We start from the raw sequence: 72,089 nt of genomic DNA, 5'->3' as shown, positions 1-72,089 counted from the left end.
GTTTTTCCTTCTTACATTCGCCCTATTTTTTTTTGCACTTGAATCACCCCCATTTTTAACAGTTACTTATGATAAGATTATATATTTGCAAATTAAGTTTAGTCTCATTATCTTGGCCTGATTATTTTCATAAAGTGCAGCAAGAATAGTGACTGATGGTATAGGTTCTTTTTAAGCAGACTTTGTTGAAACTTTTGGTAAGAAACATCAGACTAGGCATTTGTAAAGCTGCTGTAGCCTAGGAGGTCTACAACATCAGAACAAATTTGGTGAATTTCTCTCTCTTTTAGGTCCTCAAAATGTCCTGAGGTTTTTTGGCCTGCCAAGAAGTGACATTCTCTATCTACCTCTAAAGACAAACACGTGAACCATGTATCTGAGTTATCAGGTCAATTTTTCCAAGAGGATATTTATTGTTTTCTTAAAAGTCAATGTCATGTGTCTTTATAGTAGAATGATTTATAATCCTTTGGGTATATGCCCAGTAATAAGATTGCTGGGTCAAATGGTATTTCTGATTCTAGATCCTTGAGGAATTGCCACACTGTCTTCCATGGTGGTTGCACTAATTTACATTTCCACCAGCAGTGTAAAAGTGTTCCCTGCATCTGTTGAGATAATCATGTGTTTTTTGTCATTGGTTCTGTTTATGTGAGGGATTATGTTTATTGATTTGCAGATGTTGAACCAGCCTTCCATCCCAGGGACGAACCTGATTTGATCATGACGGATAAGCTTTTTGACATGCTGTTGGATTTAGTTTTCCATTATTTTATTGGAGATTTCCATTATTTTATTGAAGATTCTTGCATCAATGTTCATCATGGATATTGGCCTGAAATTTTCTTTTTTAGTTGTGTCTCTGTGAGGTCTTGGTATCAGGATGATGTTGGTCTCATAAAATGAGTTAGGGAGGATTCCCTCTTTTAGTATTGTTTGGAATAGTTTCAGAAGGAATGGCACCAGCTCCTCATTGTACCTCTGGTAGAAATCGGCTATGAACCTATCTGATCCTGGTCATTTTTTGGTTAGTAGGCTATTAATTGCTGTCTCAACTTCAGACCTTGCTATTGGTCTTTTCAGGAATTCAACTTCTTCCTGGTTTAGACTTGGGAGGGTGCAAGTTTCCAGGAATTTATCCATTTCTTCTAGATTTACTGGTTTATATGCAAGAGTTGTTTGTAATAATCTCTGACGGTAGTTTGTGTTTCTTTGGAATCGGTGGTGATATCCCCTTTATCATTTTTTATTGCATCTGTTCGATTACTCCCTCTCTTCTTTTTTATTAGTCTGGCTAGTGGTCTATCTATTTTGTTGATATTTTCAAAAAACCAGCTCCTGGACTTATTGATTTTTTTGAAGGGTTTTTTGTGTCTCTATCACCTTCAGTTCTGCTTTAATCTTAGTTATTGCTTGGCTTCTGCTGGCTTTTGAGTTTGTTTGATCTTGCTCCTCTAGTTCTTTTAATTGTGACTTTAGGGTGTCAATTTTATATCTTTCCTCGCTTCTCTGGTGGGCATTTATTGCTATAAATTTCCCTCTAGACACTGCTTTAAATGTGTCCCAGAGATTCTGGTATGTTGTGTCTTCATTCTCATTGGTTTCGAAGAGTATCTTTATTTCTGCCTTCATTTCATTATTCATCCAGTCGTCATTCAGGATCAGGTTGTTCAGTTTCCATTTAGTTGTGCAGTTTTGAGTGAGTTTCTTAATCTTGAGTTATAATTTGATTGCATTGTGGTCTGAGAGACTGTTTGTTATGATTTCTGTTCTTTTGCATTTGCTGAGGTGTAATTTACTTGCAATTATGTGCTCAATTTTAGAGCAAGTGTGAGGTGGTGCTGAGAAGAATGTATATTCTGTAGATTTGGGGTGGAGAGTTCTGTGAATGTCTATTAGATCTGCTTGGTCCAAATATGAGTTCAAGTGCTAGATATCCTTGTTAATTTTCTGTCTCGTTGATCTGTCTAATATTGACAGTGGAGTGTTAAAGTCTCCCGCTATTATTCTGTGGAAGCCTAAGTCTCTTTATAGGTCATTAAGAACTTGCTTTATGTATCTGGGCTCCTGAATATTTATGATAGTTAGTTCTTCTTGTTATGTTGATCCCTTTACTATTATGTAATGCCCTTCTTGGTCTCTTTTGGTCTTTGTTGGTTTAAAGTCTGTTTTATCGGAGACTGGGACTGCAACCGCTGCTTTTTTTTTTTTTTTTTTTTTTTTTTGCTCTCCATTTGCTTGGTAAATCTTCCTCCATCCCTTTATTTTAAGCCTAGGTGTGTCTTTTTACTTGAGATGGGTCTCCTGAATACACCACACTGATGGATCTTGACTCTCTATCCAATTTGGCAGTCTGTGTCTTTTAACTGGGGCATTTAGTCCATTTATATTTAAGGTTAATATTGTTAAGTGTGAATTTGATCCTGCTATTTTGATGCTAGCTGGTTATTTTGCCCATTAGTTGATGCAGTTTCTTCATAATATTGATGGTCTTTACAATTTGGTATGCTTTTGCAGTGTCTGGTACTGGTTGTTCCTTTCCTGACACCTTACACTAAAATTAACTCCAGAGGGATTAAAGACTTAAACATAAGACCTAACACCATAAAAGTCCTAGAAGAAAATCTAGGCAAAACCATTCAGGTAATAGGCATAGGCAAGGACTTCATGACAAAAACACCAAAAGCATTGGCAACAAAACCTAAAATAGACAAATGGGATATAATTAAACTTCAGAGCTTCTGCACAGCAAAAGAAACAATCATTAGCATGAACTGGCAACCAACAGAATGGGAAAAAATATTTGCAATATACCCATCTGACAAAGGACTTATATCCAGAATTTGCAAATAACTAAAACAGATTTACAAGAAAAAAACAAGCAAACCCATTCAAAAGTGGGCAAAGGATATGAACAGATACTTTACAAAAGAAGACATATATGAGGCCAACAGACATAAGAAAAAATGCTCATCATCACTGGTCATTAGAGAAATGCAAATCAAAACTACATTGAGATACCATCTCCCACCATTTAGAATGGCGATCATTAAAAAATCTGGAGACAACAGATGCTAGAGAGGATGTGGAGAAATAGGAATGCTTTTACACTGTTGGTGGGAGTATAAATTAGTTCAACTATTGTGGAAGACAGTGTGGCAATTCCTCAAGGACCTAGAAATAGAAATTCCATTTGACCCAGCAATCCCATTACTGGGTATATATCCAAAGGATTATAAATTATTCTATTATAAAGCCACATGCACAGGTATGTTTATTGTGGCACTGTTTACAATAGCAAAGACCTGGAACCAATCCAAATGCCCATCGATGATAGACTGAATAGGGAAAATGTGGGGCATATACACCATGGAACACTATACAGCCATAAAAACAATGAGTTCGTGTCTTTTGTAGGGACATGGATGAACCTGGAAACCTTCATTCTCAGCAAACTGACACAAGAACAGAAAATCAAACACTGCATGTTCTCACTCATAGGTGAGTGTTGAACAATGAGAACACATGGACACATGGAGGAGAGCATCACACACTGAGGTCCGTGAAGGGGGACTAAAGGACTAAAGGAGTGACAGTGGGGGATAGGGAGTTGGGGAGGGATAACATGGGGAGAAATGCCAGATAGAGGTGATGGGGATGGAGGCAGCAAACCACATTGCCATGTATGTACCTATGCAACAATCCTGCATATTCTTCACATCTACCCTGGAGCCTAAAGTGAAATTAAAAAAATATATATATATATATATGAAGAACAGTACATACATTAAGCCACATTAGATCAAGGTTATTGTTTGATCACTTATTTAATCTTTTAAATTGTAAGTTATATTTATAATTTTAATTGCCTATAATCATGCAAATATCCCTTGCCATCATTCAAGTTTTTATACACTTTCTATGCTGTGTTTTGTTGTGTGCAAGTAAGTGCTCCTTGTTCTTGATGTACTTTCTCTGCCCTCAAGGTTCCATTTCTTCCCCAGTGGGGAAAGTGGGGCTGCATTTCATCTCTATCTAAACGTTAACCAGACAAGCTCCATATTTACTGTTTCAAGGATAGAGCCTTTGCATAATATTTCAAACAAATCTTGAAAATTGCTTTTCTAGAATTCAGTGGTTCTCAAACTATCAGTGTTAAAGAATCAATTTCTTCCTAATATGTCCCAAACTTAATTTAAGAAAAATATATTTAAAAATAAAATGCTATTTGATAAAAATAGGGTTTTATTTTTATCAAAAAAAGAACTACAAGTACAACTCATGTTTTTTTAATTGTAAGATGTATTAGACATAAAATTATCTGCCAAATTCTTATATTCTTATGCTTCATCTCAATTTTTATTCTAATCTTACCTGTTGCTGATAATAATTATTTCATGGATCATCACCATTTCATAGATCATACTTCAAACTGGTCAAATGATGATCTTAAACTGGTAATTCAGGGAACTGAAAATATGGAAATTTTACCTAGTGGATTCCAATCTGTCACTTTTAAGAGGTTAAAATTTTTGACTCATTCTAAACTATCAAAGCCCAGAAATGTTATTTAATATTCTGAAGTATAAATATTTTGAAATGTTTATAGTGGTGTTTTCCTACTGGAATGAATTATAAAAGGAGCAATCTTTAGGAAACAAATAAAATCAGGCATTCCGGCACAATTTGTTATTGAGAATCATACCCTGAAGCCTGTACAGAAAGAATTTAACCACATCATGCATCTTGGAATGCCAACACAGCATTGTGTTGACAATAAACTTGAAGGAGAATGAGGTCATTTTTCAGCCAGCTTCCAGAAATTGCCTCTTTAAAATTCTTAGTTCCTTAACGGCAATAAATATCCATGTTTCCAATTTCTAGGCCTGAAAAAAAAAATGCACTACAGCCCACAAGAGGTGATTTCTGTGTCAGAGGTAGGGGGAACAGTATACAATTTTGTGTGAAGGAAAACCCAGCCATTAACATAACTTACATAGCAGCTGCTTTTTCCCTGGAATTCATTCACTATGTTAAACACATTTATGCCAATGTGAACTTTAATCAACCTAAAGGATTTTCTGTATAGAAAGGGGATGTAATGTTGATTGTTAAAGGAAAAAGCCTAGTGCGTTTTGTATGGAGAATAACTCTATAGCAGGATTATTGAGAAAATGTTTCCCTTCCTTCTGCATTGATAATTTCTCTCTCTCTATTTTTTATTTTGTCTGTCATAGTTAATGAATGATCATAATAAATGATGATTATATACAATTATATATAATGTAGGTGTTTTATGACAACAACAAGATATACTTACATATAATGGATTGTCTTCCCTTTTTTATTTTTTAGTCTTAGAAGTAGATTGACACCAAGGTATAAAATTTGGCACAGACCAAAGACCTACTGAAACTCTAAATCAAAAATCCAAGTTAGTATTTCTGGGAATTAAACTATTATTGTGTAACAAAAAACTAATATGAGGCATAGAAACAATTTCTGCATAGTTATTTTATTTAAGGCATTATGTCATTTGGTAATAGATAATATAAATCTGAAGAGGTAATGTACCTTGATTTCAAAAAGCTCACACTGTAGTGGACAGGTGGGAGGGCTTCAGAAGTGATTAGTAGACATATATATAATTAATTGCGTGCTGTTTAACACTGATAAATATAATAATTATGAATAAAGTTTTGTGAAAACACAGATAAGAAAGTAATGGATTATAAAGCGTAGGTAGGATATCAGGATAAGGGTCACAAAGTGAGTGACATAGGCATTTCTTACTAAGATATATGTACAATTTAGACAGAAATAGAGAAATTTTAGATACAGAGAGATTTATGCAAAGGGTACAGTCGCGTATATACATTTGGCATGTTTGAAAAATACATCCAACATTTTCGTAGGCCCTAATGTCTCATAGTCATATTTTTCCTTAAGTGGTCTAAGAAGTAAAAAATAATTAAATCTTAAAATACACACATTAGATAAGCATGTGATCTCTAATTCAGTTGATGTTATATAAAAGTTAACTTCCTTTTTCAGAAGTTCAAGGATAGAGGCCATTTAGCCTGGCATGATTAGCCACAATCAGATTTTAGATTCTTCATGAATCACCTCATTTGAGATGTTTTAAAATAAGTCCTTTGACAGTTATATGGTGTCATAAATGTTCCGTCTCTTGTAAAACCTTATCATTTTTAACAAGTCTAACTTTGAAAGTGCTTTACATTAAATAATAGGATCTCTGAAATATTTTCTAAAACAAGAACTAAATGTTCAAACAGTAGTTTTTGCTGTTGTGGTAGGTTTTCATTTGTACCTAGTCATCCTTAGATATATTATAGCAACTTTCAAATTAATTGCTCTAGGATACTGAAAAGTCCTCATTAATTTCTTATACATTTAGTAAACTTACAATTTAAGAGTAAATTTTGAATCTTGAACTCCACACGTGTCAATAACATTCATAATTCATGTTTTCTGCCTTGTTAATTAACTTTTAGTATTTGTTAATAAAGTATAACAGATATAAGTAATAAAACAAGTTATTACCTAATTCAGATTTTTGAGCTACTGAATACAGGGGCTGATTAGTTTTCCAAAGTAGAAACTTGAATAATATCAACATCGATTAGACTTAGTGTATGAGGAAAAGGAAGAAACCCAGGAAAACCCTGAAAGCTTCAAATGTAAGTGAGAGATACTAACTGATAACAATGCATAAAATCATGTAATAATTACATAAAGGGAACTGGAATTAGTGGTAAAGAAAATGGGGCCATTGTGAAGCAAGTTGAATGTATGGTCCTTGGGGAAGGTCTAGGTAGAAAGGTTGAGGAGATCTAGTATAAGAAATAACTATTGATTGTCTGTTAAGTCAATACTATTAAATGAGTGAACAGAGAAGCTATCATACTCAGATATTAGGAGAGACTTTGGAATCATCAGCAAAGAGATTATGGTTGAAACTCTAGGATGAGGTCACCTGGGTCCATGGTGGAGAGGAACAAAGGAAGTCCAACCTGAAGAATAACAGTTAAGGACTGAGAAAGCAAGAGGAATCCAAACAGAAGCCCAAAGATGGATAGCCAGAAAGGGAGAAGAGGGTCAACACAAAGAAATTTTTCAGAGGTCAAGGAAGGAATGGTTTCTAAAACAGAGAAGTTGTATAGGTCTAAGCTTTAAAAAGCAGCCCTTGATTTAGGCTGTTATGAGACTTCTGAGTCAGTCTTGGTTTGGAAATAAAAATGATGTTATTTTCTACCAAAGCATTAATGAGAGGTAAAAAGAACAAATATTTTAATAAATGCCAGCTTAATTAAGACATCCCTTGACCATTCCTCACCTATCCATCATGTTTTCTAAACTTAACTTACACAGTCAGTCTGCTACTAGTCTAGGTTCTGTTCAAAATCTGACAGATGACTGGTAGCTAAAATCCCGAGGTAATAAATTGAATTTTTAGTGCTTACTGTGAATAGACTTAACAATACAAAAGTTAACTTCAAATATAGGGTCATTATTTATGCATCCCAACTAGTTAAGACCACCAATGGACTATGCAGGTTTATAGTTTTAAGCTTGCAAATGGCCACCTCTAAAGCACAGTTGCACACATATATACACTCACAGACCTAACACAAAGAAACAACATATAATAAGAGTTATAGTCCTTGGATATATTTCTATGTCTGCAGTTTTGAGAAGCCTGAAAACCTTTGAATAAAACATTTAAGACCATAAATTTAGGTAGAGAAAAACTTTCTAGGTAAATATCCTGGAAAAAAATGTGCTTATGTGAAAATGCCAAACAGAACATGTTCAAAGTCTCAACTCACCATTATTGTAAATAATTTATCCTCTCTAAACCCAAATTTCCTCATCTGCAAGATAGTGACAATAATACCTGCCTTGTCCATCTGTTTAATCTATAAATCCTGCTGTATGATTAAAAAAATCTAGAAAATTTGATAGAGAATTTTCAAAGTTGTCTTTGTTTAATTTTTTGTTTCATTCACAGACTTGGCTAATAAAATGCCCTTAAATATGTCAAACTGTATTTATGCATATATAATGCTTTTTTTTTTTTTGAGATGAGGTCTAGCTTTGTCACCCAGGCTGAAGTGCAGTGGCCCGATCTCGGCTGGCTGCAACTTCTGCCTCCTGGGTTCAAGCAATTCTCCTGCCTCAGCCTCCTGAGTAGCTGGGAATACAGGTGCTCACTACCACACCCAGCTAATTTTTGTATTTTTAGTAGAGACGGGGTTTCACTGTGTTGGCCAGGCTGGTCTAGAACTCCTGACCTTGTGATCCTCCCATCTTGGCCTCCCAAAGTGCTGGGATTACAAGTGTGAGCCACTGCACCTAGTCTGCATTTCTATTTCTTTTAAAAAATACATATTCCTGTTGCCTAATACATATATGTAGATACATATACATTTTTTAAATTTCTTAAGTAATTATCATAAATCTGGCAAATTTACAAATATGGTGAAATTTAAGTTCACTGAATATTGCAGCAGTATTCATAAATGTAGTTGACTATCAACTTCAGAATTCCAAGTCTAAATCAATTATTCAAATAACACTATGTGTGTTAGTTAAAGATAGAGTGATTGTATGAGTGGTTCACATTCATTACATGTATTTAAAACACTAAACATTGCATTGGCAATTCTTGTATGACATAAGAATAATGTTTATTTTTAATTTGATCATTTAAATATTTTTATATTTTATTTTAAAATTTTCAAAGTTATTCCTACTAAGGAACCAGCACATCTGGGAATACAAACACTGAGCTACATTTTTTAGGACCTTGATTTCCTGAATTGCCCCTTACTGCTGATGTTTCTTCTCAGTAATTTTACATGCTCAGACCCTCCACTCTCCTCCTTGTACATCCTGACTTGTCTATGCTGCACTCAGAATTGAGGCCAGGTTTACACAGAGGCCTCTTTTCCCCAACTGCAATAGTTCCTAAGTAAAATCTACTTTTACCACTTTAACTACAGTTCACCTCTGGTTTTCTTTTATGTAGAGATTAAATGATATTTGTTTATTCTGTGTATGTAAAACTGTACCAGGCTGAAATATTACAATTTCTACCATGGTCAATTAAATATTTATAATTAGAAAAAAACCTCAAGTTTAAATAAAACTACTAGATCACTGGATGACAACTATTAATGCTTTTTATTCCAAATTTCTATTTTATGTCTTGGGAAAACACTACTGCTAGAAAAGTCTTACAACTTTACTTTTCCTCTTTATCATCAGAACACTTTTCTGTATATTGCTCTCTTTTCTGAGAGGCTATTTTTGAGATTCAAAATTAGATTCTACATTTTTTTGAGATCTGGAATGACTCATTTTCTATGGCATTCAATCCTCAAGATTATTTTATCTTATTATGCATTTACATCAGAATGAAAGCAAATTTTGTTATATACCATGTTTTTCAACACTAGATCCACTCGCAGAGCTTCCGGAAAGCAATTTTTACAAATTAATTGAATTCATAAAGCAGTATCAGCATGGCTGATCAATTAAAATGTTTTAAATGTTTAAGTAATATGAAAAACTAAATCTCTACCCTACTATAGACTGTAACTTTTAATTTATTATGATTAGAAAGAACATAAGCAAGATCTTAATACAAATAGTATACAATGTTCATATATTTCTTAAAAATGTATTTTTTATTTTTAACAAATGAATATTTTAATTAACTTTATTTTTCAATTTGAAATCAAATGTAGGCAACTTGGAATAAGAATGTTTTCACTACATTGAGTTTTAAAAGCATTGATCAATAAATTATATAAAACAGAAACAAAGCAAAAAGGATGGAAAGAAGATTCTAAGTTTCCATAAAACTCCTTGAGTAAATAATTAAAGAAAGTCTATGGAACAAAAATAGTTTCTCTGGAAATTTTACAAAATTTCCATTAGATTTTGGCTTATTTAAGAATTTAACTAAAAAAATTCAGTACCTAACTCAAACCTATGAACAAATTAGTATGTGCATATTCAATTTCAAATATATATATATATATAAAGAAAACTTAAAGCACAGGGTTAAGACATGTTATCCAATTCAAAGTCAAGCTGGGCGTGGTGGCTCATGCCTGTAATTCCAGCACTTTGGGAGGCTGAGGAGGGTGGATCAACTGAAATCAGGAGTTTGAGGCCAGCCTGGCCAACATGGTGAAACTCCTGTTTCTACTAAAAATACAAAAATTAGCCGGGGATGGTGGCAGGCACCTGTAATACAACTACTCCTGTGGCTGAGACAGGAGGACTGCTTGAACCTGGGTGGTGGAGGTTGCAGTGAGCCAAGATCATGCTCTCTAGCCTGGGTGACAAGAATGAAACTCCATCTCAAAAGGGGAAAAAAAATTGAGCTCATTCCAAAATAGCACATAAAGGAAATGTTTACTTTCACTCAGATGCCAAAAAGTTAAATAATATGTTTCTATCTTTCTATTTATCTATATAACTTCTATTCATATTTTAAATAAAAAGATGATTAGTAGAATGTAGAAATTACAAAATTTGGTTTTGAAGATTTTGAAACTAAGGCCGTAACTTGTCTGTAGCACTGGCATGCATTCACCACTGAAGAGGGGATGTTATGCTATTTAAATTATCAGTAGTATAAATTGGTCTGGCGGTGGGGGACAGTTTTTGTTTTAAGCTTGAAGTCTCTTGAGAATTCTGTTTTATTGTTTGTTCTAGTTACTCTGAATATAGTGACATTTTTGTGACATTCCTAAACTGGAGACTACTTTAACATCCATGCTGAAAACCACTTAAGAAATTCATCTACAAAGTTGAGTTTTGAGTAAAATTGTATGTACTGGCCCTTCATACTGCTTTCCTTGCTCAGATATATTGTGCTTTAGCTCAGCAAACCCATTCCATTGTGTGCCAAGTGAATGATATAAATTCTGTTTTCCAGCCATTTTTTTTAAAGCCAGGAGGTAAATTTCTGGGACAGGACCAAATCCAACTCCCTATGGAACAGGAAGTATTCTCAGGGAAGGATATCTTTTCTTTACTATATTTTATGTAGCACATAATTTTTTTTTAAAGATTACAACTACTTAGATTCTTTTTCTTTCTTCATAGTTAATTCTACAAGGTTGCTGAAATATTCATAAAAAGGGAACCATAGTCTAGCTTTTTTTGCCATATTCAAAAAGTTAGACCTTCTGATTCTGTTTGTTTGTTTGTTTCTTTTTTTTTTTTTTTGAGACACAGCCTAGCTCTGTTGCCCAGACTGGAATGCAGTGGCACAACCTTGGCTCACTGCAACCTCTGCTTCCTGGGTTCAATTGATTCTCCTGTCTCAGCCTCCTGAGTAGCTGTAATTACAGGCAGGAGCCACCATGCCTGGCTAATTTTTGAATTTTTAGTAGAGACAGGGTTTCACCATGTTGGTCAGGCTGGTCTCAAACTCCTGATCCACCCGCCTTGACCTCTCAAAGTGCTTGGGATTACAGGCATGACCCCCAACACCCGGCCCCACTTCTGATTCTTATCTATAATTCTGAAATCCAGAAAACCTAAAAGCAAACATTTTCCACTCAAATCTAAGAATGTAGACATATGCATAAATCAAATTTTAAATATAAATAGTAACAACGATACCAACTATATGTTCAAGATAAACAGCGTCATTGGCCAAAGGAATGTTGATTTTACTCTATAAAACAGCGTCGCTGATATGCTTTGGCTCTGTGCCCACACCCAGATCTCATCTCCAAACCCCCACGTGTTGAGGGAGGGACCTGCAATCTCCACTGTCAATGGAAGGAGATGATTGGATCATATGGGAGGTTTCACCCATGCTGTTCTCATGATAGTGAATGAGTTCTCACAAGATCTGACGGTTTTATAAAGTAGTTTTCCCTGCTCTTGCTGCCCCTCTCTCCTGCCACCATATAAGATGTGCCTGCTTCCCCTTCCACCAGAATTGTAAGTTTACTAAGGCCTCTCCAGTCCTGTGGAACTGTGAGTCAATTAAACTTCTTTCCTTTATAAATTACCCAGTCCGTTATTATAGCATTGTGAGAAAAGACTAATGCAGTCACAAAAAAAAAAAAAAAAAAGAAAGAAAAGAAAAATGTCTGACAAGAAAGTGACGTCATCTCACTGGAGTTTTAAAAGAACAGATTGAAAACAGACTGTGTAAGTAAAGGGATGGAAAGACCAGTTAGAAATAAGCAGTTGTCTTAGTGCTGCTAAGACAATAGATGATGATGATGACCTCTGCTCATAGAAGCAATGAGCAGAAGACGTGGTTTGGTTATGGCTATTTGGTAAAAGATCCATCTGGGTTTCCTGCTGAAGAGTATGTGGAGTGAAAAAAAAGTAATGGACTTAAGGATGATTTATTTTATTTGGGGGGGTTCTGAAAAGCTATTTTTAGACCCTCAGGCATCCACTCATGTGAGCATCTCATCGGGTTCAGTATGATGTTAAAACTTACATTATGTTTGTGCCACTGACATCAAAATCCAAGCCAGTTGCTTCACTGGCATTCAGCAGACGGAGCAGATGGAATGCTGATCTGGTCCAGTACTTCAGCTTTTAACAGAAATGCTAGATTTACTGAGAGATCAAATGTGTTCCATTTTCCAGGAGACTGGATGTTTTTCAAGAATAGTTTTACAATAAGAAATTTTTATCCAACATTGATTTTAGAATCTTACAACCATGTAAAATTGAAAGAATAAACAGTACTCTGTAATTCCAGTTGATGTATTTTCCCTTGACTAGATTGGTAAGAGTTTCAAATATTATTTATATATATTCACTTATCAAATTATTATTTCAAAATTATAATGCAAAGAAAGAAGATTAAAACATGTCTTCCTCTAAAGAACTTTATAAAGGTATAAAAACATCTATGTAAATAACTAAATAATTAATAAGAATTACGGAAATAATTTATTAAGGGAGTTCATAGGATATTTCTTCTGGTTAGTGGGGTTAGATTAACAGCCTCAGAAAGAAAGCATTTTCATGTGGTTGTGTTTATATGTGTGTGTTTTTATAATAGAGGAATCACAAAGAAAAATAATCATAGGAATATTAAAAATGTTAAAAGTTTAAAAATTAAGTTTCTTTTTAATTTTATCTAAAAGCTATCACACAGAATAGAATACATTCAAACTTACCACTTAGCTCAATATAAATTATTAAAGGAGAGAGTGCCTGATTATCCAGGTAAGCCCTAATGTAATCACAAGAAGAGACAGTGGAAGACAGATTTAGGGGAGAGTCAGAGAAAGATATAATGATGGCTGCAAGGTCACAGGGATGCAATGTGAGAAAAACTCAACTCACTTTTTCTAGATTTGAAGTGGGAGAATGAGCCCAGGAGCCAGGAAGCCTCTAGAACCTGAAAACAGTAAGGAGGCAATTCTTACCTAGAGTAGAAAGAAATACAGCACTGCCGACATCTTCATGTTAGTCCAGTAAGAACCCTGGTGGACTTCTCACGTACAGAACTCTAAAATAATAAATTTGGATTGCTTAAGCCACCTGATAAATTATTACGGCGGCAATGGGAAACAAAAATAAATATCTGAGGGAACATCTCTGTAGAAGCTAAAAACATAATAATACTTGCCTAATTATTGATCAAAAAGGGAAAGCATTTAAAATGTTATTGAAATCTAGACTTTTTATGAATATGAAAGCAGGACATAACAGGAAAAAATAAAAAGCAATTAAGAACATGAGAAAATAAAGTCATGTCCTAGGAAACATTTTAGTTTTAGATTTACAACTTAAGATGGAGTACAATGTATTAAAGAGGTGTTACATAAGGTAAATTTAAAATATTAGAAGAAATCACATATGGACTACTTTGCATAGCATGGAAATTTTTACTTTATTCAGGGAAGCGTGAGTTAAAAAAACTAAAAGAACAAAACATAACTCAAAATTCTCAGAGAAGAAAAAAATCTACATCATCTATGTATGTATGTATGTATGTACCTATCTATCATCTATCTAAAATATCTATCCATCTACCATCTTTGTAAAATTTACATCTGTCTACCATCATTCTAAAATCTACTATCTATCTTTCCATCCATCCATCCATCCATCTATCCATCTATCTTTAAATACAGATTCTAACACATATTGGTGAGAATATGTAGGTTTTTGTTTTGAATGTTGGACCACAGAGACTATTGTAAATGTGTGAGGAAGTCCAAATTGGTAAACTTTGTGATGTTGAACTGCATTGAAAATATTAGAGTCCTATCATGTAAAGATATATGTATTACAATGCAACTGTATTGCATATTAAGAATTATGCAGTAATGTATAAGAGAGGAGAAAAAGGAAACTATGTCAGTGTAAATGACCGTATAATCAGCATGGCTGATGGAAAAAGAAGAGTGCTGAGAGGGATGCTTATATCCTGAGGCTACTAAGTCCTTAACATCTAGTTCCCCATTTCGTTGTCATGTGTCTGGCTTGAGCATCCCCACCTTAAAAGCAGAGGTTTTACATCGTAGATATCTGCTAGAATCAAGAATATCTTCTTTACTAATCCCAGTACCATGGAAATTCAGCTCAACTGTTACTGAGTTGCTATAATCAGAAAATAATATTTGATTGCACTGAAAAGCAAAACAACAAAAATATATCAAGAGTATTATGAAATCAAAAAAGCACAAAAAGAAGTAATTTCCAGTATAATTTTTGGTTCATACTCTCTATTTAAAATAAGAACAAATGCTAATAATGAAAGGAGAAAATAATGTTTTAGACTTTTAGAAGGAAGGACTTTAGATGTGAGTGACAATATTGTGCCAGCCTTACATTTTACTACAAATAATACTAAATATTAGAAAATTCTTAAGATACTCTTAATAAATTTAAAATATCTTCCTTTGAGTTTTGACCAAATATGGCCTTTTATTTTCTTTTGCTATTAATATTTTTCACAAGCTAGATCAAAGACAACATTCTCAAAATTAGGGAGAACATATCCATAGGTCAATTCATACAACATGATAATATATTTCAACTAAAAATAATGTGTTCCTAAGTGAACTGTAATGTGCATTACAAACATGGCGTTAAGCTTATATTATGGTCATTAGTAAAAGCCATTGGTAATCTTCTACTTAACAGCTGATTTTTTTATACTCCTTTGTGTGTTGATAGTATCAGCACTCATAACTCCTAAACATATGCTGCATATAGGCAACAATTTTAGATTAAAAGAATGTGTGCACAAAAGGAAGGAAACCAACATTTATTGATGTTTGCTGCCTTTATACAACCTTGTTTTACTTAGTATTAGTTATCTTCCCATGAGATTGTGATCACTTTTTTATGTTTCAATGAAGATATTGAGATTCAAAGCTTCACAACTTAGCCAATGGGATAAGTGGGGAATGTAGGATTCAGTCAATATCTCTTTGACCCCATACTGTAGGCTTTTTCTCTTGGTATAAAATTATGTTAATATACAGACAGTTGATAGTATCTATCTCTGCATGTGCTTCGATCATTGGACAGTAATCATACAAACACTCTTTTTACACCTGATACTTAAATTCTAGATCCATTCTCTTCTCTCTGTCAACTCATTTTCATTTTTTTCTGTTAGATTTTTATTGTGTGTGTGTGTGATGTTTGATGCAATTGCAGATTCTTGTGTAAAATCTCAGAAATTTTGAATCAGTAAATTTAGAGGGTGATCATGAACTCTGCACTATAAATATCCCAGATGTTTCTGATGTAGGTGGTCTGTGAGCCACAGATTGGAAAGCCCTGCTTTGAGATTAGTTCAGATTTGCCTTTCTGAGGAAGCCTACTTTGATCCCATAAGCCTAGATTAGGTGTTTTTATGTATGTTTCTATTGACATATGTGGGGATTTGTTTGTAGCATTTATCATATGAAAATTGTAACTTTTTGCTTGTTCTTGGTTACTTGCATTCTTGGTTAGAATCTTTAAATACAAAGACTGCATATCCTATTGCCAAGTAACTGGGCTTATGGTAGATGCTCAGAAAGGATTTGATGATTAAATTAATAGAATGGTTGATAGAATCCACAATCACTGGAAAATCCAGAGATACAGTCTCGGAATTCAGATTACAGGAAAGCTTGCCAAAAACAGGAACAGAATAAAAAACCAAACAATGGCCTCATAAGAAGAATGTCACTGCTCCTATGTAACAGTTATGGGATGAACTTCATGTGCTGAAACCAAGTTCACCATGAACACTAACACACAGCCTTGTAACGGCTATTATTCCATTTTCTATGTTAGCCTTGTAACAACCTCCAGATACCTCTGCCATTATCCCCTTTGGTAAGAGCTACCTTTTGCAGAGCTTGTTCTCTCATGGTACCAAGTTTCAAATAAAAGTTTCATTTTGAATGAAGGCCACATGCCTGAATTGTAGTTGCAAAGAAGCCTGGAAAGTTAAGTCCTTTCTTCTAGTTTAAGGGCAGGACAAATCATGCCCACTATATCAGGTGAACAGTTCTTTACACCTATTACGTTTAATACATTGTTCCAGGTTCTGGAGATGGAGATGTTCTCTGCGCTCAAAGAGTTCAGGTTCCATTTGGTTTGTCAATTATAATAGCTACACACATGCTGCTGAAATGTTTGAATATCTACTTGATATGGAATTGGCATAATCAGATAATCATAAGGAAAATAAATTCTCCAAAATTTTGATTAGCTTGCATATAAAGATAAGGCTCTTTCTTGTCTAATAATAATATTTTAAAAGGTGAAAATAAAAACTGGGAATGATTGACAAAAATTGTTTTTGGCTAGAACTGAAGTTATTGTTATAAAAAGCACATCAGATGGAAGTTATTTAAATGAATTCAAACAGAATTCTAGACCTTAATAAGGACATAAGATGCTTAGAAATTCAATAAATAGGGCATTCAAAATATTCACAGTGCATTTCTGAATGTAACTCAAAACACAACTACAACAACAATGCATAATTCTATTTCTATCTTCAGTTTATATACATAAATGCATTACACATACATTTATATAAACTATATTCCTACCCATGGCAGTTTTTATGGATTCACTTAGGTAAAAATTTCATTGAATATTGATGAGTTAAATATATTTCACATGATTTCAGCTTACCTTTTCCAAGTTATGAAAAAAATGGTCTATAAGAGAGGCTACCAAGACCTCTATCTGGGACTCATGTTTACATCAATTTATTTCTAAAATCCCATATTAATTCATCACTTGACATATTAATATTACCTGTAAAATATTTTTAATGTTTTATTTCTACTTTGCTAAAAAAGTCATTCTGTTAAAATAATGCCTTGCCTTTTTCCCATTTTCATGATCCCAAATTTGGTCTTCCCCTGGTAGATCATAAGAGTATGTAATTCTTCTGCTTACATTTTTCTGTATGCCTCAGTGAGATATAATTAAATGTTATCCTTAGCCTATAAGGCTCCTATTTCCACCCCTTCATTTCTTGGCACATTCTGTTTCATTTCCTCTCCTTCAGCCTTAATGAGTCTTATTCAAATTCTCAGGTGTCTGAAACTCTTGCTCACCTTACAGGCTTTGCCCACAAAGTTCAGTTTTTGGGGGCTTGTTTCTCCACCCCATCTCTGTTTCCAGGTCTTTTTTTTTTTTTTTTTGTATTTTGGGGTTTTGGAACAGAGTCTGGAAGTACAGTGACACAATTATGGCTCACTGCAACCTTGACCTGCTGGGCTCAAGTGATCCTCCCACCTCAGACTCTCCAGTAACTGAGACTATAGGCATGCATCACCACACTTGGTTAACTTTTCAATTTTGTAGAAATGAGGTTTCCCTATGTTGCCTAGGCTGGTCTTGAACTCCTGGGATCAAGTGATCCACCTACGCTTATCTCCCAAAATGTTAGGATTACAGGTGCAAGCCACTGTGCCTGCCTTTGCTTCCATGTTTTGATTCCACATCTTTTAACCCAGAGCAGCACTCATACTTCTCCACCACTAAATCCCTGGCCCTTTGTTTTCCCTCAGTGCTTCTGGTTCTTTTCCAGTCTAACGTTTGTCATTTCCAACTTAATGTATGTGTATTTGCTTGTTAGTTATCTGTCTCTCACATTGGACTATAAGCTCCATGAGGCCAGGAACTGAGGGTTTCTCTTTTGTTTCCCACTATAGACAGTAGTAGCACCATGCCTGGCAAATAGTAGGAACTCAGGAAGTATCAATTAAATAAATGGATAATAGAATTTTGTTGTAGATAACATAATAATACTCATAGGTAACACTAAATGAGTAAAACAGATTTGTATCAAGAAATCTGTAGTCATCTCATGTCTCAAACTTCTTTGTTTCATCTTCCTGAGAAATCTGAAAGTATATATTGTTCCTGAGTCTTGCCTGGCTATTACTTAGTAGTCATGAGTCCAGGCAGATGTTAAATACTGGGAGGAAACAAAAAATAAAGCAAAACTATAAAAAGAAAACCATACACACATTTTCATTATAACAAAGAGAAAGCAAATGTATTTCATCTAAAATATGGGTCTACTATAATAACAATACATTGATTCTGAAATAAAAATTATAAGTTCAAATTTCGGATGCTTACCCTCCTTTAAAAGTTTAAGAAGTTAATTCTTTATGATTCTCCTGCCTTCAGTATAAAATAAGATTAATAATTCCTGTTCCATATCTTTCACTGAATCATTGACACCATTTAAACAAACCTTGCATTTTATGTATTATATATGTTTTTATTACAAATATTTTATGATACTTATGTCTGCTTGACTATATCGAGGTTCTGGTTTTCCAATAGATAACACAATTTATATAAAATGTACTTAATCATAACTGCTTTATGACTAATGAATAGAAAACAAACCAATGTGGCTTTGCTAGAATTACTGGGAAGAATATGACCCACCTGTTGTCTCATCTATCAGCCAATTAGCCTGATCTTGTTCACCGGGGTCCAAGAAGCCAACATAAATCTGCTTGGTGATGGTACCACAAACCTTCCACCACAACCTATTGATCAGATAAAGTCACAGAATTTAGGGTTGCTTAAATAGACGCCGCTACGTTAGAAGACAAGACTAAAAACCATGGCGTAATTAGGGATAGAACCAGGAAGGAAAATAATTATGGCCATTTTTATCCACAATACATCATAGCAGGTAACAAAGAACACATGATTTGAAAATCAAGAAATGTGATTCATCGCACAAACAGTACTATAAACAAAAATCACAGGATCACCTCAATAGATGCAAGAAAGGCTTTTGATAAAATTCAACATGCCTTCATGTTACAAACCCTTAACATTGAAGGAACGTTCCTTAATACAATAAGGGCTATCTATGATAAACCCACAGCCAACATCATACTGAATGGGCAAAAGCTAGAAGCATTCCCGTGAGAACCACAACAAGACAAGGATTCTCACTCCCACCACTCTTACTCAACATAGTACTGGAAGCCCTATCCAAGCAATCAATCAAGAGAAGGAAATAAAAGTCACCCAAATAGAAAGAGAGGAAGTCAAACTATCTCTGTTTGCAGATATAATTATCTCCCAGAAAACCACATAGTCTGGAAAAAAAATGCCCCCTCAGCTGATGAACAACATAAGCAAAGTTTCAGGATACAAAATCGATGTCTAAAAATCAGTAGCATTTTCATAAACCAGTAATGTCCAAGCTGAGAGCCAAATCAAGAATGCAATCCCATCCACAATAGCCACCAAAAGGCAAAATACCTAGGAATACAACTAACCAGGGAAGTGAAAGATCTCTACAGTGAGAATCACAGAACATTGTACAAAAAATAAGCGAAGACACAAGTGGAAAAACATTTATTCAATAGATATTGCTGAGATAACTATCTCATCATTTGCCGAAGATTGGAAATAGATCCCTTTGTTACACCATATACAAAAATCTATCAACACAGTAAATAGACAAGCTACAGAATGGAAGAGAATATTTGCAAACTATGCATCTGACAAATATCTAATATCCAGAGTCTGTGAGGAATCTAAACAAATTAAGAAAAAAACAACCTCATTAAAAAGTGGGCAAAGGATATACACAGACACTTTCCCATAAGAAGACGTACACACAACCAAAAAGCATATGGAAAAATGCTCAAAAGCACAAATCATTAGAAAAATGCAAATCAAAACAACAAGATCCCATATAACACCAGTCAGAATGGCTATTAATAAACAGTGAAAACATAACAGATGCTGAAGAGGTTACAGAAAAAAGGAAAAACCTATACACTGCTAGTGGGAATGAGAACTAGTTCAGCCATTTTGGGAAGCAGTGTGGCAATTTCTCACAGAACTTAAAACAGAATTATTATTTGACCCAGCACTCCCATTATTTGGCCTATAAACAAATAAACATAACTCATTCTACCATAAAGACACATGCACGTGGATGTCCACTGTGGCACTATTCACAATAGCAAAGACATGGAATCAGCCTAAATGTCCATCAGTGGTAGACTGGATAAAGATATACATCATGAAATACTATGAAGCCAGTGTAACAGAATGAAATCATATCCTTTGCAGCAACATGGATGGAGCTGGAGGCCATTATCCTAAACAAACTATCAGTGGAACAGAAAACCAAATTCTGCCTATTCTTGCTTATAAGTGGCAGCTAAATACTGAGAACACAGGAATACAAAGAAAGCATCAACAGACACTGGAACTTACTTGAGGAAGGGGATTGGGAGGAGGGAGAGGATCAAAAAACCACCTATCAGGTACTATGCTTACTGCCTGTGTGAGTAAATGATCTGTACAAGGAACCCCCACCACACGTAATTTACCTGTGTAACAAACCTGCACATGCACCCCTGAACCTAAAGTAAAAGTTAAAGAAATAACTTATCTGGTGGTCTTAATTTGTTCAGGCTGCTATAACAAAATACTAGAAACTGTGTGGCTTATAAACAATAGACATTTATTTTTCACAGTTCTTTGAGGCTGAAAAATCAAAAATAAGGTGTCAGCAGATTCATAGTTATGGAGGGCCCAAGTTGTGGTTCATAGAAGGTGCGTTCCCACTATGACCTCACATTGTGCAAGGGGCCAACAAGCTCACTGGGCTCTCTTTTATAAGTGCACTAATGCCAGTCATGAAAGCTCCATCCCCTTGATTGAATCACCTCCCAAAAGCCCTGCTCCTAAAACTATCACCTTGGGGATTAGGATTTCAAAATATAAATTTTGTTTCTTTTTCTTTTGCTTGTCTTTTTCTTTCTTTATGTTTGAGAAGGCATCTTGCTGTCTTACCCAGGCTTGACTGAAGTGGTGTGCTCATAGCTCACTGCAACCTCAAACTCCTGGGCTCAAGAGATCCTTCCACTTAAGCTTCCTAAGTAGCTGGGTCTGCAGACATGCACCACCATGCCCAGCTAACGGAATATGAATTTTGAGAAAACATATGTATTTAATGCTTTGTAAGGGTGATACTTTACATTTCTATAATAGGCTATTTGTTGAAAGACTATATTAGGTAATGTGGTGGCCACATGATCTAAATGTTTTTATTTAAAACATCCTAGATGTTGTTATAGTTCTATTATAGTTCTTATAGTTGTTATAGTTCTATTTTGCTTCAAAGTATTAAGACATAATGAGCTTTACCTCAGAAACTGATTAAAAACATGCTCAGAATCAATGGACACTTTAGTAATAATGATTGCAGTAACTAGTTGTTAAATAAATTCAAGGTCAGTGTGTATTTCAAATTGGTTTTGTTTAAAAGAACCTGAAATATCTATTTAATACATTGGATATGAACCATTCTAATATATCCTTTGCAGAATTAATGCTTGTAACTTAAGATTGTATTAATATACAGGTATATAATTATTGATTACCGGAATCCTTAAAATGATGGAAAATGTTTCAGTTGGAAGAAAATTAATTAAATTAGATGCTCACTTATGCTAAGTTAGGAAATAGAAAACTATCAGAAATATGGCAGGAAATATTCAGTGTTTTATTAAATATATGCATCTTGAATATCTAATATATGCCAGGACACCACTAGACATTGATCACATTAGAAGTCAACAAGGTGTATCATTCTCTTTGCTTAGGAAACTGTATTCCAGTCATATAAAGCAAATACATGTAACTCTTTTAAATAATGACACATATTTTCAATAGGAAAAGTAAGGATATACATGAGATAGTGATGAGGAGTGACAATAATAAATAGGTCCAGGTCAAGGTAACACACATATACTAACAGTAAATTAAGTAGCTATATCAAAATCAGAAGTTACCACAATTAAGACAAATACATACATCACAATGGTTTTGCCTTGTAAAAATAAATAATAGAATAGCATTAAGTCAATTAAAAAAACTAAAAATGATTCTTAAGATGTTCTCTGCTTTACTCTTACAAAAACTTGGAAATGTTTTTCGAATGAAATAAAATGTATAGAATTTTGACTTTTTAATACTCTGATATTATTAAAATATAACATGATAAAAAAACTAAAACATAATTCAAAATAAGATTTAAAAGCACAATATTAATAGTTCAATTAAGTCCTCTTGAAAGTTAGGTTAATTATTATTTTCAAAATTGGCTGTATAATGAATCCTGACTGCATGCTTAGAAATTAGGTCTTTACATGAAGGGATATCGATATGTTCTAGTGGTCTAAACTTCAAGAGAATTGTCAGTGTTTAAAATAATTAATGACTTCTTATTACAGCAAATATATACCAATACTCCATATATGAATTTAAATTCATGTATGAGTGAGTAAATGGGTGAGATGGATGGATGGATGAATGGATAGATGGATGAATGGATGGATGGATAGATGGATGGATGATGGATGAATGGATGAATGGATGGCAAATATGAAATTTTTAATAAGTTACTAGGAAAGGAAGACATCTAACCTTACAAAACAAGATAACTTTCCTAGAAATATGATTTTTTATATAGTGCAAATCAGATCCTTCTGCTTCTGAGTTGTTAATATCATTTTTGTCATTTAATGAAAAATCTCTATGGAGGAAAAAACTAAGAAAACGATTTGGGAGCCAAAAATCAGTTAAACTTACTCCAGTTACTAACACAATAGTTCAATGATTCTTCTTTGCATTCTAATGTAATCCAAGATTTCCCCACCAACCACCTTTCCAGAGAAGAGAAACCCTTTTATTCACAAACTTCAAAAGACTTGCTATAACTAAAAGTTGGAAAAATGATTTAAATTTGAAAAATGAAGAAGCTAATTAAAAAACAAGATCAGGCCAGGCATGGTAGCTCACAAATCCCAGCACTTTGGGAGACTGAGGCTAGCAGATCACTTGAGGTTCAGCAGTTTGAGACCAGTCTGGCCAACATGGTGAAATCCTGTCTCTACTAAAAATACAAAATTAGCCAGGCATTGTGGCATGCACTTGTAATCTCAGCTTCTCAGGAGGCTGAGGCAGGAGAATCACTTAAGCCCTGGAGGCAGAGGTTGCAGTGAGCTGAGATCTCACCGCTGCCCTTCAGCCTGAGCAATGGAGTGACACTCCATCTCAAAAATAAACAGATGAAATATATATATTTGAAAAGGAATTTAAATATGCTGTAAAAGCAAGGGGAATCAGTAAACATGGTGATTTGATGGTTGTATTCAAATTGTCTAAATATGTATGATAGACTTTTATTGATTATGGAGCAGGCTGATTTCACTTACGATTATTCTGTTTATAGACAGATCTGTGCATTAATGAGTCAATTTTCTTTAGGACTATGTACTCTTTTTACAGATTATAACTTCATCATCACTGTGAAAGACACTTGAAGGAAATAGATACGATGAGAAGCTAGGAAAGAAAAGCTTTCCAGAGAGAAAGCAACAGACACAACTGTAAACAACATAAACACATACAAATTCTATAGTTGCTTTATATCATCAAGTGGTTTTCTAGTCTCTGGTCTAGACCAGTAGACCAGAGTTTACTTTTCCTTCATTTTTATGGCATTTTATCTTTCAGATTAATATTACTATGACTCAGTAAAAACTTAGTGTTGCCACTTGAGACTTCTGTGGTTTAAGTGACGTATGTAATTTCCAGAAGAGTCAGGCCAAGTTTGTTTCGGTAGCAGTTTTGGTGTGGTTGTAATTATGTCTTTGGACCTCTGATTTGTAATGCATGGTCACCTTGCTTTGAGTTGCGTGTATCTATGAGGGTGGCAAAGGTAATTTTATAAGGCACAGTCTGCATGTATCTCTGTCCGCAAATTTCCTGTATTTAAACACGGCCCTCTCCTGGAATTATACTGGAATAAAGCATGGTGATGGCCTTGCAATCCACATTTCTGCAGAAAAGGAAGTCAGGTAAGGAGTTATTGACAGCAACTACAAAAACATCCGACAAGTGTTGACCATTAATGGGCCTTGTTGTAACAATTTGTATGGTCCGAGCACCAGAGTCAGTTGAAATATAGCCTATGTGAATATCATGACAATAGAAAGTATCTCAAGCCACTTGAAGACCGTTTTGTTCCTGCCAATGAGACTTATACCTGTGGCTTCTAGATTGCTGTTGTGACCCTAATGGAATACACTGAACCTTGTTTATGGTTACTACATCAGTAATTCTACGCCTCCAAGAGGGAGATGACCACAGAAAGCGGTAATTCTTAAACGTTTGCACACATCAGAATCACAGAGTTGATAAAACACAAATTGCTGAGCTCCACTTCCAATGTTTTCATTTAGTTGGTCTGAAGTGGTTTGTAACTGGAAAACAAAGCACATGCTGTGTACCTGAGAAAAGGCTCTGGGTACCGTCCAGCATCAGGAAGTTTCAGTCCTCTCTGATGACTATCAGTGTTTTTCTTCCTACTGTAAGAAATTCTTTGCCTTCATTATTGAATTACTTTAGTATTTTCTGTAGAGTTGTGTGAGTACACTCGGGGATATAATTGGCCCTAAATAATTGCTTTAGTTATCTGTTACTGCATGCTGAATAATGCCAAAACTTAATGGCTTAAAAGCTATCATGGTTTCTGTGGGTGAAGAATTTGGGAAAGGCTTAACTGGGGATTTCCATCCTGAAGTTGCAATCAAGATCAATCAAGATGTCAGCTGAAGTAACAGGTTGAAAGGCTTGACTGGGGCTGCGTTCAAGGTGATATACTAGGAGTTGATGCTTGGTGGTGAAAGGCTCTTTCCATGTAGCCTTTCCATAGGACTTATGAGGGGCCCCACAGCATGGCAGCTGGATTTTCATAGAGTGTTTCAAAAAAACACAAGGCAGGAGCATATTGTTTTTAATGACTTAGCCTTTGTTGTCATGCTGTGCCACTTCTGGTATATTCTATTTGTTGTGTCGATCGGCCTGAGCATGAACATCAGAAAGACCACCAGGCATCATCTTGGATGCTATCAGTGTCACATACACATTTTGTATTTGCAATGGGCTGAATGTTTATGCCTCCCCAAATGTATATGTTAAACTTCCAAGCCCTGGGATGATGGTATTAGGAGGTAGACTCCTTTGGGAGGTGATTAGGCCATGAGGTCCCACCTTAATGAATGGTAAGAATACCTTAAGAAATAGTCCCATCTGACAAAGGGCTAATATCCAGAATCTTCAAAGAACTAAAGCAGATTTATAAGAAAAAACAAACAGCTCCATCAAAAAGTGAGCAAAGGATATGAACAGACACTTTTCAAAAGAAGATACTTATGCAACCAACAAACATGTGGAAAAATGCTCATCATCACTGGACATTAGAGAAATGCAAATCAAAACCACATTGAGATACCATCTCATGCCAGTTAGAATGGCTATCATTAAAAAATCTGGAGACAACAGATGCTGGAGAGGATGTGGAGAAATAGGAACATTTTTACACTGTTGGTGGGAGTGTAAATTAGTGCGACCATTGTAGAAGATAGTGTGTCGATTCCTTAAGGACCTAGAAATAGAAATTCCATTTGACCCAGAAATCCCATTACTGGGTATATATCCAAAGGATTATAAATCATTCAATTATAAAGCCACATGCACATATCACGTATGTTCATTGTGGCACTGTTTTCAATAGCAAAGACCTGGAACCAACCCAAATGCCCATCGATGATAGACTGGACAGGGAAATTGTGGCACATATACACCATGGAATACTATGCAGCCATAAAAAAGGATGAGTTCATATCCTTTGCAGGGACATGGATGAATCTGGAAATCATCATTTTCAGCAAACTGACACAAGAACAGAAAACCAAACACAGAATGTTCTCACTCATAAATGGGTTTTGAACAATAGGAACACATGGACACAGGGTGGGGAACATCACACAGTGGGGTCTGTTGGTGGATGGGGTGCTAGGGGAGGGATAGCAGGGGTGGGGAGGTTGGGGAGGGATAATATTGGGAGAAATGCCTGATGTAGGTGATAGGGGGATGGAGGCAGCAATCGCCATGGCACATATATCTAAGCAACAATCCTGCATGTTCTGTACATGTACCCCAGAACTTAAAGTATAATAATTAAAAAAAAGAAGTAACCCCAAGGGAGTTCAGCGACATTATAGTGAGAAGACATCCCTCTGTAAAAGAAATGGCCCTTACTATACACCAAATTTGCCAGCACCTTGGGCTTGGGCTCCTTGCCTCCAGAACTATGAGAAATGAAATCCTGTTGTTTATAAGCTACATACAATGGTTCTTTTTAGTAATCAGATAGTAACCAGAATACAGGTGCCAAAATACAGTAATTGGGCTGACACTGTTTCTGGGATATTTCAAAGGACAAAGTTAGAGAAATATAGATATGTATTTATTTTGAAAAAAAGCACTTTAATACATGAAACATATTGATACTTAGAATATAATTTTTTTTATTTTCTAATTTTGCAGTAGAGAATAACTATGTTAAACCTTTTATTTTGAAATAAATCTAGACTTAAAGAAGTGTTACACAATAAGTACGGAAATTTTCAAATGATTCTTAGCTACTCTTAGTGTCAATAATTTATTTAACCATAGTTCAGTCATTGAAACCAGGAAATTAATATTGCTCAATCTAGTTTTTTTAACTTTCACTTGAAAATATTTTAATATATAGAAATATTACAAGAACAGTGCAAAAATCACACATATTTTCTTTATACTTAGTTTTTGTAAATTTTAGCCTTACTTGTTTTATTTGTGCAATAATAAAATTATAATTATTTGTATTTCTCTCTGTGTGTAAATACACACACATCATTAAGTGTTTTATACAATTATTGTATTATGTAGGTAACATAAGCATATAAAATATATATTACATATGCATTCTTGTGTTTGTGTATATACACATATAAACAGGTCACATATTAAATATACTTTATTGAATTATTTGAGAGTTGTTTACTTATAGTTTTTTAGTGCTGAGTATTTCACGGTGAATTTTTTAAGAATAAGGATAATGTTATAAATAATCACAGTAGTGTCAAGAACTTAGGTAACTTAAACATTTAGTCAATGCTTTTATCTATGTTATGATCTGTATTCAAATCTTGTCAGTTGACCTTATAAAGTCATTCGTAGCTTGACTTTTGTCTCCTAGTACAGGAAGCAGTCTAGGACAACACATTATATTTAGTTGTCTTGCATTTCAAATTTCCTTTAATATGGAACAATTCTTAATCTTCTCTGTGTAATTTATGAAATTGACATTTTTTGAAGAATATATTAATTTTGATTTTAATGAAATGTTCTGCATTTTATGTTTATCTGATATTTTCTCAAATAGAATTTAGATGTAATAGCACAATGTTCCTTTTTAAGTTTCTTTATTCTTTAATTGAATCTCTTTAATGAGTCAGTTCCAAAATGCATTTGAGAAAACACAATTTGAATTGTCCTCTAAAAAGTTTCCAAGGCAACATAAACTACTTGTGTGATAGAGATTCAAAAAGGGATGGATCACTGTGCAACTCGAGTCAAGTGAGAGCAAATTACAGTTGGGGGAATACCTAGTTTTCTTCATTAATTCCGAGTCTAAAACTCCTGCATGTGATAATACCTGAGGAGGGTTTCTCTAACTCTCTGCCTCTCAAAACTTGACTCTCTGGCTTTAACAGAAATAACAAAGAAATGTTTTCACTGGGCCAAGTGAACATTATCTTTTCAAATTAATAGTTTTTTTCTGAGACTATGGGCAAATACACGTATTTATTGTTCAAACAAAGGAAACCTAGGGAGGAGATCCTTGAGATATTTAGTAGGGTGTGTGTGTGTGTGTGTGTGTATATATATATATATATATATATATATATATGTAAATGTGTGTATGTGTGTGTGTGTGTTTGAAACGGAATCTTGTTCTGTCCCCAGGCTGGAGTGCAGTGGCGCAATCTAGCTCACTGCAACTTCTGCCTTCTGGATTCAAGTGATTCTCCTGTCTCAGCTTCCCGAGTAGCTGGATTACAGGCTCATGACACTACACCTGGCTAATTTTTGTATTTTTAGTAGAGACAGGGTTTCACTATGTTGGCCGGGCTGGTATCAATCTCTTGACCTTGTGATCCACCCACCTCAGCCTCCCAAAGTACTGGGATTGCAGGCGTGAGCCACTGTGCCCAACTTTGGTAGGGTAGATATTTAACGACCTAGAATAACAAAGGTTATTATCATATAGTCCCTTTAAAAATAAGTTTTGGAAAAGTCGTTAGATTGTGGCTCTTTATATTTTTCTATTAATGTATGATACATATCACCAAGGAACATGTGCAGTAATATATGAAATAACTACTAACATAAGTGTTCTTACTTCCACTTGTCTCTTAGAGTAGTAATTTGATTCATTTTTTTCTCCACAATGGGGATTATACCAGATGTGAAATATGCAGGAGATTGTTAATGGTTAATTTCTGCTTCCATGGAAACTACCCCAGTGTGCATGGTTTAAAATGACTTCCTACAGGCTGACACCTGGAGGCATATGTTCAAAGAAACAGACTAATGCACTATACTGGGAGGAGAAAACCTTTAATATTGAACTTCCTCTGTATTAAATATACAAGCAGATGTTTCCAATCAATATACCTATAAATACATATTTCCTATATATTTAATATATATTAAGTATATATTTAAATATATCCAATAAATATACCTATAAACATATATTTATATAATTAGATATATAATTATATATTTATGTAATTATTGATATATAATTATATGTTTATATATATTATAATCATATAATTGATATTTAATATATTTTCTATATATATTTTCTTTATATTAATAAATTATATATATAAATTAGATATATTTAAATTAGATAATTAGGTAAATTAAATTAGGTATATTTATTAGAAACATTTTTGGAATGTTTTAATATGTAGGAAACTCCATTTTGAGCACTTACATAACTGTGTTAAAAAAATAGAGTGTCCATTTAAACGAATAGTGATGTCGAAAATTTCAGTACATCTCTTTAAACAAGTCAGAGGTTAGGATCCAGCTATTAAAAACTTGTTTAGTATTTCCATTTACATCAGAATGTGATAATTAAGAATGAGATAATTAAGGCATCCTTGCTGAACTGAAGGAGCTATCGACCTGGTCATAAAGTAGATAACAAAAGGATATATATATATATATATATATATATATATACACACACACACACACACACACACACACACATGCACACATTTTCTTTTTTGAGTTGGAGTTTTACTCTTGTTGCCCGGACTGGAGTGCAGTAGCAGTATCTCCACTTCCTGAGATCAAGTGATTCTCCTGCCTCAGCCTCCTGAGTAGCTGGGATTACGGGTATGTGCCACCATGCCTGGCTAATACAAAAAGAAAAGGCAAATGCCAATTGCAGTAAGCAATAATAAATGCAGCGGACATTATAGAAGTATTTAGAAGAGGCAAATTAACATGATTGGAGGAACATTAATCAGGAAGAGCTAACTGAATTAGATAACACTTAAATATTAAAGGAAGAGTCAAGCGAAAAACCTAACAAATGGGGCAAGTGGAATGTCATAGCAAAGTGGAGGACAGCCTTAAGAAAGGCATGGGTAGCCAGCCGTGGTGGCTCATGCCTATAATCCCAGCACTTTAGGAGGCTGAGGCAGGTGGATCACTTGGGGTCAGGAGTTCGAGATTAACCTGGCCAACATGGAGAAACCTTGTCTCTACTAAAAATACTAAAATGAGTTGAACATGGTGGCAGGTGCCTGTAATCCCAGCTACTTGGGAGGCTGAGGCAGGAGAATTGCTTAAACCTGGAAAGCAGAGGTTGCAGTGAGTCGAGATCAGGCCACCGCACTCCAGCCTGGACAATAGAGTGATACTCTTGTCTCAAAAATGAAAAAAGAAAATAAAGGCATAGGGGAGGAAGCAGTATGTTGTCTGGATTTATTCAGGAAATAGCAAGTTATTTAGGGTATTGAAATAAGAAATACAAGCAAACAAGTGACTAAGAAAAAGGAGAATCCTGTGAAATTGATAATATGGAGGGTCCCATTGTATGAATCTTTATATTGTGATATTTCTGTTGTGAATTTATAGGTTCTAGAAGGTGGAAAGCCAGAGAAAGCCTTAAAACACTGAAAATGCATGGTGAAATATAATGTTTGGATAGGTCACTCTGGTGGCCAGCCACGACACAAATGAATTTCAGGCAAGGAGCCAGTCAGTGGGAGACTCTTCTAGTGGACCAGGCCAGAATCTCTGAAGACCTAACAGAAAACAAAGAGAGGAGGGATGTAAAACACAACGTAGTCTAATGTATGCCATACATAAATCCTATTAAACATCAGTAGTTCTGACACTGAATGAGGCTTTGGGAAGGAGAGGTGGTAAACAGTTGGTTCAGACTGATACCCACACTATGAATTCTTATGTTTCTATTTACTAATGTAAAACTTCTATGTAGTTAGATACCACGAATTGACCAGCATTCATTACCTCTATGTGTTTCCCATATTACTTGGTTTAAATGTTGCATTTTTCTCAACTGTTTTACTTGTATTTCCCACTCTGAAAAGAGTGTTAAAATGGTATTAAAATTTGACAGGGTTATGATTCTCCCCACATTGACGGTGCGTACAGGTTAATGCTCCATTTTAAATTTGACATTATCTGACTATGAAAAGGCTATGTTATTTCTTTACAACCTGATTCATCATTTTAAGAATGTACGTTGACACTTTCTGAAAACATAGAGAAAGCCCAGGATTGTCTTGATTAAATGCTAATGAAGACATTCTTTTCTGGAAACCTATACCACACAAATTTGAAACATAACCTTTTAGTCCATTTTCTGTTGCTATGACTGGACACCCAAGACGGTAATGTGTTTCTTAATAAAGAAATTTCCTATAATTCTGGAAGCTGGGAAGTCCAATGTCCAGGGGCCACATCAGGTGAGGGTCTTCTTGCTGATGGGGACTCCGCAGAATCTTGAGGCGGCACAGGGCATAATAATATGGTGAGGTGAGATGAATGTGCTCACTCAGTCCCTCTTCCTCTTCTTGTAAAGCCACAAGTACCACTGGTGAGATAACCAGTTAATTCATTAAACCAATAATCTGTTAATACAGGAATGGCCCAATTTATCTTCATGACTCAATCACTCCTTAAAGGCCTTACCTCTCAATTTTTCCACATTGAAGATTAAGTTTCAACCGGAGTTTCAGAGAGGATAAATATTCAAACCCTAGCATACAATATTGAGCTAAAATTTTCCATTGGACGTTGTCAATGCCCATTTTAATTAAACTAATGTTTTCTCTATTACTTAATTGTTGATGGCTTCATCGATTTGTTATCAATAAGTATAGATTTCAAGAAACTATTTCAGTCTCAAAAATCTTATGTGCCTAAAAAAAAGTGAAAACTTCAAATTATACATCATTTCTTTAAGTTTCATAGTGAGTTAAACAAAAGTACTTCTTAATGTTACGTAGGTGGAGCATAAAAATGATAGCAATACTAGTAGGTTTGGCAAAGAATATGGAATGTCTGTGAATCTTTTTAAAGACTATTTTTTATACTCCGTGATTCAGAAGAATATGGCCTAATTCGGAGATTAAAGTGACTTAAAAGAGTCAAGGAAACATTTGCAAACACCACAAACAAAATAGCTAAACTGTCATCTAGGGTGTCAATTTTTATGTCTAACTCAGATAAGGAGAATTAAGCTTTCTATTCTAAAAAAGAAAAATCCATCATTTTAAAATTATATTTGATAGGTGCTATTAAATTCAGATTTCCAATTCTAGCTTGTGAAGAGCATTCCTATGTAAAATTGTTACAAATTTTATTCGAGTGCAAACATTGTGAAATCTGTGTTAGAGATCAGGAGAAATCTCCTTTAATCAATGTCAGCATGTCTCCTGATCTCTAACACAGATTTCACAATGTTTGCACTCAAATAAGTGTATATCAATTTTACATAGGAATGTTCTTTGCTGATGCAACATTGATCAAAGGAGATTTCTATCTGCTGTAGCAACATGGGGCTTACAGAAGACTTCCATTCCCTAAAGATGCAATACAACAGTTAAAAGCCAATCTTTCTGCATTAGACTGCTCATTCTTTTTCTTGCTTCAACCTCAATTTATGTGTTTGTGCTTTAAGAAAGTGGTTGAAATTACTTAAGAACAATGTAGACCATTTTGAAACCAGTCACACATATATCCAAACCAAGACTGAAACCAGTCCTATCTGTTTAAGTACTACTAGTAAGGCAAGTAAATTTTGCAGTGAAAGGGGAACAAAAAACTAAGTAAATAAAACTATGGAAGAAAACCATTTTGCCATGTATGTGGAGGAGGAAAGTTGGGTAGGGTAAAAATGGGACAGTTGGAAAATAAAACTCTAAAATAGAGTGTATATATATGTGTGTGTGTGTATATATATACACACATATAGAGAGAGAGTATAAAATATATATTATATAACATATATACAGTGTGTGTGTATATATATATACATATAGAGTATAAAATATATATTATATAACATATTTTTTTTTTTGTGTGTGTGTATATATAGATATAGCATATATAATATAAAACATCAAATTGGATTCTGTATTCAAACCAAACATTGATCAAGAAGCTCTGTATTATCTTGACATATTGGCAAAAATTATCTCCAGCTTCCACTGTGTCTAAGGAAGGCATAATATTGGTCAGAAGGCCTTGTTCTCACAAATTAAAACAATATTTTCATTTTTTTTTTTTTAGCATAGTCATATTAAAAAACAAATGCAACCTGTTGAAATATCAATTCAATCAGAGACATTCACCAGGCATCCCTGTTACATTAAATACTGTTTTGAAACAACTTTCAGACAGTTAAATAAAAGCATACACAATGTTTTCTGATCCAAAAAGCAAAAGCAAGTAATTTCTAATATTTTGAAAAAGGAAAGCCTCCACAGCCTAGAAAATGGAATGCACACTTTAGCTGTTCCTGACAATAGCCATAACTTGCCCTTCAGCTGTAAAGAGATTTGTTTTCTAATGTCTTCTTTAGTATTCAGTATACATGTTTAATTCAATTTATTTCCTCCAAATAATTGTCTGCTCTACTACTGATATCATTACATAGTTCTAGTTTAATAGATATTTCAAGCATATAGAATTCCTTAACATTAAATGAAATTAAAAAGAAAATATGTGTTCTACAGGAGAATAGAATGAACTTTTCAATTTTAAAAGTTTTGTATACATATTTATATGAATTATGAAGGGTGGCAGAATATACACCCCAAAATATGACACTTCACCATAAAGATTACTTTCATCTAAAGGCAATTGAAAAACAGTGGATGAAAGAAGTCATTGCAATCTTTCCTTTTCTGTCTTGAAAACAGATTAAAACTCTCATACAAAAGATGTCCTTCTTGCATCAGGAGAAAAGAAAAATTCTTTGATGGGGAGTCATAGCTGAGAGAATCTGTCCCAATAGATCTTGTTAAGATTATCTTATCTTCCATTATACTCTACATAATTCAGTTACTTTTCCACAATTGCTTCTTTTTGTTCAACCTAATACAAAAGCATGTAGGTTTTGCCAATTACTTATGTTTTCATTTCCCTGTAAGATTTCCTGTGGCATGTAAAACTTATATTGAATTTGTATGCTTTTTTCTTATTAATCTTAGATCAATTTAATTCAGACCCACTGGGACTCGAAGAAGGGAGAGACCATTTTTACTCACCTGCTATTCATTTTCCAAGTAAATGTATTGTGAGCAGGTAGTTAAAAATGCTTTTATCAATGAATATTCCCAAAAGACTCTTTGCATTTTCTGTTACATTTCTCATTGTCCCTGAATGATCTTCCCTCCCTATTTTGAAAGACTTGCAGAAACAGTAGTAAGTGAAATTGGAACTTGAGAATTTTTAGTAAATGTGTTTAAACCTATAGCTAAGGGAGCTAATTCATCATCAGATAATTATGGGTCTTAAAAAAAAAAAAAACGAACATATCCTGTTTTCTACACTATGTGTTACTTAAGGCACACAAGCTATCCTATTTAATCTTCACTGTAACTTTCTGAGATCATCTTCATATCCTAAATTTAAGATGAAAAATCTAGAACATGCAAAGGTTTATTACGGAAGTGTTCATGATCACATAGCTAATATTCAGTGTAGTACCTATCGCTATGCTCACTATATTGGGCTCCCTTCTCTTTTATTGGGATTTGGGAAGACTTCCAAGCTTTCCAGAAAGGAAAACTGGAACCACATGACCAGATAGAGAGCTTACTGGCTGTGAAAGGAAGTGAAAAACATCACTTTTGGTAGGAGGCCGTTAGAAGCAAGTGGAAGTTCTCTACATAATTGTTCACTGCCACAGCGATTATGGTAGCCACAGGTGGAGATAAAATTACTGTAAAATAGAAGTAGCCTAGATTCCTGAGTCACAACAAGGATAAAATTGCTCTGGAGAGCTGCCAACTAGCTTTCAACTTTGAATGAGTGACAATTAATTTTTGCTAGATTCCGTTGCTGTACTCCATTGTAACTGTAGCAGTCAAGCCTATCCTAATTAACACATAAAATGGGGGAAAAATAGAATAACACTTCCTTGTTTTACACAAGGTAACAATGTGTGTGAGTGTGTTGTAAGTAAACATGGTATACAGTGAGGCACTTTAAGTGAGGCTGATTGTTTTCTTCTGGATTAGAAACATTGGCATTAAAACCACTACAAGGTGGATATTGAATAAGACAGCTTTTGAAGGGTTTTGAGATAAATGTTTAATAATTTTCCTTTACAAATATCCAGAGACTTAAAGTATGATCAAAATAAAATAACCAGAGTCTATATACTTTTCTGTTTCTTTCAAAAACATATTAAATCTCACTCAAATATGGTCTGGGGACTTGGAGACTCAAAATATGCTAGTAGCTTATTGGAAAGAGAGTCTCAGGGCCCAGAGCTAAAGATACAGCACTCACATTTTAACAAGATGCTCAGATGACTTGTGGCCCTTCATTTGATGCACTAGAGCACCAGTCACACAGGGACATTGGGACTCAGTGGAGTCCGTCCGTGCAAAGGCAGTTTCCTGGGGGTTAAGTTGTAAGCTTGAGCTTTGTAGCATCACCTGAGTAAGCTACTTAGGGTACTCACAGTTATTGGTGATACTAATTCTATAGGTTCTTATTCATATCCCTTATCATCCTCAATTGTATTGATTTAACTTATAGGTGTTTAAATCTTGGATAGTTATATATAACATATAAAATAATATGCTGGAAATGATCAATAAGGCAAGACAACTTTTCACATTTCAGACCCAGGTATTTTAAAACTGCTCAACATTTGACATGTTGTAGTTAATAATCATTTCTCAAATTACAGTCACCTCTTGCTATTATTTCAAACCTCAACTTTGATAAAGTCAATTTAACCCATATCATTAGGACTATTCTTAAGAAATAAAATTACCTAGGAAACTCAAGTGACTCAGGTTTAATAGTTGTGGACCATAACTGCCTGCGTTCCATCAATTCTTAGATTGTGTTGTCGTTTCTGTGTATGTGTAAAATAATTAAAAATTAATATCGTTTGTCTTTATAGCAATCCACTAAACTCTCTTTTAAGAGGTTTAAAAATTTTCAATCAATAAGATATGTGAATTTGTGTTACTGCTTCCAAAGATTTAAACTGTAACACAAAATTTCACTAGCTGTTTTCTTGATCTCTAGTTTTGTTTATATTACAATGTTTTGGATAGACTCTAGTAAACTTTTATTCTTCAATGTATCCCATTCTTCACAAGCTAATTATAGATATTATTCACAATTGTGAGAGAGGTGAAAGAAATAGATGAGTGAAGAGTGCTAAAGTTGGGGATAGAGGGCAAAACAAACATTTAGTTAAATACATAGTTTATTCGTCGTAAGTCAGGTGCTAGGCACTTGCAAATATTAAGTGTCTACCTCTGTCACTCACTGTATTAATAAAAAGTAAGAATATTTTTTAAGTTGACTGAACCTCATACAATATTAGTATACTTGTGGTTTTGTTTCATTTGATTTGTTCTAAAATTATGTCTCAGTTTGAAAAGTTAAACTGGCCAGGAAATATAATGCACACAGGTGTGCATATCAAGACACCAGTTCCTTTGTTCTCATTTTTAGACAGTTGTTTCCAATTGTAATGTATAAATTTGTAAGGACCTTATTCTCATAATAGTAAATCACAATTTTGACAAATCTGTTGATTTCAAGAAACCAAACTTACTAGCTTTTGCAAGTCTGTATTTCACCATTAATTTAAATTGCAGAAGTCTTTTGGGGGAAGATAATTTAGCACCCTGTATGACTGTTTCCTTCCATTTCAAAAATAGAGTTACACCTGTAATTTTGAATCCTTTAGTGATTATACGATCAAAACTTTAGAGAATTTTACTCTGCTCAATAGAAATATTTTTACAGTGTTATTCTGTACCTTAAATTGTTAAGGTTAAGCCAATAAACTGCAGAATTTGAAATCGTACCATATGCAAATTAGATATTCCAAAAGAAAGTTAGTAAGTTCCATTGCTGTAAATTGAGTGAATGGGATGTATCTACCATGGTTGACACTTCCATGTGTGTTATAGAATATTTGTTCTATAGTGCTTAATTTCCTCCATCCCCAACTCCTACTCATTTGGAAACATGACATTAGAAATTGATGAGTAAACAATGATATAAATATGTAGAGAAAATTATAGTTTAGGTAGGCTATTATTGTGATAATTGCTTAATTATTGCTTAATTTATTTTTTACTAAGAAATCTTAACTTTGTAACCTATAATTCTTTTTACATAATCCCTGGATGGTTCACTTTTGCAAAAGTAACATTTCACTATTTATGCTTATATAAATGTTTTAATATATGATATTTTATTTTTGTGGAATATTTTCTTTCACATGATTACAAATTAAATTGGTAATAATTCATTTCTCATTTTTGTTATACAGCTGTGCCAACCAGGTATACCCAAGGAAATGTTATTTAGTAGTTTCTAAACACAAATATATAAACTATATCAATTATTTTAAAAATGAGAAATTATCACTCACAGATTCCTGCAAGGGTTTATGAATCTGACTATAATCATTTGACAATTCAACCTTAATCTGCTAAACTATATAATTTTAAAACACTTAAATGTACATTATATTCTTAATGTATGTGGTAAAACTTTAGTATTCACCTAAATAATTATTTCAAGCACCGAAATGTAGCCATAAGGACCATTTTGATTTTAATTGTTTCATCAGGTATTGAAATACTCAGCCTCTGATTGAAACCGACAAACAAGAAAATTAGGGGTGTTCTGTGATGAATGCTAGCTGGGGAAAATAATGCCATATATTTTGACATAAAAGTGGAAAGTCTTCTGGCTAAGTATAATTTATTTTTCTTAGAGCTGCTGCAGTTTTATTAGAAGCAGATGTATCCAATAGTTCTTTCTACTAATGTCCTTGATTTGAAGTAATGGGAAATATCAATTTAATCTAGAAATCTAAATCCAGGTACATATTAATCAACTTTGCAGGTTTCATTGAATTGACTAGTAAAATTTTGTGGAAACTATGAAGGATAAAGAAAAGAGTGGAAAATGAGACCTTTGATGCATAGAACTGCAAAACTCAATCAATGACCTTCAGTCACATTTGTCAGTGAAGACAAAGGTATAATATGAAAAATCCTATAACAATACTCAGAAAAAGATATCTCATTGAAGACAGAAAGGTGAATTTTTTTATAGTCCTATTTCTTTGACTTTGACAGGATGAATAGATGCTCAGCATCATTTACTAAGATTAGAACTGAAAGACATAGGATGAGACTGTCTTTTACACTTTTGCAAGCCTTCCCTATTTAAGACTTTTTTACTCTGTAACATATTTCAGAATTTATATCTGTATTTTATATCGTATTTGCATTGAAATTTCTTATTGCTTTACTGATCAAATATTTATTCTAGTAAGTCAACTGAATTTTTAGAGTACCAATTTGGATTAAAGATTAGTGTTTAAAATTTAATTGACACATATTTGTCTCTGACATTTTCAAATAAGATTAAATAAATGTATAAACAGTAGATTTTTCACAGACATTGATCAACAGTTATGTGACACATTTCAACAGAATGTGAGTTTTAGACATTCATTTTTGTTGTATGTTGAAAAGGCATTCACAAATTTACAAAACATTGTGAATTATTATTTTACTAATATGTATCCAAGTATAAATTCATAGCTCTGGATGAGCCAGGGATAATATTATTTGGAAATACATTTCCTTAAAAAGTCTGAGGAAATTAATAGTTTCATAATTCATTTATGAAGTAATTCAGAGGTTCACATAGTACATCTATTTTTTTATGCTATCTACCTGTTTTTTCCACTTTGTTGATCAGTAATATCTTCAATATTACACAAGAGGAAAATTTAAAACATGTATACAGTGAAAGTTCTGATATACAAATGTAATAATTCTAAAATGGCTTTTGTGAAAGTTTCTTGAGAAAAAAATAAACTGACTTGTAAAGAAAAACAACATTATTATTTATAGATTTAGATTTCAAATTATATTTTATCATTTTAATACAATTAAAATGAATTAAGACTAACTCTAGGTTTTATTCTGCACTTATTGTCACTCAACTCTCATAATGTAACAGCATAAAAGTGAAACTCAATAACTGTTATTAGTTCTTTTATTTAGGCATTATGGCATTCTATGCTTAACCCTATTTGTTTTATACAGTAATGTCTTGGGCTAAATCACATGAAATGTACTTTTCTGGGTATCCTCCCCCAAATAAACACTGATCCCCTAATCAGTTAATTAAAGAATGAATTATGTTATGAATTATTACTTGAGTCAAAGTTACTTTGGCTAATTGTGTAAATTTAGGTAAATCTGGTCATCTTTCTGCCTCATTTCTCTCATCTCTATAATTAGAAACAAGATAGGACCTGATTCTCTTGGCTTTGTAAGTATTCATTCTGCTAATCTGGTTAACATGTATCCACAGTAACCAGGCAATACGTAGTAGGTGTGGATATGACGTAACGATTTTCATAGCAATTGTATGAACATAAGACTGTCATCTCTGGTATGGTGTATCTAATGATCCATTAGTGAGAATCCACCTATTCTATTTCACCAGAGACAAAAGTATATATACTTTTTTTAAAAATTATGAAACATGCTGTTTTTGTTTTCTTTCCTGCAGTTTAACTTGGTATTAATTTACTTTGAGCCATAGTCATGCAACCTTAGCTTGACTATAATTAATAATAATGATGTCTAGATTTTGGCAGCAACTGAGGGTTTATTCTCTAAAATCAATTTGCAGAACATATTTATTCCTTCAGTTTACATAGATGATAGCCCAAACATGAAGTTTCTCTCAGCTAGTAATTTAGGACAAACAGGGAGAAGCACAGCGATATCATGGTTTGACTGTCATAATATTATCTGTTCCTTCTCAGTTATGTTTCTGTGACAGAAAGATTTTTTAACAAATTACATAGAACTTTAAAAATTACAATAGATATTATAAATTACAAAGCTAGAACTTTAAATGTTTGAAATGTCTATATTTTCACCCAGACAAGATAGTTGCACTCCTGTTTAAGGTGTGCTTTTTAAAAACTATTTGTAATTATATAATAAATACAGGACATTCATCATGCTCTTTGAATTTAAAATTAGATGTCTATCTTAGGCATGTTGATTAAGCACCAGTTAGTGTGTCATGAGATTTACAGGAAAATTCATGGAAAAACTGAGAAGCCTTTAAGTCAGAGACATGATGACATGTTCAGTGTATTAAATAAGTACTGAATTAAGAAATAAAACTAGGTGAGCTAGGTACTCAGTGAATGACAGCTATCCCAAATGCAATTAATTTTCCTCTAATAAACCCCTTGCATTTCATACAAAGTTATTATTATTCACTTACCAAATTATAAGTGAATTATTATCAAGAAACAACAACAACAACAACAATAGTGAACAAAATACCTGTAACATCTTTCTGTGGAGTTTTAAAAGTAGCAGAGAAGAAAGAAATTGAATAAAGACAAAATGTCCTATGAGCACCTGAGGGTGCCATGGGAGAATTGAAACAGTAGATTGAATAGAATCTGTGGGGTTAGAGAAGGCCCTAGTTTTTCTGAAACTCACTTTGCTAGTCTGATGGGGTGATTTTTTGCAATAATTATTTGTAAAATTATCATTAGCTATCTTGATAATGATTGAAATATGAAAAACATTAAGATATCTTTTATTTACCTTTGAGATTTAGAAACATGTAGAATTTGAGTGTTCTTAGTATGGTTTCAGATTCAAATATATTTTTTACATTATCATAATATGTTCAAATGATTCTTGATTCATGTCAAAATATATTGATTTAAACTTAACTTTAAATACTGGATTCACCCCTATCTCAGCTACTCTTGGCCTTTCTCATTTGTATTATTTTTAGAAGAGTTTTTTGTTTGTTTGTTTGTTTGTTTTTAACAGGAGCAAATTTGTCCCCTCTGGAAATATTGAAGACAGTATCTGAAGACAGTTTCAATTGTCATATTTGAAGGATGGTGCTATAAGCATCTAGCAGACAGAGGGCAGGGATTCTGCAAAACATCCTATGATATGTAGTATATCTCTGTACAAGAAAACATTATCCATCCCCAACATATCAAAGTCCCAAGGTTGAGAAAGCCTGCTTTAGGAAAAATAATATTTTTTTTTTCTGCCTTACTTCACATCTGTGTATTTCCACTCTGAAACAGAATATTAAGGAGATTTATTTTAAAATATTAACTGTTGAACTTATTAATGAATTTATTTATACAAATTACCCAATTGTGTAACATCCCAAAATTAGCCCCTCTAAATCCTTTGTTGTCATTTCAACAATGTTCATACCATCTTCACCAGAAGTAGATTCTGCCTGAATAATTCATTTTCTTTGTTCATTCCTAAAAAGTAACTCCTCAAAAATTCAAGATTTGTCATGTGATTACAGTAATTCAGTCTCATCTTCATACTCCACTTCTAATTTTAGTTCTCTTGCTATTTCTAGCACATTTTCAGTTACTTCCTCCGCTAAAGTCTTAAACACCACAAAATCATACATGAGAGTAGAAATCAACATTTTCCACACTCATATCAGTGTTTATATTTTTACTTCCTCCTATGAATAGCAAATATACTTTATGGCATCTAGATGGTGAATCCTTTCTAGAAAGTTTTCAAATTACTTTGCCCAAATCTGTTAGAGAAATCAACATTTATGGTAGCTTTATGAAATGTATTTTTAAATAAATAAGACTTGAAAGAACACATTACTCTTTGATACATGGGCAACAGAATTGCTGTTGTGTTTCCAGAAAAAAAACCAACATGAATCTCTTTGTAAATCTCTGTCAGAGTTCTTGGTGACCAGGTATATTGTCAGTGAACAATCACATTTTGGAAGAATTCTTTTTTTTCTGAAAGCATGTTTCAACAGTGGGCTTCAAATATTCAGTCAATCAAACTGTAAATAGATATGCTTTCATCCAGTCTTTGTTGTTTCCTTTGTGGAGTACATGGAGAGTAAGTTTAGTATAATTATCAAGGGTCTTCGAATTTTCAGAATGGTAAATGAGCATTGGCTTCAACTTAAAATCAACGGCTTCATTAATCCCTAACAAAAGAGTCCTCCTGTTATTTGAAACTTTGAAGCCTGGCATTGACTTCTCCTCTTTAGCTATGAAAATCCTAGATTGCATCTTTTCCCAAAGTAAGGCTCTTTCATCTGTATTTGAAAACTGCAGTTTAGTGTAGCCATGTTCATCAGTTATCACAGCTAGATCTTCTGGATAATTTGCTACAGATTCTACCTCACCACTTGCTACTTCACCTTGCACTTTAAAATGTTATGGAGATGTCTTCTTTCATTAAGCCTCATGAGCCCCCCTCTTCTAGTTTCCACATTTTCTTTTGTAGCTTCCTTTCTTTCCTCAGCCTTCATAGAATTAAAGATAATCCCATGGTGTATATGTGCCACATTTTCCTTGTCCAGTCCATCATATGTACCCCAGAACCTAATGTACAATTAAAAAAAATATATTAAAAAATTAAATAAAAGAGAGAGAATTAGTCTGGACTAGAATTTGGCTTAAGAGACCAAGCCTGGACTAGGATTTGGCTTAAGAGAATGTTATGGCTTAGTTGATCTTTTATTCAGACTACTCAAACTTTCTCCATATCAACACTAAGGCTGTTTCACTTATCATTCATGTGTTCATTGGAATAGCACTTTTCATTTCCTTCAAGAAAATGAAGGAAATTTGCTTTTACAATTTGGCTACCTATTTGGTACAAAAGGCCTAACTCTGGGCTGATCTCTGCTTTTCACGTGCCTTCCTCACTAAGCTTGATCATTTCTAGATTTTGATTTCAAGTGACTGATGTGTGACACATTAACTTGGACACCTCAAGGCCATTGTAGTGTTCTGCATTGGTCTAATTTTAATATTGTTGTGTCTCCAGGAGTAGGGAGGCCTCATAAGAGGAGAGGGCAAGAGACAAGGAAATATCTAGAACACACATTATATTTATTGATTATGTTTGCCATCGTATATAGATGTAGGTTGTGGTGCCCTGACAATTACAATAGTACATCAAAAGTCACTGATTATATATCACCATACAGACATTATATTGGTAATAAAAGTGTTAAACACTGTGAGAATTATCAAAATGTGACATAGACACAATGTAAGCACATGCTGTTGGAAAAATGATGTTAATTGATTTATTCATTGCAGGGTTGACACAAAACTACAATTAGTAAAAAATGTAGGCCAGGTGTGATGGCTCACAACTGTAATCCCAGCACTTTGGGAGGCCGAGGCAGATGGATCACCTGAGGTTGTAAGTTCAAGACCAGACTGGCAAGCATGGTGAAATCCCATCTCTACTAAAAATACAAAATATTAGCCAGGTATGGTGGCAGGTGCCTGTAATCCTAGCAACTTGGGAGGCTGAGGTAGGAGAATTGCTTGAACCCAGAAAGCAGATGCAGTGAGTGGATATTGTGCCATTGCAATCCAGCTTAAGCAACAGTGTAAGACTCTGTCTCAAAAAAAAAAAAAAAAAAAAAACCAAAATGTAGTATCTGTAGTATCTGCAAAGTACAATGAAGCGAAGGGTAATTAATAAGTCTTTTTATGTGTAGACATAAGAAACTAGAATATAATTTATCACAAAAATTACGTCTAAGTTTATTTATTATTTTAACACCTTATTTAAAACCATTTTCCATCTCTTATTACCAGTGTGATATGATATACCTACTTACTACAAGTACCTTAAGAAGGTCAATTAAGCTTTAGAAACTATGCCACAGCATAATTGCTAGTTACTATCATACTTTCTTCCTAATTGATTTTAAACTACCAATTTTAGTTAGTTCTCCTTAGCTCAGAAAACTAACTTAATGTGCCAAGACTAATATAATTCCACAACTATCATCAAATTAAATAGTTTCCTAAACATAGGAAGGAAACCGTGTCCAAAACTATTTATTAAAATATATGTGACTATTTTTACATGATAAATATAAACTATTTGTGAAACAATCTCTACTTTCGGTAATTTTATGCATTTTCTCATGCATAATGTGACATTATTACACTCATTTTTACTTTCCTATTCTCCATATAGATATTTAATTATATTGATTTGTGTTACCTCAATTTCCACCAAGGTTCTTTAGAGACATTAAATTTCTAGGTAATCTCATAAGTGTTTTCTGAATGTGTGAGCAAGTAGATTCGTGTTCTACATCTAGAAAATAGTATATAAAATATACTTTCAGGTCTATTGTATAAGATAATCATTTTTTATCTTAAAATATGGCTTATCATCAAAAACGATGAGTTCACGTCCTTTGTAGGGACATGGATGAACCTGGAAACCATCATTCTCAGCAAACTGACACAAGAATACAAAATCAAACACTGCATGTTCTCACTCATAGGCGGGTGTTGAACAATGAGAACACATGGACACAGGGAGGGGAGCACTACATACTGGGGTCTGTTGGGGGGAAATGGGGAGGGACAGTGGGGGGTGGGGAGTTGGGTAGAGATAGCAGGGGGAGAAATGCCAGATATAGGTGAAGGGGAGGAAGGCAGCAAATCACACTGCCATGTATGCACCTATGCAACAATCTTGCATGTTCTTCACATGTACCCCAAAACCTAAAATGCAATAAAAAAATATGGCTTATAATTAGATCCCAGGTATTTCTTGATAATACCCATGTCTGAACTATTATTGTCAGTTCTGCCAGGAATTAATGCCAGCATGGGTAATATATTATCTCAGTATTATATTCCTATTCCACTATAGTAGGAATACACATACTTTGTGAATGAGCTTCTTCATTTAAGGATGGAACTTCAAAATTACAACCAAGTAAAAACTATAAAGCCTTTTACTGTCATCTGCAGCCCCCTAAAATTTTTATTCAACTCTTTAAAATATATAAACTTACTCAGCTCAAAGTAAAAATATGAAATGATCTGGGATTATAGAGCAGATAACAAATGGTCAAGAACTTGTTTTGTTACATTGTTTTTATCCCTCGTGTTAAAGTATTAATGGAAAATGCTATCATAATTGTTTAGTTACAAACTCTATTTAAATTTGAAAAGGTGAAGAGATAATCTTTTTAGAAAGAAATGTGTTAAGAAATATTCTACTCTGGTTCAAGATGCCATGCAGCCTCATTGATATATCTTGTTATTGAATCATAAACATCTCTAATTGGACCTGCTAAGAGACCAGCTGGAAGGAGTTAGTGGAGTAGGGTGTCAGAAATAAGAAAGTGGCCTGGATATCCAAGTGCTAAGTCATTGACTTTTTGGGAAATTGTCTTCAGATTTAAAAAAAAAAAAAAGAATTTGTGGAACAAGCAGTGAAAAAAATATAGGGACTAAGAAGAGTTCTGGAGAACATTTGAATGATTTGAGGCAGAGGGAAGAATATCAGATAGCATAGAAAAGAAAGAGAAGAGAGATTCCTGTATTTATCTGGAAGGAGGTAGCTAGCTGGTTGGGGTAAATTGGGGGATAGTTTAGAAGTGGATCTAATACCCAGACAGCAATTCCGATTCAATTATTGTCACAGAAGAACAGTGTTTAGACTAAAGCCATGTTTTCTGAGACCCATGACAATTAGAGAAAATATTCCTTCCTTATTGTTGTTGTTAAAAAACAATTCTCCAATGGCTAGCAGTTTTTTCTTTCTTCGCACACCCTTAATGCCCAGAATGTAATGAGGTGATTTTATGCACAGGCTATACTTGCTTCTAATGCCTAAAATTGTCCAAGTACCCTTTTTTTTCTGTGGATATGTAGACTGCCCTGCTGAAATGCTAGTAGTCCAGAGAGAAGTAACATATTGGCTCATTTTCAGTAAATAATATCCACTACAAACTAACAAAACAAATCATTTTGTGACATTGTTGAGAGAAAAAATTCCTGGAAATTGTTAGTGGATGATGAATAAGGAAAGAGAAAATTGAGGATCAGTGAAAAAGAGAGAAAAGAAAGCAGGAATTTGGAAAGAACTAAGAGTAGTAATACTCAGGTACTGAGTACATAGAAGGCAATGTGTCACTACTGATGTTTAGTTGTGGGAAGAAGACAAAAACTACAGTAAGAGAAAAAGTGCCTTTAAGATAATCACAGTCTAGCCCAAAATTTTAATTAAGGCTCAGTTTATGTTTCAAGATATTTCCTTTCAGTTAAAACTAAGGTAAAACTTAGTGATTACCTTTTTATGAACTTAAATCTCACTAGCTTTATTTTGCTGATTACCTCAATTATGTGCCTCATAATTATATGTTCTTTTTAAATCCAGGTATTAAATAATTCTAGATCACTTTACAGAAAGGAGATACTATAATAAATACTTCATGGGTCTGAAAATACAGCCATGCTCTGAATAGCAATGATTTGGTCATTGATGTACCACATACATGAGGGTGGTCCCGTAAGATCATAATGAAGCTAAAAAATGCCTATTGCCAAGAAACATCCTAACCATTATAAAGTCATAGCACAATTCATTATTCAGGTTTGTGTTAATGCTGGTATAAACCAACATGCTGTGCTTCCAGCTGTATAAAACTATGGTACATACAATTATGTACAGTACATACTACTTGATAATAAATAACTACATTATTGGTTTATGTATTTATTCACTATAATTTTTGTTGTTATTTTAGAGTGTACTTCTACATAGATTTAAAGAGTTAACTGTAAAACAGCCCTATGTAGGCTTTACAGGCAGTATTGCAGGAGAAGCCATTGTTATCATAGGGAATGATGGCTCAGATGTGTTACTGCCTCTGAAGATCTTCCAATGGGACCAAATATGGACACAGGAGACAGTGACATTTGATGATCATGCCCCTGTATAGGCCTAGGCTAATGTCTGTTTCTGCTTTTTTATTTTAGAAGTTTCAAAAGAGAAAAATAAAAGAAATTAAATATAGAAAGCAGCTTATAGAATAAGGATATAGAGGAAAAATTGTGTACAGCCATACCATATGTTTGTGTTTTAAGCTAAGTGTTATTACAAAAAATTGAAAAGTTAAAAAAATTTAAAAGTTATAAAGTAAAAAAAGCTATAGTAAGGTTAATTTGTTATTAAAGAAAGAAAAGATTTTATAAATGTAATGTAGCGTAAGTGTACAGTGTTTATAAAGCCTACAGCCTTGTACAGTAATATCTTAGGCCTTTTCATTCAGTCAACACTCACACACCAACTCACCCAGAGCAATTTCTAGTCCTGTTACCTCAATTCATGTTAAATGCTCTACATAAGTCTACTAATATGTTTTGAATCTTTTATGCTATTTTTTACTGTACTATATTTAACTAGATACATAAATACTTACTGTTGTGTTACAGTTGCCTACATTATTCAGTGCAGTAACATGCTGTACAGGTTTATAGCCTAGAAGCAATAGTCTATACCTCATAGCCTAGGTGTATAGAAGACTCTACCATCCTATTATGTTGCTATCCTATCTATACCATCCTATCTATGATGCTTGAATAAGGACAAAATGAAGTAGGATAGTATTTCTCACAAAGTATCTCCCAGCGTTAAGTGCTGCATGACTGCATATGAAATTAACTAAGTGATTTTCAATGTGGATGACATCACTTTATTAATTATTTGAAAATGCACAAAGACGTTTTTCTTCTCACAATGACAGCAAGGCTCTACCAGAGTAGAATGGATGAGACTCAGGAATGCTAAACAACTAGTAACTGGCTGCTCAGTTTGGCGTAACCCAAATTGTTCAGAGAACCTTTAAGCTAATATAAATAATTAGGAAATGTTAGACACCATTAACTCAGTGATCTAATTTATTTTCACAATTTCTTCTTCCCTGAGTACATTCTATTTAGGGGAGGTATATATGTCACATCTCCTACTAATAAGACAAGACTGCAAGTCAGCTTTGTAAGACCGCTGAGCACATTTTGCTTTTTCTTTTTTTTCCAAACTTTATCTTAGATACAGAGGGTACATCTGCAGATATGTTACATGAAAATTTTGTAGGGTGCTGAAGTTTGGGGCAAAAATTCTGTCACCTAAGTACCTGATAGGTAATGTTTTCCCCACCCTCCCCCACCACTTTCTGACTCTGCTGTGTCTATTGTTTCCATAATTATGTACACGTGTGCTGAATATTTAACTCTCACTTGTAAGTGATAACATACAGTATTTGATTTTCTGTTTCTGTCTTAATTTGCTTAGGATTGTGGCCCCCAGCTCCATCTATATTGCTGCAGAAGACACGATTTCATTCTTCTTTTATATGGTGGTATAATACTCCATGATATATCTATACCACATTTTCTTTATCCAGTCTACCATTGATGGGCACTGGATTGATTCCAACTGTGATAGCAAAGCAATAAGCATACAAGTGCATGTATTTTTTTGATAGAATAATTTATTATTTTTGGGGGGGGTATATACCCAGTAATGGGATAGTTGGGTGGAACTGTAGCTTTGCTATTCGTTCTGTGAAAATTTTCCAGATTTCTTTTCAATGTGGCTGAACTAAATTGCATTTCCACCAACAATATATGTGTTCCTTTGCTTTGTAGCCTCACCAGCATCTGTGGATTTTGGACTTTTTAGTAATTGCCATCACTGTCTGGGGTGAGATTGTATCTAGTTGTGATTTTATTTTGCATTTATCTGATGATCTGAAAAAATAAACAAGATTGACAGACTGCTGGCTATATTAACAAACACAAAGAAAGAGAAGACCCAATTAATCACAATCAGAAATGACAAAGGTAGTTTACAACTGATCTTGCAGAAATACAAAGATCATCAGAAAGTACTATGAAGAACACTATGCACAAAAATTAGAAAATCTAGAGGAAATGGATAAATTCTTCCTAGTACACAGTCTCCCAAGATTGAATCAGGAAAAGATTCAATCCTTATGTTAACTGAAACCCTTGAATAGACTAATATCAATTTCTGAAACTGAATCAGTAATAAAGAATTTACCAACTAAAACATACCCAGAACTAGATAGATTCACAGCCAAATTCTACCAGATGTACAAAGAAGAGCTGATACCAATCACTGAAACTATTTCAAAAAATATAAAAGAAGGAGCTTCTTCCAAACTCATTCTATAAAGCCAGCATCAGCCTGATACCAAAATCTGACAGATACATGAAGAAAGCTTCCCACTAATACTGCTAGTGAACATAGATGCAAAATTCTAAATAAAATACTTTTTTATTTTTTTTTAAAAAAAAAAGAAGAAAAGAAAAGGAGGTAAGGCCAAGTGTGCGGCTGACACCTGTAATCCCAACTCTTTGGGAAGTTGAGGCAGGAGTTCAGCTTTAGGCCAGGAATTCGAGACTAGCCTGGGCAACATAGGGAAACCTCATCTCTACTAAGTAAATTTTTTAAAAGCAATAGCTGGGTGTGGCAGCATGCACCTGTAGTCCTAGCTACTTGGGGTGGGGAGGCTAAGAAGGGAGGATTACTTGAGCCCAGGAATTTCAGGCTGGAGTAGGCTATGCTCTCACCACTGTATTCCATCCTGGGCTACCGATTGAGTCCCTGTCTCTGTTCTTCTTTTTAAGAGGCAAACAGGTATGGTCAGAACTGCTGACTCCTTTGTCCCTTCCAACATCTTCATATCTTGAATTTGGATATGTGAAATTCATTGTGTGTGTATGCCTGTATGTGTGTGTGTGTGTGTGTGTGTGTATGAAATTCATTGTGTGTGTTTGTGTATGTGTATGAGTCTTGATATCATATGTCCCCATGTAAATACCATCTTGAACTGTAGTTCCCATAATCCCTATATGTCCTGGGAGGGACCCGATAGGAGGTAATTTAATCACAGGGGTGGGTTTTCCCATGATGGTGATAGTGAAAAAATCTCATGAGATCTGATAGTTTTAAAAAGGGAAGTTCCTGAGCACCTGCTCTCTTGCCTACCACCATGTAAGTTGTGCCTTTTCTCCTTCTTCACCTTCTACCATGGTTGTGAGGCCACCTCACCCATATGGAACTGTAAGTCCATCCAATCTCTTCTTCTTTATAAATTACCCAGTCTAGGTTACGTCTTTATTAGCAGTGTGAGAACAGACTAACACAAGTCTATTCTGTTTACACTAATTTGTGTGTATGATTTGTTTACAAATTACTGACATTTTTCTGGGAATACTAAGACATTGTTCCTAAAGAATTACATATGGTTGCCCATTGAAATTTTGCTTTGGAAAATATTCATATGAATTATGTTATAAACATTCACATTCCTGTTATTTACTAAAATCTGCTTTTAGAATGTTGGAACTAGAAACACTACAGCCAAAAAGTGCAATATTTTCTAAAAATATGTAAATTCTATTAATAAATTTCATGGGTAACTACTGACAAATGAGGAGAAGTTGTGATGATAAATAAAATCAATGTTTTACTAATAACTGATATCAATATTGATTGTTAAACTGAGTACACGATTTGTTTTACTTCAATTTATTATAACAATTCTTTAGAAAGACTGAGTTAAAAATATCTTTTTGGTATAAAAATACAGGAATTTTAGGGAAAGTTTAGAAATAATTTAAAAAATTATTCATCATATTTTTGTGTATATTATTTTATGCATTAAAAGTTGAGGGATTTCCTGTAAAGTGTTATTACCCAACTATTGTATACATTAATAATCTATATTCAAATGTGTCCTTCCAAATGCTTGAGGGAGCTATTCATGGACTTTGTTCCTTGTCATTTACAAATAAATTCTAAACATATTTCAGGTCTTTGTTTCTTATCAAGATTTTCTTTCCTAGAGAAATTCCAGATGGGCTACTCAGAATTTCCAAAAGCTCAGGAACACGAAACTATCTGATTGAAGGAAAATGTCTAAGTGTCTTGAAGCCTCCAATAACTGTATCCAGCTACTTATCATTATCAATATGAAAACTGAGATAATGATAGATTCTCTGAGATATTACTTGAAAGGATGAACTGATGACAAATATAATTACTGAAGTCAAATATTGATTCAAAATCAATTTTGTTTTTTTCTATCTTTTAAAGTTAATATTTGAATTTGGAAGCCTTAAAAAAGAATTTTAGAAATGGTAGAAGACAATTCTACAGATAATTCAGTTGTAATTATTTAAAAGTTCCCTTACCTAAAAATTGACCTTGAGCAGAATTTTTAAAATTCAGCCATCATAAATAGAAAACTGACACTGTTACCGAGATCCTTATGAATATAAAAAGGTGAATGAATGTTACATAAATTCTGTATAAAGTATGTTTTATTTTTAACAGAATTTTTCAGTAAACAATATGCAGTGGTACTTCTAAGTTAAGAGAAGTCATTCTCAGTGACAACTTGGCATTGCTGCCAGCTCAGAGTAAGGTGGTGAAGTTCACTGAGCCACTTCCTATACAACTTGGCAATCTGTTGGCTTTTCAACCCTTATCATATCAAAAGGCCAAAGTACTTTTTGGCTCTTGAAACACGTTCTATGGTTATCTAAAGCTCCTTGCTTATTCTAGTTAGTGCTCAATAAACTTCGAGAATACTTTTCTCTCTTCCTCAAACTCAGCTGATATTTTTATATTCTCAGCATGACTATTTCCTCTTTAGGGTTAAGGATAAAGCAATATGCTTAGTTTATTGAGATATTTCATTCTAAGGTGTAATTTACTGGTAGTCCTACCTGAGTCATTGCAATTCATAAATAATGCAGTGTCTAACGTACTGTTAAATTGTGTTATAATAATTTATTTTTGTATTTATTGTCTATCCCTCCCTGGACTAAAACCTCCATGGAAGCAGGGATCTCAGTTGCCATGATTCCCCTGCAGTGTCTAATTCACTAGTCAACAGTATTCATTCAGTCGTGTTTCTTAAAGAGTAGTAAATGTTAGAAGTTCATAAAAAAGTACAGACCACTGTAAGGGATTATTTTTGGGTGTAAATGACAAAGAAGATCCATTAGATTATATTTTGAAGGATGCATAAGTTTTGCGTAGATCACGTACTCAGGTGCTGAAACAATCCATAGTTTCTATACACCACTACCTGACAGTCTACACACAGATATGATACACAGTTAGATTTCCCATATCAGAGCAGTGCATAAGATTCTATGGGTGATTATTCTGGTCAGGGGCCTGAAGCAGGAAATGGAGAGTGTCCAGATTGGAAGCAGAGGCTGAATTTGGAGCAAGCAGGGAGCTGGTAGGGGTGAGGCAGGGACGTCCTGGCTGAAGGTAGACAAAGTTAGAGGATTCATGCTGGGAAGCTCAAATAAATAAGTTGAGTAATTCTGTCTTTTCCCTATGTAGTCAATAACAAAATTACATATAATATAAATAAATATTAATAAATTATATAATGGCATCTATACACTTGTATTCATTACATCTTTTCTACATTTTCATAACATTTTCTATCAAAGGACATGTTAATGTATTTGAATAATAGAATAACATATTCTAAAGAAAATGTCAATTTTTTGTTTTCTATAACATTCTATTAAAAGAAATGTTAATTTCTAAAATGTTATATTTTAACGTTCTCAGATAAATTCTATTTGCTGCACAATATCTCAAAGAAAAAATACTAAAAGTTTAAGGCTACAATAGGTATGATTTCCTTTTAGTTACCATTTTAATGAATTAATTTTTTACTAGCATTTACTCATACTTAGTGGCTACATGATTTACTGAATAAAAGCAATAATCATGAGAAATCCAAGTAATAGATTACTAGGCACGTTACACAGGCATATTTTCACTGTCACACAGAATGAAGTCTCAGTGCTACAATCCAATTAATCAGAATATGAACAAGTAGTACAGCTTTTTTATTGTAACAATTTCTTGAGAAGTTTTTTATCTGGGTATTCTAATACATGTTTTTTTCCTTAGTCAAGTACACAATTATTTATTGGAGTCTGAGATATTTTACTCATCTTAAACCACTTCAGGATAGATAAAAGTCACTTACCAAAATCATTGAACACCTGTATTTTAAAATCCCATTTAAATAAATTGTTAAAGAGCAGCAAGTGTAAGGCAGTAAAGCATGGAAATATTTTTTGAATTTTGCATTAGAAAAACGTGACATGACTACTTACACAATGGTTCCATTCGGGAGATTCTGTTTTACTTTTATTTTCTTGCCTTTTTCCATTCATATCCACAACTCTGATTTCATGCATTGTATTTGATTTTAGTTTGCTCAAAACAAATTCTTGCTGAAATATGTGTGTGTGTGTGTGAGTGTGTGTGTGTGCACATAATGTAAGCAACTTTACACCTAAAGGTTTTATTAAGGAAAACAATATCAAGCCAGTGTAATTCTAAATAATTTCACCATTAAAACATTTCAGAAATTATCTTTTAAAACAAAAAAGTGAATGAATTCTTTTCACAATATCTACTGCCACAATGCGGAATGTAAAATGTTTCTTTTCGCTTTTCTAGTTCCAAGAAATGAGGGATGAAAATAAAACATATAGGGAAGAGCAGTCTTAACTACACAGTGTTTTAAATGTTACCCAGCCATACAGGAATAGACCATGGGCCTGGGACACTTCCTTGCCAAAGAGATAAAGAGCCTGCACATGTGTTTTGATGGTCCTTAGGCACACTTTCAGCTTCAGCATTTCTGATTCCACGCAGCATGAGGCAAGGTCTTTGTACTGTGGTTTTAGAGGGGCGCATGTAGGGTAGAGTTGCTCTGGGTTGTAGGGGCAACCAACCATGGGAGACCTATGCATGCAGTTGGAGCTTATCTTGCTCTGTTTTGTATATGTGAGTAAAAGCATTCTTCCATCCCGTGATTGACTGTGTTGTATTTTCCTTGGTGACTCTAATATCAAGATGAATTGGACAGAAGTATTTGGACTTCTGTTCCTGATGGTTGACATAAAATTTTACATGAAAAATAATGGCCTCTAATTAAAGGTATGCCAGTCATATCCAAGAAATATAGCAAAAATGTATCTGCATATCAAGTAAGTTAGTTATATGATAATCAGATTAAATCAAGTTATTTTTAATATTATCATACAGGTTAACTGACCTGAGTTTAAGTGTGATTTGCCAAAAAGAAAAATATACATATATAGTGCATGTAAGTGCAGGGAATTGAAGGTCAATAGAAAAACCTTTATAAGCATTATGTCAATCTCTTGTAACATTCTAGAGCTAAGCTCTCCAAAAGAAATACAGTATGAGACATAAATGTGGGTCACGTATGTAATTTTAAGTTTTGTAATAAAAAAGTAAAAAAGAAAATTATTTTAGGATGTTAAATATATTAAACTTTTTTTGTTCATATCACATATTCTACTATATAATTTGCTTAATGAATTCATATTTATTCTTTATTTTGCTTGTTTCCCAATATTGATATCTGTAACACTTATACAGCCATAGAGCTAATCCTTTTTCCATTCATACCCACAGCTCTGTTATAATTTAATTTCCACAAAGTAAAACTCTGAAGATAGACTGTAAAGTTGTTTTCTTTAGGGTTCAGAATTTAAAAGAGCTAAAATATTTAATGCTATGTAAATAACAATGACAATAATATAAGGTCTGAAACCTAGATGCCATTCCCATAACATCCAGATCTCACTTAATTCAGTATAGATGCTTTAAAGGCAACAGGAAAGATACCTTTATAATGAAAATTTCCTTAGCTATCTCAGTTTAATTCTGTATTTTGTAGGAAGCCTGAACTTTATTGCTATGCCAGAGCCTCAGCTTATAATACAATGTCAGAACTAAGGAAAATCAACTAGGAAAACATTTATTGGCAGAGAAAGCTGACTGATCAGAAAGACAGATGGGAAAAGCAAAACTTAAATCCAGGGATTTCTGGCCAGCTAACAACCTAGGAGCTATTTCAGAAACACCAGAACAAGTTGTCGACTTGCAATCAGTGAATATGTAACATCATTCCAACAGAATCTTAGATTTCAGTAAATACTTTAAAAGCTAAGCACATAATTTACACAGTAAATATGCTATAGAAGAATGGCTAGGAATTTGCAACATATACTCATAGCACTTTATTCTAGATATGCTTAAATATGCATAGATTACTGTATTGATATGAATGACTGAGACTGACCACTGTTACTAAAAGGTCTCATTTTTCTTATTTAAACTATGTCAATAGTTACAGAACAGAGCAATTAGTAACATTTATAGCTACTTGTTTTACAGGTGAAATTCAAGATGCAAACCAATACAATTGAAAAAATATTCAGTCAAAGTATTGCTAGTGTTATGGTATATATGGTTATTCACAAGACAGAGATAAGAGAGATCACAGGTTAAGTGTACTCTCTGAATACTTTTAGTTAAAAATAATTATATATCTCTCGCCTTAGACAAAACTACCAGGGATGTTATCTAGAGAATAAAGTGAAAAATTATAATAATATAAATATAGTTAAACACAAGAAAAATGAAGATAAAAATTTTTTAAAAATACATTTTATCAGAACAATCTAAATATTTCTGGCACAATCATTTTTTTTTTCCTATTAAACGATACATATTCCAAAATTTCAAATATTAGGTCTAAGTGGTTACAAGTCTTTCTCTATGAAGATCAAAGTTATGGATATATTAGATCTCTTGCTATTGTCCTAGAGATTATAGAATTCATGACTTTGTGTTTTTCTGTCTTAGATTACAGACTCTGGTAGATTGAATCTGTTGATCTATCTTCAGTATTGTGAGAGGATTCTGGTTAGATAATTTCTGTTGATCTGCCTTCAAATTCACAGACCCTTGTTCTGGCATCTCCAATATGGTGTTAAGAAGCCAATCTAAGGCTGGGCACAGTGGCCCACACCTGCAATTCCAAAATACATCTGCTTTCACTGAAAAAAAAAAAAAGAAAAAGAAAAAAGTACCTCCTTTGTTACATTCTGATCATTAGGGAAGACTAACATTTTCACATTTCTTTGTATTTGCCTGTCTTCAGATTCAAGACCTTCCCAGGTAAAATGTTACACCTTAAGGCAGTTGGTGTAGGAAAAGAGCTAAAGCCACATAGCATGTACTAAAAGTCTTTCTGCAGTCTGGGCTAAACACTCAATAGTAATGTGGAAAAGAGGAGGTGTTGTAGATGACACTCAAAAATACAAGGAAGAGGCATGCAAAGCTAATTTTGCAATGTAAATTTCACCAAGTTCCTATACAAATAGAAGTCTATCTGGTTTTGAGTTCTGAATATAAAGATTTTAATGTAATAACTCTTGTTATGAAAGCTTGTCAACATTTTGTGGAAATATAGGTTACTACTTGACTAAAATATAAGTAGCTTCTTAACTAGGGACAAAATTAAAAAGAATAAATAAAAAGATTGAGGAGACTACAAGCCACAAATCTGAAATTTGATTTGCCTTTCTGAAATAAAATGATCTGTGCATTCTAAGTAGATGTGCATATTGACAGTCACAATTTGCTGACATATTGCTAAACTCAAGTTTTTAGTCTTCCTAATATGGGGATTGAAAGTAAACTAGCCGTTGAGAAAAGAAAGCTGATACTTTAAAGTAGGTGAAGTTTCATCAAAAATAAAAGTAGTCAAAAGAGCAATAGCATCATAAAAATAACTTTTTCTCTGATGTGACAGCAGTGATAGGTTCTATAAAATGTCTAGTTTCCCCTACTAATTTAATATTTCTTCATGATCCAAATATGACTGGTTTCATACATGACCCTTCAGTCTTCTGGCTTTATATTCAACAAGTTCAGTACAATATGAAACATAAAAGCAGTTCAAATAATTTTTAGCCTGGTAAATAATGACATGAAAAAATAAACATTTCATATATTGTTTGGACAATATATAAATAATAATGTTACAAAGAGCAATTTGATATCAGAAACTGTAACCTCTGTTTAAAGAGGGAATTAGACTTAATTAAATGGAAACTGATGAAACTTTTAAAAAATATTTATATAATGTATTGCAAAGCTTCCATTTTGTACATGAGATAAATTTAGAGGACACCAAATACTTCGGACTCTAAAAGTAAAGGAAACCTCATATTTGCTTACAAATTAGCTAAGCAAAGGTGTGAAATGAGATTAAATGTTGCTATGCTCGCTCTTTGAAATTTAACCCCAGATTTCTGCAGAGAATTTTCTACCATTCAATTTAAGTAGATTCAGGATACCCTTGATGTAGAACTGCTGCATTACCTAATTAAAATAAAACTGTTCATGTTCATGAAGAACTGTGAAATGTACCAAATAGCAGTAAGGAATAAGAAAACCTGTTTAAGACAGAAAAATAAATCCTTCCAAACTACACATGCTGTTAGTCTCATCAAATAGTTCTGAAAGTACAGTGAAACCCCTGAAATTTTAGGCTTAGTCTTTGCTCCCAAAATAAAGCAATAAAATTGAGAAGTTTTTGGCTTTTTGTCCTGAGAAATTTTTTTTACTCCTTTCTGGAGGACGGTATAAGCTAGTATAATAATAAAAGCAATTATTTCTCATTCTAAATCTCTTCATAATGCAGAAATACTACAATTTGCTTACTTTTATATACAGAAGGATTACTTCATGGTTAATTCAATTACTAAAGTTAATTTAATGTTTTAATTAATTAATACCAATTTAATGTCTTAAATTATTTTAAGACATTTATGTATAATAATCTCATTTCAATTATATTTTTCTTTTTTCATAATTAAAATTTTTATTTTTGTTCAAATTATGTTATTTTCTGTAGGTATATTTGTTGCTTAAATATGCTCTCACATGGTAAACCTTAGTAACCAGAGATATTAACCAGAAAAAAAATGAATAAATAACCTGTATGAGTATATAAGTTAGAAAATAATAAAAAGAAACCTTATCTATTTGAATAACTATTAATATATATTGTTTTTAATATTCTTATTAAATATTAATAAATATTCATATTTGTTTCTCTGAATCTCCTACTGAAAATTCTGTGTTAATTAGGGTATTTTTAGAGTATGTTTTTTAGTTGGCATTCAGTAAGTTTTTCATATACTATCACTTGAAATTCTTTCTTGATCGTGAGTACAAAACACTATATAATGTACGTAATTGGCAAATAAGTATTTTAAATGTGTCAGAATGTTATGTCAGAGATACCTATTATTCATCAAAATGGGTCTGTTTATCTTGAAATAAACCCAGTATGTGAAATTCATATTTAAAATAAAAACAAAAAAAGGGCATTCTTGCTCAAAACAAACAATGCATACTCCATTGCAGTTCAAATATAAAATCCCTTTGTGTCTGTAAACTATGATTTATCCAAAAACACTTCATTTGGTGTGCTTTTTACAAAACGTATTTATTACATAAATAAAGCATGACACACATACATTTATGCAGTGTTTTATTCCAAACTATAGTTGCTTGTCATATGCTCATGAAACCTGGTTTTGATTAAAATAAATAGCACTTTATTTCTCACTCAGTGATTGTTAATTTTTTCAGAGGAGAATATATTCATAATCATCTCTTTTATTAAAAGCAGTTTTCTATTTGAGCTTTGGAAATCAAATGACTCCTTCTATTTATGCCTAGAAACCCAAAGCATCATTTTAGCTTTGTAGTTCCCTAATGACTTCTATTTATCATATTGTAGGTAGCTATTGATCATGCCTCTGTATTTTATTTGAATGTATTCTTTCACTCATGCCCTTTAATTGTTATCTGAATGTAAGTTAGATTCCTAACCTATTCACAAGTTTTATTCAAGGAAGAAATATTTCAAACATATATCTGCACTCAGAGAAACTAGTTAATTTCCAAACGTAAATTATTGTCTGCTTTAAAAAAATTGGTGAAATGCAATTTTAAAAATATGCTAAATGAAATACCATTTAAAAATAACATGAAGTGGAAACCTGGCAAACATTTATGCTTCCCCTTATCATTTATTTGCTTTATGTTTTTACTATTGAATATGTAAAGCATATTTATTTCTCAAAAACTTTATTTCTAAGGGGAAAATATAAATTGTTCATGTCACATACAAGGCATTTTATTTAATCCTTGAACTAATCCTGAGAGATTATATTTTGTATTTTACAAGCCAGATATTGAGATTAGGTATTGTATTAGTCAGGGTTCTCTAGAGGAACAGGACTGATAGGGTAGATGTATATATGAAAGGAAGTTTATTAAGGAGTACTGACTCACATGATCATAAGGTGAAGTCCCACAATAGGCTTTCTTCAAGCTGAGAAGCAAGGAAGCCAGTCCAAGTCTCAAAACTTCAGAAGTAAGAAAGCCGATTGTGCAGCCTTCAGTCTGTGGCCGAAGGCTTGAGAGCCTCTGGCAAACCACTGGTGTAAGTACAAATGTACAAAAGCTGAAGAACTTGTAAAGTCCAATGTTCAAAGGCAGGAAGCATCCAGCACAGGAGAAAGATGGAGGCCAAAAGGCTTAGTCAGCCTAGTCCATCCACGTTCCTCTGCCTGTTTTTATCCTAGCTGTGCTGGCAGCTGATTAGATGGTGCCTACTCAGATTGAGGGTGGGTCTGCCTCTCCTAGTCCACTGACTCAAATGTTAATTTCCTTTGGCAACACCCTAACTTTGCACCCTTTAGTCCAATCAAGTTGACAGTCAGTATTAACTATCACAGTTATGGGCGTACTTTTGTCTGACAACAACTTTCTATCAATCACACCACTGGGGCTGTCTATAAAACCAAAGCACAAATTTATTATTTGTAAAAAAAAAAAAAAAAAAAACAATATGCAAAATTAGATGAGTATATATTTTCTTTTCTAAAGGCCATGAGAATATTTAATAACAAAAAATTGATAACAATTATATAAAAAGAATGTTACATCTGCTTTTAAATTTAATTGTAAGCTATAAAGTGATATAGTACTTTTACAGACTATTTCACGTAATATGATTCTGAGTACATAGCAAACAACACGAAATAAATGCATGCTTATGATCTATATTGTTTTATAAAATTATTAGATAAATAACATTCAAGAATTCTCCAATTTAACTCTCAGAGGTACATGATCACTGAAGTCAAAATATGTGCTCAGAGATCGAAAGCAAGTTCACATCAGGTTATCTGATTGATAATGTTGAAAATTTTAATTTTTATGTTTCTCATTCTAGAAGAGGGGCATTTAGTAGACACATTTTCCTTCATTTCATTGTAGCCAAACTAAATTGTCACTTAAAATTAAAAGACAAAAAGCAAAAAAAAACTAAGTCAGTGTATTTCATGCATCTCATTCGGGGTTGCTGAACACATTTTCAAATAACATGGAATAAACAAATCCTGTTCCTTCACGTGTGTACTCCACAGTAAAATTAGGAAAACAGAGTCACACAGAGTACCTGAAGATATGGTAAATGTCTAAGCTGGATTCTAGTACCACCCCTGGTTGCAGAAGGATAATTGTTATATCATTGGAAATCTTAGAACTTATTTAAAAGTTTACTTAGAAATATTATTGTTTCCTACAGCTACCTAAAAATATCTTCATCTGTTCTTAACAAGACTTTTTTATTTTCATATAAGTTTAGAAAAGAAAACATTTCTCTCTCTGTGCACATTTGAGAGTGTTTTCAGTATTTTATTTATTTACTTAATAAAAATTTATGCTACTTTTCACTGATCTTTAAATGTTCACATTGAATAATTGAATTCAAATAAACACTTTCAAATACATTTATTTTGATAATATTTCAACAAGCAAAATATATTTGTCCATGAATTGAATAAAAATCACCATTTGTGGAAAGAATTCATTATGCATCTTAAGTTACTACCCTGAACATTTATACATTTTATTGACAGAAATCATATTGGAAATACATTTTCTTAATAACCAAAATCAAATGGTCAAAAATGCATTTGGCTTACTATATTTTTTCTTATAAATATATAACATTTTCATCTAAGAACTTCCACAAGAATCTATCCTAAAGTGCAAAATCTTTAGAATCTTAAATTGTAAAACCACCACTGTAGAATAATTACAAATTCAAGTTTTAAGGGCTAGCAATGACTATATATTGGAAATAAGAGTGCATTTTACACCTCTTAAACTGGAATCTTCTGACTTTCTAGCTGTAAGTTGCAAAAGATTTTTTAAAAAACAGCATTTTTAAAGGCCAGTTTACATTTAAAAAAATACACAGGTTGAAGTGGTATATAGTTTCTATAGAATTTTGAGGAAGCCCTTATATTATTCAATTTGAGAGAAATTACAAGTTAGAAATTATAATCATTTTTATTGAGATTAATTTGAGTTTAGTGAAGATTAATAAATGTCACAGAGAATACATTATGGTTCCTAATTGCTCTCCCCAGGACTATTTATAATCATTTCTGTCAGTATCTGGAGAAGGGAAATGTGTATTAAGCCTATGAAAGTGCAGAATGGTACTAACCACTTGCTTAAGGATAAAAGCAAATGTGACCTGTTTTCATATCCTTTTCCCATTGATAGAGAACATCAAGTGTTGGCTATTTTCTACAAAACAACAGTGAGATGTTCTTCGTAGAGCTCCGGAATTTGCTAAGGTGCTTTATCTTAGACAATTGAACAGACCATCACATATAGTAAGTCAAGACCCATGGGTATTAAAGAGATTTTGATGCTGTTAAGAGTAATTTTCTTACGTAAATTTTTAGCTTTATTGTAGACAATGACAGAGGCATATTCTGTAAGAAATTTTTACATTTTCGGAATACGTGTTCTATTTGATACTATTATTGGTGGATTACTAATGAGATTCATGTCCATTAGTTCAGTTTATGAATGTATTGAGAGAATTAGAAGAAACGTGTCATATACACTCCTTACCAAAAAAAAAGTTTCAGTGCATTTTGAAATATATAAGGTATATAATCTCTATGAAAGAAGGGGTTCTGCTGTTTTGTTTCGTTTTTGTTTTTTTACTGTTTCCCCAGCACTTAGAACAATGGAGCATATCAAATAGTTAATAAATAATTAAAGAGAGAAAAATCTAATGCCATTTTATAGCAAAACTTGTATAATAAACAATAACAAAAAAACCCTTGCATTGCTTATATTGTTTGCTTGTGAGTATAAATGTTGTATTTCTAGAAAAGAGAATATAACACTATTTCTATAATACAAATTTTACAAATCCCCACAGTTGCTCTAGCAAGATTCTAGTCATGAAAAATCGTAATTTATCTTCAACGTGACCCTTAAATTTTCAGTAAGATCATCCCACAGGATGATGAGGGATGATTAATTGTCATAGTTATTTCCATGTAGAAGTATACAAGCTATGGTCTAAAACAAAATAAAATTGAACACCCAAAATTGAATTAATTAGCACCAAGCATATTATCCCCCTCAAATTAAATTAATGGAAGTTTAGAAAAGAATGAAATAAAATAGGGGGAAAAAAGAAAAAAGCTTTCAACACTTCAAGTAAAAAACACTCTTTATATACGGAGGACCAAGATGCTAAAACAGTGTTTTCCCACTGACTGAATCTAGAATGAAAGGAAGTAAGTTTCAATTTCAGCATATGAATGTTATTTAATGTGAACAAGGGGAGTTTGGTAACTTCTTTTCCCTTGTTATAAAGACTTCTTTCAATAACCACAATACTAGAAAATTACTGTAAATTAAATCCAACGTGTCCATAGAAATAGGCACACACACACACACAGGCATGCACACAATTACACACACAGACACACACACAATGTGGAAGCCTCTCCCATTAAAAGGTATAGTGGATGAGTTCAAAAGTTTATCTTTTCACTGATGACTCCTCAATGTCAAAAATAGTTACTGGCTCAAAATACTTTTTAAAAATTTTGTGTAATTAGATAAACAGTATGGAATGTTTGAATAAAGATTGCCAAGTAATAAGTAATTTGTATTAGCTCAGTATATAAACATGCATGCATGCACATACGAAGTTTTCCTCTCTGATTCAGAAGGGATAATTAACCTGCCAAAGATAAGTCAGTCATTTCTCTCCTAAGGTAATGACAAAGGAACATTCAATAAAACTATTCATAAATAGACAGCAAGAATGAATATAAAGGCAATCATCTTTAGAATCAGTTGAGAATCATTGGTCAAGGCTTAGAAAAAAGGAAACTGGAAATTGCAAAAATATTAATTATAATAATGATTTTTTTTTTTTTTGAGATGGAGTTTCACTCTTGTGATCCAGGCTGCAGTACAATGGCACAATCTCGGCTCACCGCAACCTCTGCCTACTGGGTTCAAGCAATTCTCCTGCCTCAGCCTCCCCAGTAGCTGGGACTATAGGTGCACGCCATCATGCCCAGCTAATTTTTGTACTTTTAGTAGAGACAGGGTTTCACCATGTTGACCAGGATGGTCTTGATCTCTTGACCTTGTGATCCACCCGCCTCCACCTCCCAAAGTGCTGGGATTATAGGCGTGAGCCACCGCGCCCGGCCAATTAGAATAATGATTTTTAATGATCTAGAACAAGTTATGTTTCATATTGAATGTAGTATAATATGTTGACCATGATTTAAAATTATTTAGGTGAATAAACCTTTAAATATACTTTTGAAATGTGCTATATGAACGTTCCTCACAGCAATTAACTACTTTCTGTAAGCAACATTATAGTTTAAATTGTTTTTATATTAAAACCTGAAATATCTTGAAATAAGGTTTGAGCAGTGAGATGATCTCTATTTATTTTTTATTTCCTGTCATATTTTTAACTTTGAAACTGAAAACTATAAACATTTTAATCATTCTGTAGATCTCCATATGTTTATTAAATATTCACTATTATTTTCAATGTTTTAAAAAATTGACTATGTAAATTAACTTTATATCTGTACTGCACTTAGTCATCTGATGTATCAAATTGTATAAACATATATATTAATACATTTAAAATATTAGAAGAAATTTGCATAAACCAACCTTCACTTTTTAGTGGGAAATACTATTTTTAGAGTGAACAGAATTCTGTATGATTTTGTCCTTGGTTTTGGAAAAGGTGAGGATGTTTCCAGCAGACGTGTAATTGCTATTCAAAACTGACATTTTGCTCAGTTTCATTTAGCCTAGCTCTCTGTATCATTAGATTTAGAAAGTGTAAATTTATTAGTACTACCCTTAGTTATAACATTTTAATTTTCATAATTTTTTCATAGTCAAATGAAGACAACACAAGAAATTTTTGCTTTGAAATTTAACACACAATAAATTGTCATTACATGCAAATCAAAACATGTCTTTCGATCACAATAAATTGTCATTACATGCAAATCAAAACATGTCTTTCGATGTATATATTTAAGATTAATAGCTTAATATCTAAATGTTTTCAAAATATATTCATATTTTTCTAAGTCATATATTCACTTATATAAAGTATAGAATTAAGAATTTTTTATATATAAGTAAATATACCCTTGATTTAGTCAAATAATGTTGCATATAAAATTCACTCATTAGTTGACACTAAATCTGTATTGAAATAACTGAGCTCTTCTTTCAGATAAGACAGAACACGAGTGGTCAACCATTTACAACAATAATAATGAGTGCTAATAGTTCTTGAATACTTAGTTTAGTAACTTAATTAAATGATGTAAATTAATTTAATCTTTGCGACTGAGAAACCTGAGAGGTTTCTATTATCCTTATTCTGTAGTTAGGTGTGGGAAAAATGAGGCCAAATATTTATTTTTAAAAATATCTGTCTGGAGACTGAAACATCTTCTCCTTTGTCCAAAAGCAAGACAATGGTGGAACTAAAATTCAAATCAGTCAGGCAATCTCATCACAGGTCCAATGCCATCAACAATTAAGTAACTCTCACCATATAGTCAATTTTGAGTGTAGAGATTGAAGCAAAGATCATTTCTCTTAAAAAATACGTATTACATATACCAAAATGTTCAAGAGCTAGAAAGAATAGGTTTTGGAGTTAATTAATATATCCTTTGCCATACTGAGTTGTATCTGAACTCTAAAGTAAAAGAATCACTGTTCAATACAGATTTCTTTAGAAACAGATTTTGAAATGTCTAAAAGTATTACTAGTAACTGGAGAGCAAATCTATCATCCATTCCACTCCTCCCCCTTTCAAGATAGTATGCCATATAGAAATGTTTCTTCATGTCTACATTTTAATCTAATGCAAACATTATTTACTTGAGTTAGTGGATGTTTGGAATGCTTACGAACCATCTGTAAAAGGAAAAGTGATGTTGTGAGTATGTAAATTGTCTTAGCATGTGTGTAGTAATTGATGCTGCCATTAACAAAATTAGTATCATTGAATGTTTAAGAAAGGCACTATACACTATATCTTACAAGAGATCTAAAAAGTGTAGGATAATTACTCTCCCAGCCCCCTAACATAGCTTGAATCACAGAGTATGCTTCTAGAGCAGAAAACAGGCTCTTGGAGTATACAAACTTAAAGTTTTTGCAAATATTTTTGTGCATATGTTCTATGTACACTTAAGAGATTCTAATAACTTTTCCTCAGAATCTTTTATGTGTCCATAGAACAAAAAATAGTTCTTTCAAATATATTTTAATTTATAGTTCATCTAAGTAAACATAGAAAGTTAACAGTTATTTATCCTTATCACTTTGCACTTACTATTTCACTTACTTCTATTGCTATAGTTGTGAAATTGTTACCAGTTTCATTTTTATTCCTTTGAAGATAATTAGTGTTTCTTCTCCATTGTATTTAAAATCTACTTTTTTGCCTGTTTTGATATTTTCCCTGGCATCCTTTTCAGGTTTTTTTTTCTGCTTTAAATCATTATGCTTCTGGATTGTAAGGATCCATGTCTTTTACCAATTCAGAAAAAATTTTCAAATATTATCTTTCTAAAATTACTTCTCTCTCATTCTCCCTATACTCTTCTTTTGGATTTTGTTAACGCTAATCAGAGAGTGCTATGTAGAGTCTGTTAACTTATATTTCACTTAATTTTTCTGTATTTTATTCATCTGTTATGATTTTACAGTACATTCTTCCATATTATCCTCTAGTTTATTTTTTCACCTGTCTCTAACATGCTATTTAATGCATCCATTTAAAAATTGTCAATGATCACAAATTATATTTCTAGAAGTTCTATTTGACAATTAGCTTGATATTTTAAAAATGGTGTCTATTTAATTTGTATGCTTTGAACTGTCTCTTAATTCTCTAATTTAAAATTTTTCATATATAATAGAGGTACATATTTTAGGGATACCTGTGGATAACATCCACATACTTTGTAAAGATCAAATCAGTGTACTTGGAATATCCATCACCTGCAATATTCAACTTCTCATTATGCTAGAAATATTTGAATTACTATCTTCTAGGTATTTTGAAACACACAACAGATTATTGTAAACTATAGCCATCCTAATTACCTATCAAACACTAGGTCTTATTTCTTGTATCAAACAGTAAAATGGAAATGTCTACACAGATCTTTTGCTCATTTTTAAATTGGATTGTCTTATTTTTTCCTACTGAATTGTTTGAGCTTTATACATTCTTGTTATTAATCTCTTGACGGATGGATAGTTTGAAAATCTTTTCTCCTATTCTGTGGATTGTCTTTCACTTTTGATTGGTTTGTTCTTTTTGCTGCTGCTGCTGTTCTTGTTGTGCAGAAGCTTTTTTGCTTGATATGATCTCATCCATTCATTTTTGCCTTGGTTGCCTGTGCTTTTGAAATCTTACACAAAAATGTTAGCCCATACCACTCTCCTGGAGTGTTTCCCCTATAGTTTCTTCCATTAGTTTCACAGTACCCGGTTTTATATTTAAGTCTAGAATCCATTTTGATTTGAGTTTTGCATGTAGTGAGAGATAAGGATCTATTTTCTTTCTTCTACATAAGGTAATCCAGTTTTCTTTATAACCATCTATTGAAGAGACTGTCCTTTCCCCATCGTATATTATTTATACCTTTGTCTTAAAAGAGTTGACTGTAAACATGTGAGTTTATATCTGGGTTCTCTATTATGTTCTATTGTCTGTATGTCTGTTTTATGCCAGTGCTGTGCTAATTCGTTTACTATCTTTGTGTAGTATATTTTTAAGTCAGCTGGGGTGATGCCTCCAAGCTTTGTTCTTTATGCTCCAGATTGCTTTGGCTATTAGAGGTCTTTGTGGTTCCATGTACATTTTAAGATTTTTTTCTATTTCTATGAAGAATTTTATTGGTATCTTGCTAGGGGTTGCATTGATTTATAAATTGCTTTGGATAAAATTATCATTCCAACAATATCAGTTTTTTATTTAATGGGCATGGAATATCTTTTCATTTTGGATGTGTCCTTTTTTGTTTCTTTCCTCAGTGTTTTATAGTTTACCTTTTATAGATTCCAAATATTTAAAACATGTTAATTTTATATATCATGTCTGGTCTGGTAATTCCAATTTCTGAGTGCTGATACATTAATTGTTTTAGCTGAGTTGTCTGTTTTTCTATTCTCTCTCTCTCTCTCTCTTTCTGTCTCTCTCTCTCTCTCTCATCTCTCTCTCTCCAACTCCCTCTTCTGGAGGTTTGCTGACAACTCTCCATGAATATTTTACAGTTTGTTCATGGTTAAATATTATATTAATGGCAATCAAGGTTAAAGTATGACTTAATTAAAAGCAAGCCTTGGAACTTAGAGACTATGTATTTTTCTGGAGCTGTTCTACCCTGGAGACATTTGCTTGTATTTCAAATGGTAATAAAAACTTAGAGATGTTCCTTTCCTTTCCCCAAAGAGGATATAATATAATGTTTTTCATTCCAGAGAAAGATTTTTCTCTCTCTTTATTCAAAAAATGAACCTGTCATGGCTCCAGAGCTCCACATTTCATAACTCAGAGAATTTTTTCCTATATTGCCATCCTACTGCACACACAAATGACATCAAGTCTTATCTTTCACCGCATAGGGAACCACAGCATGGGAACTGGTGCCAAGCTTGCTCTGTGAGCCTTTTCTCTGATTCCAAAATCTTGTTTTACTGTTATATAAATAACTGGATATAAAAACAATACTTGGTGGTAATTGTATATTATAATTTTAGATTATGAACTCAAATGTGGCTAAACTTAATTGATAGGAATTCTTCAAAGCTTGAATAGAAGGTGATTCTACCAAATAGAATATGTTTACATTTCAATTAGGTGTAGTAGGGAAAGTATTGGGCCATTCTGGCCCAAAGGGCAGTCTGCATAATAAGAACCTATAGTTTCCATTCTTGAAAAATTATTTTGTTTGCTTATTAGTCTATTCTCACATTACTATAAATAATTAACTGAATCTGGGTAATTTATAAGGAAAATAGGTTTAATTGACTCATAGTTCCATTGGAACTATGTACAGGAAGCATGGCTGGGGAGGCCTCAGGAAACTTTCAATCATGGTGGAAGGCAAAGAGGAAGGAGTCATGCCTTACATGGTCAGGGCAGGAGGAATAAGGAGCAGGGGGCGGTGCTACACATTTTTAAACAACCAGATCTCATGAGAACTCAATCATCCTCATGGGAAGAGTAAGGGAGGAACCACTCCCATGATCCAGTCTCCTCCCATCAGGCTCCTCCTCCAAAACTGAGGATTCCAATTCAACCTGAGATTTGGGTGAGGACACAGAGGCAAACCGTAACAGTTTGCTTGCTTTTCCATTGTGAAACCCTGTTCAAGATTGGTGAGTTTCATGTACCAGCAATGTAGTATTGTTTTTCCAGTCTGCTCTTCAATTGAAGTAGTTGTACTCAGAGCATGTTACCTCTATACAGATTGTGCTTTTGCTATAGTTTACTAATTTAAGTTAGTCTCATTTATATTAGTTATTAAAATATTTAATTACATATGTTCATTGAAAAATACTTATGAACTGTTATATATTATTTATACATCTAATTCTAAAGGCTGATGTTTCCAGAACCTTCCCCAAAAGGAAAAGAAAATACATGAGGTGTCACTTGATTAAAATAAAATGTAGGATAAATCCAAAATAGTAATTCATTTAAAAGATAGTTTTGTTTTTCAAAAAACGTGTTAATTAATTGCTAATCACTTTTGTCTGCTAACTCTGCCTTGGGTTCTATATTTAGTGTAAAGTTCCCAGGCTCAGCTGAAGCCCCTCAGAACTATTTTGATATTAATGGTGCAAAACTAAATTTTCAAAGTATTGTAAATTGTATATAATTCAGAAATCAACAATTTCATCTAAGTATAAAAACTGGCATTCTGATATTTTTGAGTATATTAACATAGCTATAATAACTTTCTGTTGTTTGTTTTAGGGTTACATTATATATTCTTCACTCTGTCATCTTAATTTTTTTTTTTTTTGAGACAGAGTATTACACTCCCAGACTGGAGTGTGATAACATTGTCTTGGCTTACTGCAACCTTCGTCTCCTGTTTTCAAGTGATTCTTGTGCCTCAGCCTACTGAGTAGCTGGGATTACAGGCACCCGCCAACATACCCAGCTAATTTTTGCATTTTTAGTAGAGACAGGGTTTCACCGTGTTGGCCAGGCTGGTCTTAAACTCCTGACCTGAGGTGATCCACCTGCCTTGGCCTCGCAACATCCTGGGATTATAGGCGTGAACCTCTACGCTGGCCCCATTTTACATTTTATAAACTTGTACTTCACTATGTTTAGGGCAGTGGCAAAATCATAGCTCACTGCATCCTTGAAATCCTGGGCTCAAGTGATACTCCTGCCTCAGTCTCCTGAGTAGGTGGGACTACAGATGCTTGCTACCATGCCTGGCACTTTTCTAGAGACAGAGTTTGTTTTCCAGGCTGGTCTTAAAATCTTAACCTCAAGCTATCTTCCTGCTTCAGCCTCCCAACACACTAGGATTGCAGGGATGAGCCACTACACCTGGCCTGTTTAATTTCATAATAACAATGAAAATAGAAATTTTTTATACATGAGAGCATAGAATTCTTTTTTCAACCAGGACTTTTTTATTTGAATTAAATTAACGTCAGACAGATCAACAGGAGAAAAGCACAGAAATGTATTCAATATGAGTTTTACATGACATGGGAGCCCCTGTAAGGAAATGAAGACCAAAAGAAACAGAGTCAAACACTTATATCCTGAACTAGAAAAAGAAGATAAATTGTGAAAATTTGATAAGATGAAGGGCTCAGTCTAGGGTTTGTAATTGGGGAGAGAAGTGCCTGGAAAGATATGGGTTGTTCCCATAGATTTCCCTTAGTCACAACTTATCATTCTTGATGTTAAGAATGTTACTTTCCCCCTTATATAGGGAGGGAAACTTTCAAATGGGAATTTCATCTTGCTGCTTTTAAGAAACAGAATGAAGTTCAAAATCAGCTTTCTGAACCTGCTATTTTTCAAGTGCCTTTGCTTCAAAATAATTCTTACGCTGAAGTGACACATTTGAGGGTGGTGTATTCTGAACTCCTGCAACATAACTTAGGAAGTTGAAACAAGAGGATATTGAGGACTCTTCATACTCAAGCATACTAAAATTGTGTTACAAAACTCAAGCATACCCAACAGATGCAACAGTATGCTAGAAAAAAGTATTTTATTCATGACTGCATATAAATGTTATATTACTAATTAATACCCTAAGATCTACACTTACTTTTTTTTTAGTGGCGATGGAATTTTGCTCTGTGGCCATGTTGGAGTGCAGTGATGTGATCTCGGCTCACTTCAACCTCCACTTCTCAGGTTCAAGTGATTCTCCTGCCTCCGACTCCTGAGCAGCTGGGACTACAGGCATGCACCACCATGCCCAGCTAATTTTTGTATTTTTAGTAGAGATGGGGTTTCACCATGTTGGCCAAGATGGTGTCGATCTCTTGACCTTGTGATTTGCCCACCTCAGCCTCCTAAAATGCTGGGATTACAGGCATGAGCCACCATGCCCAGCCATGTCTACATGTTCTAGATATTAATATTTTCAAACCATATTTAAAAGAAATAGAAAAGCAAGTTATATCAAAAATGGGTCTTCATTTTAGGATATAGATTCTGTGCTGAGTGATTAGGGACCCCATGATGTATAACAGTCAACCACTACATTATCTGTGTATATTGTTGACAGAGATAAAAGTCCATTCTCAAGGTGCATTTTAATGTAAAAGTGATAAACATAGAAAATGTCAAGGTGAAATATAACACTGGTATTTAATTATGTGAAAGTTTATTTCCTGTTGACTTTAGCCAGGTAGAAAATAATGATAAAAATTGAAGGAAATTTTTAAATATGAATCTGAAATATATTACTTAGGGTATTCATTTTGATTTGCTATAAAAATTGACTTTAATCATAGATGTAATTATCTTTTGCTTTAGAGTTTTAAATACTGGCTCATTTAATTTTTTTTATTTTCCTGATATTAATATTTAAACCAAAGCATATCAACAAATTGTGCAGGCTCTCCTATAAACAGGTTAACAGATTTTGTTTTGTAAAACTCGTTTTGAGAATCTTGTACAAAAATTTCCGAGCATCTTGTTGTTCCAAATTTATTAGACTACGTGTGCAAAAATATGTGGTAAACAATTAAATCTGTGTTTTCTTTTTATCCATTGATTTAAAAAATAAATTAAATTGCTTTTAAAATTGTTTTGACAGAATTATCACTGCTTTTCCTAATAATGTTAATATCCAGTTTGGTGGCTTATACAGCATTTCCATTAATATAAGTATTATAAAAATACTTTTAATACAGCATAAAATATAGAACATTGGTTAACACATTTCCTGTGGCAATTAGAGAATAACTCCAGTTTGATGTTTGTATTCAATTTCAATCATCAACATAGGTTTTCATTTATTTTTTACTTTTGGAGGTATTTTTGTTGAATTCAGGTACTAATATGTCTTTCTACAAAA

Source organism: Aotus nancymaae, unplaced genomic scaffold (genome assembly GCF_030222135.1).
Source record: "Aotus nancymaae isolate 86718 unplaced genomic scaffold, 86718_ANA_hifiasm-v0.15.2.pri h1tg000022l_1, whole genome shotgun sequence".
Taxonomy (NCBI): domain Eukaryota; kingdom Metazoa; phylum Chordata; class Mammalia; order Primates; family Aotidae; genus Aotus; species Aotus nancymaae.
This window is presented reverse-complemented; position numbering follows the sequence as displayed.